This window comes from Aulostomus chinensis, chromosome 3 (assembly GCF_037954235.1).
Source record: "Aulostomus chinensis isolate RoL2024-O1b breed Wild chromosome 3, RoL_Achi_v1.0, whole genome shotgun sequence".
NCBI lineage: Eukaryota > Metazoa > Chordata > Actinopteri > Syngnathiformes > Aulostomidae > Aulostomus > Aulostomus chinensis.
In genome coordinates this window covers 31,672,471-31,744,559 of record NC_141322.1, presented here as the reverse complement: position 1 = coordinate 31,744,559, position 72,089 = coordinate 31,672,471, and the positions used below count along the sequence as shown (strand labels likewise).

At 49.3% G+C, this 72,089-nt stretch overlaps 1 protein-coding gene and 1 long non-coding RNA gene across 2 annotated transcripts; one reads left to right on the top strand and one right to left on the bottom strand.

Moving 5' to 3' along the window:
• Positions 1-19,072: 19,072 nt before the first annotated feature.
• Positions 19,073-62,367, bottom strand: dag1 (dystroglycan 1). Its single transcript, XM_086200443.1, has 4 exons — positions 61,989-62,367; positions 39,184-39,880; positions 23,105-23,566; positions 19,073-22,679 (listed from the first exon to the last, which is right to left on the bottom strand). Exons 2-4 carry the CDS (start codon positions 39,577-39,579, stop codon positions 20,853-20,855), a joined length of 2,685 nt encoding a protein of 894 aa, XP_086056569.1. The 5' UTR covers positions 39,580-39,880; positions 61,989-62,367; the 3' UTR covers positions 19,073-20,852.
• Positions 61,880-71,051, top strand: LOC147268671 (uncharacterized). Its single transcript, XR_015112211.1, has 3 exons — positions 61,880-62,409; positions 70,805-70,866; positions 70,947-71,051. It is a non-coding gene; the product is annotated as an uncharacterized LOC147268671 (long non-coding RNA).
• The last annotated feature ends 1,038 nt before the right edge of the window (positions 71,052-72,089 follow it).

The window sequence follows — 72,089 nt, the reverse complement described above, 5'->3', positions numbered from 1 at the left end:
TACTGATCTGGAACCAGCAAATGTTTGACATTTGTCCTTGAAAGAAGACTGAAGTGATGATGATGATCCAGATATCTGGACATTCATTAACCAATCATTTATTATTACCAAGTGAAACCTGCTCGTTCTCTGACCTGCTGTCACTCTCTTGACCTTTGACCCCATGCCCCGTGGAAGAAGCTAGAACATTCTCAAACAAAGTGTAACTCGGCTCCGGTTCTTCTGACTGCAGCCTGACATTTGAAACAGAGCTCAAATGTCAGGTAAGTCATTCATTTGTGTCCATTTGTACTGAGATATTTTAAATGTTTGTCACATTCATGATATATTGGGATTATTTTTGATGAAGTGATTCCAGACATCTAATTCCTAATAATCCCTAGTATTATTTTGCCACATCCTGTGGTCGTCGTTAGCTGGATTACACCCACCATTATAACTCAGAATGATTTATTTTTAATTGCTTTATGACCTATCGTCAAAAAGTGAGGGCTCAATCCGCAGCGGCGCTATCTGGGATTAGCGCTTTGTGCTATCAACCTCATAGCAGGTGTCACATGATCCTGATAATCCAGTTGAGGAAGAGTTTCATCCTGTCAGTCACTTCCAGGCAGCAGCCCAGATTCAACTGGGCCAGAGGGAGGAGTGTCGCTTCTCCTCGCTGAGATTTTAATCTCTTTTGCTCTCCTCGTGCTCCCCCACCAGCCTCACACCATCCCAGACCCAGCAGCCAGAGCGAAGCCGTACGTCTCACTAACCGCTCTGGGGCCCGCAGTGGCAGCTGCGGCGCGTTGTTGATCTGAGGCTCCTGCTTCGCTGAGGCGGCGTCTCACTGAAGTCCTCTGTGTGTCGAGTTACGTGATGTCCTGCTCCGTGCAGCTTTAACTTCAGCGTGGAGGTAAATTACCGAGGTCAGGATCACGCCTCCCGTCACAGGTTCCATCTGAAGGGTGGAGACCTTCCCGATACGTTCTGGTGTTCTCCGTTTGTCTCTGACGAAGCATTGAGGGGTAGAGGGATCGAACCCAACCAGCATTTCCTCGTCCTCAGTTTTTCGTGAGGACATATCTGGAATGTCTGTGGAGAAATTCCCTCAACGCCATCCAGAGAGACGAGATTCCTGGGAGAGACTGGGACCTTTGACCACCAAAATCATTTCAGTTCATCCTTGTGTCAGGGTGGAGGTTCAGGCCAGCTGAGAAGAGACTCCCTCCAGGTGCTCTGCAGATTTCACATCAGTGGTAAACGTGCCGGACAGATGGGCGACCGGACCGCGTGATGCCGATAGTTTCTGCGTGATCCTGTTAACAGGCTCGTTCCAGTCACAAGTTACAAAATGCATGAAAAGGCTGAAATGTGCATCAACCAACTAAATCACGTCTCGTTGTCCACAGCTGACATTTAAACACCAAAACAGAGAGATGTTGAAACCTTGATGGCGACACGGAAGGAGCTCACCAGCGTCGGTCGGTTTGTGCTGAAGCTGAAATCCAGTCCCGACCTGAGCAGCGCTGACGGATGGCTGCTGTCACAGGGATTCGATTACTAAACAGGCCTATTCATCGACCGGCAGCACAAACAAAATGTGGAAGCAATTTTGGGAAAATGGTTTATTTTGCTATTTGGAGCATTTCTGCAGCTGCACTTCATTAACCCGTCAAGAACAAGCTGATTCTCCTGAAGCTTTATTTAGAAAGATTTACTGACCTGGCGGGTGTGATAACCTCCTGCATGTGTGTCAGTCTCACTCTGACTCACTCCCGTCAAGGTCAGCAGCGAGGACACGCATGAATCCCTGCCCCCCTGAAGTTTCCTCCAACTCCCCTCGACTTCTTCCAGGGCCGGGGGCCATCCGCAGAGTTGTACGACGACATGCCAGCATCTCTTGATGCAGTGCCAGCATCACTTAGCCCCAGCCCGGCTCTGACATTCCTCCTGGCAGAGCAGCGCTGTGACTCCGGCAAGCTTTTCAAACATTTCTTAAAGCCCCGATGAGCAGAATTATGGCTAATTAGTCACCAGGCTGCCATGGTCTATTAGGAGTGACGACGGAACGTCAGCGCATGTCTCCCTCGCATCTCTTGCTCTTTCCATCGCTCACTGCCGTCAGCAATGGCACTGCAGAAGTGGAAGACATTATTGAAATAAATAATTCACCATCACATCTGACAAACATTTCTCTCATCAGCAGTGTGAGTCTCTGACTGTCGGCGGCGGTGACTCAGTGACGGTTCAGCCGGTGAGCGCCGCGCTCTTTCAGCCTCTTCACTGGTCCGTCGTCATCACACCGGTTGCGTGATAGTAGAAGGCTTTTCAGAACCTCCTGTCTCTCCGGCACGTTCAGCGTCCTGTTGTGTGCCCCCTCCACCGCTAGCACCGCCTGTGGCTAGGCTAGTACTGCTAACATTAACGCTAGCGCTGTCAACCTCGGTAGTGGAAGCCCCAGAGCAGACGGGGGTCGGCCTACAGCGGCTGGTCAGCTGCCCTCCTGGGCGCAGGGTGAAATCTTTGCTACTCCTGGTCCATGTTGGATCAAGTTAGACACCATATTGGACACTGAAGGGCCTTGTTTGTCTGACTCCTCAGAAGACCCGGCCACAGCCCTGCCTCTGATTGGCTACTGCTCGTGTCTTCACGCGTGGAGCGAGATTTTGTCCCGGAGGGTTCACGTAACCCAGTTTGGGAGTGACAGGCGTAAGGTGTCCCTCGGAACCAGCAGGCTGCAGCTAATATTAGCAGTTATATGAGAAATACAACTTTGCTAGAAAAAAAAATCAAGCTTAAACAGTTTCTTCAACCTGCTAAGACCTGACTGGTTCCGGCTACGCCAGCGCTCTCACCAGCAGTCAGCAGTTTATGAGACCGTGATGAGTTTTGAACAAAGTGGGCTTCCATGCAGAAACATCTCTGAGCTTCATTGAAGGATGGTTGTGGTTCTTTGTTGCTTAAAAAAATGCAACTCTTATGGACGAAACTTGCCTTTTGACTTCTGAAGCTCACATTATACTGACGCTCTGATTTGATTTGACTGCCGTCCACTGTCGCTACCTGCTGAAGGAACGACACTAAACGTTTGGGAAAGTCGTACGACAGGACGGTCTGTGTCTTCTCGCCTGTCTCTGGGGACGATGGACAATAAGAGACTTTCCGGTCAGCTGATCGGTGAAGCCGGTCGGAAGTTTCAAGGTCTGTCAGGCGTTGAGCCCACCAGCGTTGTGATGTTGCTTTGAATTTGATGTGTCGATGTGTTGAAATCCCAGTCCAACCAAAGGCCTGTGTGCACCAACAGGAGTCTATTAATAATCACATTTCTTTGGAATTATATTTTATGAATATTCACATTCCAGCCTCTAGACATTCCAAATGTGCTCTCTCTCTGTCTCTCTTCCTCTCTCTCTCTCGGGCCCCTCACCCTCCTCCTCCAGGCCCTTATAAAAACCTTATTAGCTGGATGTGAGTAGCAGCTCCAGCCTGTGGCGACGTGTGGGTCTAAGGGACCTTAATTAAGAGACCCATTTATAGTCCCTCTGTTTTGACACAGGCCTGTCTGTCTGTCTCCGTCTGTCTCTCTATCTCCACATTGTTCTGGAGGGCCCGACTGACCTTATGAGTGGCTGTAATGAGGAGGAGCGACGGGCCAGGCCTCCATGATACACCATATTTGGGTCAGGTGGACTCAGAATTCCAGGCCAAAGTCCAGCAGGAGTTGCCTGTTTTGTCGGCCTCACAGGGGCAGGAGGCGTCTGATACTGAGGCTTCTGAACTGTTAAGAATCCCTGCACATCGATGTTTGCGGCTCCTGTCTGTCAAACCAGAGCCGATATAATCAGGACTGTTTCAGTACTAAAACTCAACACACGCTTTGTCTGGAAATACACATTGAATTCAATCGTTTTGTGTTTTCCGCTCACTCGTTTATCTTCTTTCTGTTTGGGTAAAGGAACTCACTTCCTCTTCCTAGAAACACAAGACAGAAAAGCAGCAACTTAAGAGAGAAAACATAAAGTGAGTAATGACAAGGGACCAGGATTCAAAAGGCATGTTTGGCTTTCATCATCCATGTACATGATTTCAAATATGGAGTCATTCTATTTGATCTCTGAATGATTTATTCTGTTAGTGTTGGTCCCCAGAGATGAGCGGGTTTCTCTGATCAGACTGCAGCCTCAACATGAGAGGCGAGACAATCTTCACTTCATTAGCAGAAACTGAAGGAATTATTTTCCTCGCCATCAGTCATATTCACCAGGGTTCCACTTCTTAAAAACTGTTGCGAACATGTCAGACGCAGGGAGACTGGAGGATTTTCTGGCTTGTGCCTCAAAAACGTTTAAAGAGTCGTCCTGCGGATGTTTGGTGTCCCACGTAACTTCCCAAAACCAGCGAAAAGTCTCTCAGCGCCACCGTGGTTCGGGCTCTCTGCTCGTACATGTGACACAATCACAGATTTTCTCAGCCGGAGCTCGCAGCCCCTCGGCCGGTCGAGCTCCAGCACAGCAAATGGAGAGCACTGCTTTATGTTGGACGGAGGGTTTTGGTTGGATCCCACAGAGGGTTCTAGTATGTCTCCTGATGTGTGCGTACCCCTGGGGGACCACGCACCCCAGTTTGGGAGTCGTGGTTCTCCTGCAGCCGGGACCGGCTCCTTGTAGATTTAGTTTAGAGTCTCGCCTTTCATTTCCTGTCCATTTTAATAACTGGGCACAAAGTTTGCTGAAGGAGTGAAGAAGAGGCAGAAGCGTGTTTCAGTGTGTTGGGATTCATGGGAGGTTGCGTGTCCTCAGGCACTTACAGTACCATCACACACACGTGACCGAGGATGTGGCGCATTGCTTATAAATGACACAAATAGCACACAGTGTGTGACAATTACTTGGATGGATGTCCTGTACGTCCAGAGAGACTCCCGTACGTCCCAGAAACAAACCGGAGGGTTCAATAACGACGTGGATAATAAAATGTCACAGCCGCTGCTCTTTAGTCACACGTGAAATTTGACTGTGACGCCGAGATGATTCGTATGCTGCACGGCGCACCTGGCGAGTAGCCTCTCCCACCCGCCTCCGTATGATAACAGCATGTAAATCTAATTAAATCACCTGTTCCAGCGAGACCCATCCAAGAGTCCGCATCGTTCCCCTCTCACAGCCGTGAACCGTTCTCCCCGCTGCCTTTGAAAGTCACACGTGTGCACGTTATTAAATCTCAGGTCCTTTGGAGCCATGTAACACTCAGCACAGCCCAGGGCAGCGGCGTTCATATCAATGAACACACAGCAGTTCTTCACAGTCAGGACCGCGGCGGCTCGGCGGGCGCTTTACGATAACAAATTAGCATGGAATTACAAATGTACTTAAAGCAGAATTGTGTAGAATTTCTGCATGTGCATGTTTTATTCAGCAGGCCTCGGGCTGTGCAGTTTGTTTACGTGAGCACGCATTACTGTTTCCCACAGGAGCGATAGAGGAACAGAGGCTGCATGGCGAAGAGTCGAGGAATTAAAAAAATACAATAATGACACAGTTTGATGATTCATCAGCAAATTCAATGAGTTCATATGGAACTTTGATCAATTACTCAGAAAAATGTTGAACTTCACGCAACCTTACAGTTCCAATCGTGATTATACGAAGAGAAAGGAGCAGGTTGTGTTGCTGGGGGCTGACGTCAGCGGCAGCTGAAGAACCCTCATCAGCTTCTGGATCGTTCCCGTTCTAGATGAAGCAGATTGGATTCACTTTCTGTCATTTAACAAATAAACACAAATACAGCTTTTTTGGTCGGTTTGTCCTGCGGAAAATTCCATCTTTGTAGTGGAGGCAAGCTGATGAGGTCTGAGCTGATGAGGTCTGAGCTGGAGCCGGTCTGGATTGTGAAGTGGATGGTCGTCAGCACGTCTCAGGTTACTTTGTACCTCCAACTGAAACTGGATGTTTCAAACAAACTTGTTACTCCGACTGAAACTGGGCTAAATGAAATTTCTCAACGTCGGGCCGACACGCCCAGACAGTGCGGTGGAGTCACCAGCATGTTTACACTCTGATCTGCTGCTCATCAGCCTGGCGCTCTACACGTGCTCCGTAGGATCCGCTGTGGTGTTTGACCTGAAACAGGAACAGGGGAAAGTAAGGGAAGGAGCATCATGGCAGGCCAAAGTAGGATGAAACAAGACGCGCCGGGACCAGGAGGCCGGACGCTGCCTCTGCTGAAGGAGTTGTCCACTTTTCTTTCAGAGTCGTTGAACTTATGTCACGCCACCGGTTCACATGTTTCGGGATGTGATGAAAAAGTGAACCGCAAGAAAAAGCCTGACTGCTGCCAGCTGTTAGGGGGCATGTTGCCACCTACTGGTCTGGAGGTGGACATACTCCTATTCAGGGAATATGCCAGTAGTTAGTTAGCTGTAACCGTAGTAACGGTAGCTCCACTTCACTTCCTGAGTGCTCCTCCTCCTGGTGATATTGGCTGATAAAACACACAACGGACAGTTTCCAGCCTGGCGTCCGCGTCTGCACTGATCATTCTGTGCATCCATATTTGAGCGGAGACTGAGCACCTGCTGCCTCTCGCCTCGCTCTCTCAGACACTCATCAATAAGCTATTTTTCTCACCTCTCCAATGTCGTTTTTCTGGCCGGCAGAAACCAATAGGAATCCATTATATTGAGCGGCATCTTGATTTCAGTTGGACAGCAGGGCTGCCGGCGTGCTGACAGTGACCAACTACATGCCGAGATACAGTCTCTGCTGTCCAATACAGTTCAAGGAGACTGGAGGGAGATCGGGATTCTTAATTGCTAATAGACTCAGGAGCAGGTTCTCGATCGGGCCTTCATCTCAGCTGCCGCGGGTGTCCTGGTCCGTTCAGGACTCGTCCTGGATTCAATGACTTCTTGATGATGAGGGAGAGTTTCACTGTGAAGCAGAAGATCCTGAACATGAAAGCTTCTCCACGAAGGCCTTCATCCTGAAAACAAATACAAAGGAACTCGTAAAATCTGGCAGATTGATTCGTCCTGTCTGAGAACACTCGAGGGAACATCAATAGAACGTTCCCTCCAGGTCTCCATGTTGTGCTCCCAGAGCATTTGCAGACATTTTCCCTCCCAGTAGGTTACCATCAGGTTCTGCAAAGGTTCTTGTTCTGATATGGTAGTTCATCATGGTATCATGGTGTTCACCAGCTGTCCCCCCAAACCAACAGTAATAATAACAATAACAATAATAATGATAATAACAATAATAATAACAATAATAATAATAATAATAATAATAATAATAATAATAATAATAACAATAACAATAGTAATCATAACAACAATAACAATCACAATAATAATAATAACAATAACAATGATAATAATAATAATAATAATAACAATAATAATAATAACGTCGTCGTCGTCCTCCGCTTTATCCGGTTGGTCTGGGTTGCGGGGTCAGCAGTCTCAGCAAGGAAGCCCAGACTGTCCTCTCCCAGCCACTTCAACCAGCTCTTCCGGGGGAATCTTGAGGCGTTCCCAGGCCAGCCCAGAGATATAATCCCTCCAGTGTGTCCTGGGTCGGCCTTGGGGCCTTCTCCCGAGGGAGGTTTTCCAGGAGGCATCCTCACCAGATGCCTGAACCACCTCAAATGGCTCCTCTTGACATGGAGGAGCAGCAGCTCTACTCTGAGTCCCTCCTGAAGGACTGAGCTTCTCACCCTGTCTCTAAGGGAGAGCCCAGCCTCCCTGAGGAGGAAACTCATTTCGGCCGCTTGTATTCAGGATCTTGTTCTTTCAGTCATTACCCAGAGCTCATGACCACAGGTGAGGGTTGGAACGTAGACTGACAGGTAAATATAGAGCCTTGCCTTCTGGTTAAGCTCCCTCTTCACCACAACAGACTGGTTTAGCACCCGCATCACTGCAGACGCCGCCCCAATCCGCCTGTCAATCTCCCGCTCCATCCTACCCTCACTCATGAACAAGACCCCGACATACTTAAACTCCTCCACCCGAGGTAAGACCTACCCCCCGACCCGGAGTGGGCAAACCACCCTTTTCCAGCTGAGGACCATGGCTTCAGACTCGGAGGTGCTGATTCTCATCCAGTCACTTCACATTCGGCTGCAAACTGTCCCAGCAAGAGCTGGAGGTCGTGGCCTGATGGAGCTAAGAGGACTACGTCATCCGCAAACAACAGAGACGACACCCTCTCGCCACCAAACTCGACCCCCTCCACCACCTTGATATTCTGTCCATAAAAGTTATGAACAGAACCGGTGACAGTGGTCCAACCCTCACTTGGAACAAGTCCGACTTACTACCGGCCACACGGACCAGACTCTCGCTCCTCTGGTAGAACGACCGAACGGCCCTTTGTAAAGGGCCTTCCACCCCATATTCCTGGAGTACCCCACACAGGGTGCTCCTGGGAACACGGTCGAAAGCCTTCTCCAAGTCCAGAAAACACATGTGGACTGGTTGGGCAAACTCCCATATCCAATATATATGTATCTCTATAAACATCCCCTCCAGCACCCTAGTGAGGGTGAAGAGCTGATCCACGATTCCATGGCCGGGATGAAAACCACACTGCTCCTCCTCAATCTGAGGTTCGACTATCACCCTGAACCTCCTCTCCAGTACCCTAGCGGAGACCTTACCAGGGAGGCTGAGGAGTTCTGATCCCCTGATAGTTGGAACACACCCTCTGGTCCCCTTTCTTAAAGACGGGGATAACCACCCCGGTCTGCCACTCCAATGGCAGGTTCAGGTCGGGCCTGCCGTTCCTCCCAATCAAGCTCCTCCAGGTCACGCTGTCATTGCCCACGTTAGCGTTGAAGTCTCCTAGTAGGACCCAGCCGGGGCACCATCCAGCACCCTTCCCAGGGACTCCAAAAAGGGTGGGTACTCTGAACTAGTGTTCGGCGCATTCGCGCAGACCACCGTCAGGACCCGTCCCCGACCCGAAGGCGCAGGGAAGCAACCATTTCGTCCACCGGGGTAAACCCCAATGTGCAGGCAGAGAGTCTAGGGGCAACCAAAAAGCCCACCCCCGCCCTCTGCCTCTCACCTGGAGCGACTCCAGCAAAAGAGGAAGTCCAACCCCTCTCAAGGACTCGGGTTCCGGACCCAGAGCTATGTGTCGGGGTGAGGCCGACTATATCTAGCCGGTAACGCTCAACCTCTTCCACCAGCTCCAGCTCCTTCCCCACCAGAGAGGTAACATTCCATGTCCCAAAAGCCAGCTTCCATGTCTGGGGTTCAGACAGTCGAGGCCCCCGCCTTGAACTGCCACCCAAACCACATTGCACCAGAGCCCTCCGGTTCCTCCTAAGGGCGGTGAGTCCAAGGGAGGACGTGCTCGTTCCTCCTTTTCAGGCTAGGCCCGGCCGGGCCCCACGAGCCAAGGCCTGGCCACCAGGCGCTTGCTTTCGAGTCCCCACCCCAGGCCTGGCTCCAGGGCGGGGCACCGGTGCCCCTCCAGGCAGGGTACACAAAGCACTTGTTGGGTTTTCCATGAGTGGTCTGTTGAACCGTTCTTTGTCTGGCCCTTTGCCTAGGACCAGTCTGCCTTGGGTGACCCTACCAGGGGCAAAATGCCCCCGACAGCATAGCTCCTAGGGTCACTAGGGCACTCAAACTCCTCCACCACGATAAGGTGACGGTTCCAGGAGGAGAATAATAATAATGATGATAATAATAATGATGATAACAATAATAATAACAATAATAATGATGATGATAATAATACTAACAATAATAATAACAATAATAATAATAATAATAATAGTTGTAGTTATGCTGCTGTGCTCAGTGAAAATACCCTCAGAGCTCCATGAGCAGCTGAAGGAGCTGCTCGAGCGCATCCTCTTGACGCTCCACCTTGTGCTTCTAATGAAAACCAAACCCTAGAACCGTGTCACTTTATCTGTGAGGTGCTGTTGTCAGATCCGGGCCTGACTGGCTGGCTGAGGCGCCACAGCTCCAGCTAATGAGTGGAGTCGGGCTGCTGCAGCCCGTAAGCTCTCCCCAGGCTTCTGTGCTTGTATGTAATTTGCGCTGTAAACATCTTCCCATCTCTCTTGACCTTTAACACTCCAGCTGGGCTGAAGCATTCACTGCCAAGCAAAAACCAACCGCCTGCCAACGAGATTCAGGCATCCAATCAGTTCTGAGCAACTCTATTTTCATTTGGTGGTTGAATTGCTAAGCGAGGTCTTGACAGGGTTGGATGATGAATATGTTTCATCTCATTTCTTCTCACTGACGCTCATGTAAGGAAGAGCTACGTTTTCTCAGACACAGACAGATGCTTTTCTAACCAACAGACACAATGAATCAGCTCAAAACTCTGCTGACTGTGCCCAAACGCTGAGCGCATATTTCACTGCTTTCCTGCTAGTTTGTAAATTCTTGTATGAGTTTATAAGGCACAGCCTTGCAGCCTCTCAGAAATTCTTTGAGTTTATGAAGCAGAAAGGCCCCTCACTTCCTCCGGTTCTTCTCTTTTAGCTGCTCCACAAAGCGGAACAAAACATTTGGTGATGCTGCTTTCAGCCGCTTCGCTCCAAGATGCCGGAACATCCTTCCAGAGATCCGAGAGGAGCCGAGAATATTAATGTTGGAAAATGATTTTATGATCACCTCCACTCAGGAGGTCATGTGATCAGCTGCATGTGTCTGACTGTTAGCGGGACATCTAAAAAAAATGGAGGGATTTAGATGGACTGGAAAGATGAAGGGCTGTTACAATCTCTTACGTCTTAAAGGGGCAGGGCGCATTCAAAGGAAATTGCACCACAGTTAGCAAAAAGCTAACCTGTGTCAGTTGCAATGAACAAGTAATGAACTTTTGGTGACAATTTTGATGAAATTGTAGATCCTGGATCCTGAAACCTGCTCCAGGTGATCGACGCAGTCACATGACGCAGCCGTGTCTGGGGGAATTCAAACATCAGCCTTCGAGCTAATTACTAGATCCAGCATCACGTTGTTGTTCCAAGCAGCACCGAGATGAAAGATTCGGGGCTACTCTGTGACATCCTTCAGGTTGATTGAGCTGGTTACCATGACGACCATCTGGACCCGGAGCAGTAGTGTGCATATCGCAATGATAATAGCTAGCATTTCACTGAGTGCGTGAGTAGCTGTGGGTTAGACCCTCCTTCCCTCCAGCCAGCTTCTCTGCTTACCTTCTCTGCTTTGCTGGCTGCGATCCATTTGGCTTGTTGGTTCTGAGCTGCTTTACAGTTCATTTGTTTCTCGCTGTCATCTGCTGTGCTGAATATGCCAAATCTTTCTGCCTAAAATCATTTCTCCTCCCCCTCTCGTCTCATTTAGCTCTCTCCTGGCTGGAGCTCTCGTCCCAGACCCGTGGGGGGCAAATACTACCTTTCGATATCAGCTCCTCACTGTTTGACACGATTCCCGGAGGAACGAGGGGTTTCCAGAGGGAAAGAGGAACCCAGAGATTCCTCTGATACCTTAAACATCGCTGACTTTCAAGTTGGCGACTTGTTCTGTATCTGAGCGCCAGAGAGAGAAATGGCGCCTGGTTGTGCTACTTCCCCTGGCAAAGAAGAGTGTCTGATTTGTTGCTCAGCTACTAGCAGGGGAAGCTAGCCTTAGCGTGCCTGAAGAGATCTGCCATTTAAACCAGAGCTGCTGAATTCATGTTCTGTCAGACTTAAAACTCTACGAGTACGGCGAGCAAATAAGGAGGCCGCTTTTTTCTCACCTTCCTCCCGCCTTTGTCCTGTTTCTCATGGCCACGGCGGCTTTGTCCGTGCCGCAGTTACACCGCGGGTGCGTCACTGTGTGTGATTTGATCGCTTCAACTGCAGACTCATGAACAGTGGAGCCGTGCAGGTGCTGTTTCAGCAGGAGAATCCACTCAAATTAGAATCTTCAACAAACTTAACACAAAGCCGACGCACCTTTAAATGTGTCTCGTTGTCACTATCTTATACTGACTTTCCTTGACCCACAAAATTAACCCTGAAAGTGATACTTCACCCAGAAGGTACTTTGTCTCTCCTGTACTTGAGCTCACAAAGCTCACACTTTTCTTTCCTTCATCACTTCTTTGTGACTTCAGAATGCAGGAAGAGCCAGCCACATACAATTAGCTTGCAGCTAACGGAGTCTGACAGTTAACAACTGCTGAACTGTCTAAAAAGGTCTGTTCACCAACTCTCCAGGTCTCCTTAATCCAGATGTGTGATCAATAATCCACAGGTCAGCGAGGCAGCAATCATCAGGAGCAGGTCGGGGTTCAGAATCGTGCTCAGTATACACACTTCCTCAGGCTGCAGGGGCAACAAGGATCAAACTAGCGACCCTTCAAGTACTAGAACAGTGTTTCCCAACCAGGGGTACGCGTACCCCTAGGGGTACGTGAGCACATTGCAGGGGGTACGTGGAAAAATTAAGTATTTATTTCCACGATAATAAAAAATATTCTTAGTCATTTCATAAGTCCGTCAATAAAATGGTACGTGTGCGCTATGACTTGTTTCCCTGGGGAGACAATAACCTGTGGCACAGCCATACCAAAGTCACACAGCGGGAACCTGTTTACTTGCAGGTAAACATGGATAAATGGCTGAAACATCCAGTTGCTGTGGATCCTGGAGGGGGAAAAGAGCCGCCGACAAACGCAAGAAAGACTCCAAACCTAAACCAAGGCAGTATCGTGAAAACTATATTTTATATGGATTCACTTCGACGTCTGCGGACCCACCGCAGCCTCAGTGCTACTTTTGCGGTGAAGTCCTGGCAAATATCTCCATGAATCATAACAATGTAATAATAATATATTAGTATTAATAATACAGTATTAATAATACAAACGTTTACTATAATATTGTTTCTTATATTTATAATTTTTATTGCCTTGAAGGCAACATAATTTTATGTTTAATTTGAGTTAAATAAGAAGATAATGCCTGAATATTAAATGTTCAATTTAAGAAGATGAAATAAAATGACTTGCGTTGAATATTCAGTTGTGTTATGTTCTACTTTTGGAGAATCATGGACACGTAGGAGTGAAGGGGTACTCATGGTCTGACAAAAAGGCTCAAGGGGTTCACAAGACAAAAAAGGTTGGGAACCACTGTACTAGAAGACCACTCTGCCACAGGTGTGTTGTTGCCGGGGCAACCGTCAATCAGTTCTTTATGGGTGCAGGAATTTTGAGAGAAAGTCACTGCGCTTTTCTGTGGTTCAGATTCATTATAAACAAGCTGCATTTGCAAAGGTCAGTGTTGCCTGATAACGCCATTATTTTCATGATGTAAGCAAGCAAGCTGACCTCGAGTCAATGTCAAACCTGGAGCAACACCTCCGTCCCCGGTGCACAGAACGCGTCTTATCTCACATATGGCATTAGCCTCCAAAATATTTCCTTTGACTCAAGGTCCTGATAAGGTCAGTGTTTACCTGAACGGACGCAGGTGCGCCCAGAGGACACGCAGCTATTGGAAGGGTTAATAACAGACGTTAGCAGAGCTTCCACTTGGAAGGTCGTATGATGTTGCTTACACTCTCAGAAGTATCACAGCTTCCAAGTTGGTCCAGTACTAAAGACTACACACCAGGACAGTTTGTCCCTTGCGACTCCCCAAGAGTCACACAAGGGCTGGGAGCAATGACCTCCCAACAACATCAGTTACTCGAAGTTTCACCTCAGTGATGAATGATAATTAGTTTTATACGTCATAGGTTTGTGCTGTAGTTTATTGAAGCAGGAAAAACGCACACATGAACAATGGCTGAAACACAAGAGCAATAAATTACATGTAAACAAAATAAATTGAATTAAATTATTGTGTATTAAAGGGGACAGCCAGACCAATTCATGTCTAAAAGCTTAACCTAAACCTAAACTACAACTAAACATACTCTAGACTAAACCTAACCCTAACTAACCCTAAACCTAAACCTACCCTAACCTAAACATACTCTAGACTAAACCTAACCCTAACTAACCCTAAACCTAAACCTACCCTAACCTAAACATACTCTAGACTAAACCTAACCCTAACTAACCCTAAACCTAAACCTACCCTAACCTAAACATACTCTAGATTAAACCTAACCCTAACTAACCCTAAACCTAAACCTACCCTAACCTAAACATACTCTAGACTAAACCTAACCCTAACTAACCTTAAACCTAAACCTACCCTAACCTAAACATACTCTAGACTAAACCTAACCCTAACTAACCCTAAACCTAAACCTACCCTAACCTAAACATACTCTAGACTAAACCTAAACCTAAACTAACCCTAAACCTAAACCTACCCTCACCTAAATTCACACCCTAACCTCAGAAATGACACAGTGCCACATCAGGAGGTCTTTGGTCCCCAGGGTTGACTAAAGGTCATGATGAGGTTAGTGTTTAAACCAGGAAAGACCTCCAGTAGGTAGCACAAACCAGATACACACACACACACACACACACACACACACACACGCACACACAGCCGGCCTGACGGAGAAGTGTGTCTCTTGGCATTCAGCAAATGTCAGGCCGGTGTTCACAAACGACAGCAGACACCTGGAGATTACATTTTATCAACACACAAATGAGACTGCCTCATTCTGCACTGCGACGGCCAGCCAGGATTTCGCAACCTTGCTGTTGTGTTGGCTCCTGGTGTGTGTGTGTGTGTGTGTGTGTGTGTGTGTGTGTGTGTGTGTGTGTGTTTGCTGGAGCTCCATGCTGGGCCTGTTTCTGAACCAGAGTATTCAAACAGATTTGAATATTTGTCGCCTGCAGCATCAATCCAGACTTCCGTGAAGGAGGAATAATCAGAATACTGGTCCTGCCTTCATCTGCAGTCCTCAGACGTCTCGTTGAGCCCAAATGGCTGCAGGACGACACATTTCATTGACTTTGTCTGAACGCTCCAACAGAAGCAGAGAGCAGGGGTCTCAAAGTGGACCCCAGGGGCCCTCAGGAGACTTTTAGAGGAGCCTCAGTAAAATGAGAGAGAGTTTAATCTCACTTTGATTTAAATGTTTTAGAAGCTTCTGACAGGAAGACAGGAAACCTGTCAGCCTCGCTGGTCTCCCTCAAACGCATCAGTTTAGTCATTAGAAGTCACCCTTATGGTGTCTGATCCAAGCAGGTGAGGAACGAGACCTGGTTCTCTAGGCCTGTTCAGGCCTTTAAGCTGGCTCAGTCCAGCTGGTCCATCCACCTATGCCAGACTTCCCTTTCCCCGGCTACGGGGTCCAGCTCTGAATGGGGGGTCCTGAGGTGTTCCCTGGCCAATGTGGAGATGTAGTTCCTCCTCTTGATCCTGGGTCTACCTCCTCCCAGCTGGACCTTCCTGGTACCCTCAGGTTCTGGCGTCATCACTAAGGGAGACGCAAGCCTCCTCTGAGGGAACGCGGGTTCTGATGGTTGTTCCTGGTCGTCGGTCCGATGGAACTGAAGTCAATTCAATGTGTCGAAAACAAGCTGAGGTCATGTTGACCATCTGGTTTGTACGATGGAGAAAGTCGGCATGAGAGGGCGGCTGCACACGTGAAAACTCTGAGAGGCTCCACCTGCCTCCCCAGGGAAGAACGGAGCCAGGAGAACCTGACGTGAAGAGAGGAACCACAGAGGAGAAGACAGGCGGGAGGTGGAGCAGCCTGGGGAATCCAAAGGATGTGCTCACTGAACGCTCGCGCGGGTCAGCGATGTGAGTTCATTGATTGACATAGCAACAATGATGCTGCTACGAGCTCGTCAGTCCCGCGACGCCAAACTTGTGTTTGACTCCCCGAGCGTCTCCAGAAGCAAATGAGATATCGACGCAGCGGCGAGCTCTTTCACTCGTATCAATATAGGATTTATTCTTCTCGATCTGCTGCCTTGAACAGCGCTCGGTGTGTTTGGGAGGGTTTGCATATTGATGGCAGATAAAAAGCCCAGGCCGGGGATTAAGGTTGCATGCAATGAGCTCTCAAGTTGTTTGATGCGACAGTGTGATGACACGCGGCGAGGAGACGGGAGACGAGATCCAAGCATGGCTGCACATTTCATTCTAAATCTTCTTTCCTGATCTGAGAGCTGCTGTAGAGGCGATAGATCCATAATAACCTTCCTGAGCTGGTATGGCGGAGGTGGTTTTGATTATGAGTGAGGATCAAGACCGACGCTGACATCGACAACAGGAAGTAAAGTAGTTGAGCTCCACAACCACACTGAACAAGCAGGAACATGAAACTATATTTGAACATGCAGTGAGACGTGTCTTGAGTCTGGATTCAAATCGCCTCTAATCTGATCCTCACTCATCTGGGCACTTCAGCAGTTGTTAGCTGTCAGTCTTCGTTAGCTTCAAGCTACATAAACGAAGCAACGGGGGGGGGGTGTTTGTGAAGTCAAGACTCCTGTTAGTGAGAACCTGACAGACAGAACACACTTGTATCAAGACAAGAATGTAGTCTCTGCCCCTCATTCAGAGCCTGAGACGTTTGCATTTAATTAAATGGCGATGGCGAGCAGCAGCAGCGTCCTGCTTCTTCTTCTTCTCCTGGTTGTTAACAAAGGACTAATGGCATTAAACATTAATGGAGGTAATAAATGAGACGAACAGATCCACTCGTCCTGCCCAGCAAAACGACACGCTGTCCTTTCACAACAAAAATCTATCACAGCCTGTAATTTCCCTTCGTCTGCAGTGTGGCATTTTAAACACACACTCACACACACACACACACACACACACACACAGATGATGGGGTTGACGATGACAGGCGAAAACGTGTCAATAGATGCAGCATTTTAGAGGAAAAAGGAACAGAAAGAGAACCCGTTTTGTAAAATCAGACAAGAACTCATTATGCGGTTTACAAAAGCAGTGGGAAAGAAATGGGTGAGGAGGGGTGAGGAGGGGGGAGGGATCTATTCACACCCCTCTGTTGGAAGACAGAAGGTCAAGAACACTCAGCATGACAAGATGAGTGATTGGAGAGGAGTTGAAAGCAGAAACATTTCCATTAGAGTTACTGGGAATCGGAAAAATGTGGCGCCTTTGAGTGCATCTGTCCATACACCTCAGGAGGAGGGATGGAGAGACAGAGGGACGGGGAGACAGAGGGACGGACGGCAGCGGCCCTCACCCAGCACATGACATCATTAGAGGGTCAGAGGGAAACCCTGAGTCCTGGCGGAGCTCCAGATGTGTCTGCACATTCACATCCCGGTGCCGGTGCCAGTTGTATTTTTCCATGAAATCAGGTTTGCAGTGGCGAATACCAGAAGGACTGGAGGTCCCCATCACCGGGAACGTGGGAAGAAACACGCCGCCAACAACACAGACACAGCATTTCTCCCACGATGCACTTGGAAGTCTCTGCAGACTAAACAAACACCAGCAGCCACTAGGATGCCCTTCAGATGCTTCTTAGCCCAGCAGGGGCAGCGTGAGCGTCCCGTGGGAATCAGCTGCATGCTCCTGCTAGCTTGTGCTCGTATATATATATATATATATATATATATATATATATATATATATATATATATATATATATATATATATATATATGTATGTATGTATATATATGTGTATATATATGTATATATGTATATATATGTATATATATGTATATATGTATATATATATATATGTATATATATATGTATATATATATATACATACACACATATATAGACAGTATATATATGTGTGTCTATATATGTGTGGATGTGTATTTATATATATATATATATACACATATATACAGAATATATATATACACACACATATATGTATATATATGTATATATATGTACATATATATATATACATATATATATTCATGAAATCAAGAAAATTTCAAAACTTTGAAAATTGCAATTTTTTTTTACATTATTTTGCTTCCTAATTTTAATTTTTTCAGTAAACACAAGTGAAGGCGATGAAGGCGTAACTTTGCTGGATGACAAAGAGGAACAGCGCAGGTCAGCTGACGCCGCTGCTGTCGGTGTTGTGAGAGAAGAATCCACCCGCTGGACCTGTGAGGGCGCTTGTGAGTCCAGATGTTCAGTCCTGAGTTTCTGGTCAGGATGGCTATGAGATCTCGCCCAGGTGGGCGTGAGCAGGGTTTCACCTCGCCAGTGGGCGGACACTCACTTTCAGAGAGGCTTTGATTTATTAACACAAACCAGTTTACTTAGAAAATTAGCAAATAATGGAAAGACAGAAGACTTTGATGTTCTTATAGTGCGGTCTTCAAAGTGGGGTCCATCACACCCTCAAGGGTCTGTGCGGCCTTCCAGGGGGCCTTTGAAAAAAACCTGAGGAGAAGTCTGGAACTGATCCCTGATCAGTGTCCACAAGAGGCGCAGTTTCAGCTCAGCTTTTCAAATTTGGATAAAACTCAACGGTCATCACCTTCACGTTTGACCCAGCTGTCCAATCAGAGTGGAGAGGAGGCGGGGCAAAGGCAGACTGTCACATCCCACATGTACAACAACGTGAGGGTTCCTGTTGAGCAGCATCGCCTCAGATGAGGGTCCAGAACCGGCAGACTTCGGAGAACCGGGCCAGTCCAGATAGGTGCGATCATTCACTTCAGCTTCATCACCGTCATGGTAGGAGCTCCACCGTTGCTTCCCCAAATGAACCCTTGAGCGTCATTCACATCCGATCGCTAATCTAAGTAATCAATGCCATTGAGAGACGGCCGCAGCTTCGTGTCCTTATAAGACGGATGGATTGTCCAGCTGGTCAATAGCAGGATCCGTCTTGTGACCCAGGACGTCTTTTCTCTCTCTCTTAAATCTGATAAACAAATCAGTGTGGTTGTCCAGGCGCCTTTGTACGTCCCAGAGTCCTGAACAAGGTCAGCCGTGTTCTCTCTTTGGGATCTTGAGACATTGATCCAGGTGGTTTCTTCTGGCCTGAGTTGTTGCAATGAATCGTCACTTCACCTCGTCTCAGACGCCAATTATCAGCCTGGTGTTTGTCAGGTCTCATGTTGCCGCCATCGCCTGGTCGATTCTATCTGAAGATTATTATTGTAAAATCTGCTGATTTGATGTTCAGCTGGAAACATAAATCAAGAGGAGTGGATTTCTTTTATCGTACCAGTTGGTTTTATTATGACAATGCACACTTCAGAAGCAAAAAAGCCTTGGCATCCTGCAAAAACCAACATAATGACGTTACAAGTCACCCGCTGGAGCCGGCGAGGGCCGGTCGCTGAGCGGACGCAGCCTTACATCATTATTGCAAAGGGTCACTTTCAGTTGAAACTCATCGGCAAACAAACTGACATAAAAATAAAATTTGTGATTACATAAAATATGGTAATTCCATCTTTGTATAATGGGAGATACATTTCTGATATGCAAACACACACGATAAAATAAAACACTTGAAAATGTGACCCATGACAAAAGAACCCCAAGTGTAACATAACTGGATCATGTTTGAATTTCTAGGCTAAAATCACAGAAAACAAATCATTCATCAGAATTCATTCAAACAGTCAAACAATTTGAGGCTGTATCAAAAACTGTTAAAAAATTAGGAGATTTTAATGACTGCTTTTTCAGTGAAATAATTACGGGAAATTTGTTCTTGCTTTCCATTTCAGTCAGAAATCCGTCTCCTCCGTGACTTCTGAAATGTGAATATCTGTACAATCCCGCGCGGGACGGTCTCCATGGCACACATCGGAGGGAACGGCCTCGTTACATAGAAAAATAATTATCCCTGGTCCAAAATAAACTGTAGGGCTCTTCTTCCCGTTTCTGTACATGTCAGAGCTGCTGCGTGTCAGGAAGGTGATGCTAACTGACATCCAATTCCATAAAACGAAAACATTTTGCATCAAAATCCACAGTCAGTTATTCCATACTAAAAACAGTAGTTGCTCGTGTCCGCCTCGCCGCGGGCCGCCACGTCTCCTGAGGGAAGGAGGGATTTTCACCTCATGGACATTTATGGACGTTGTTGCTGTTGTTGCGTCACAACAGGAAATAAAGAGCTCCTGCAGGTTATTTTAGTGAGCCAAACCTTTTCTTTCACTGCCACTCCAACCAAAAGAAAAAGAAAAAACACAAACTATCAGCACATCTTCCAGATATACAATGAGTTTTAAAATCAATGAAACAAAGAAAATCATTTATTATTCATCTCTAAATCTTTTTAGGCTACCTGGTTATTCTCATCTTGACTAGTGAATATGAAACAGACAGCTAGTGTTAAAAGGCAAATCGTATTCATTCACACGCACGCACACACCGCCTCCCTTCTCTTGTGTCGTCAGCAGTTGAGATCCTAGCGATAGCTTCTTTACACACCCAGAGAATTTTACTCTCCGTATAAAAACACAAGTTGTTGCTTCAGTGGTTCCGATGGCAGTTCTTTGTCTTCTCGAATCATTGAAAAAGACAAAGTTGCTCGGCTAATGATTGTGTCCAGTGGGAAAAAAAGAATAGTAATTTCGGGATAAAGATGAAGAAAAACAAAAATTTAAATCCAAATCATGAGAGAAAAATGAAATGCCGTGATGGGAGAACTCGTCCCCCACGTCTGATCCACTGGTCGATCCAAAAGCCAACGCGACAAGTGTTAGTTTGTCTTAGGCCACTGTAGTAGCTGGGCTACCACTAAAACAGTAGTCCGGCCCAGCTGTTTCGACCAGTCATCCCATCCTTGTACTGTAAAACCCCACCTGACTCATGACGCCCCTCCCAGACCAAAGTCCCCTGTAGCTGTTTTGTAATTTAGCACCTCTTGTTATCCCTCCCTGTAAATGTCCAGACAGACAAACGCCAGAATGGAAACCATCACAGTTCCTCAGGCATCCTCTCCCTCCACCCTACGAGGGGAGGGCTTGGCAAGTCTTAGGGTGGCACATAGGGAGGGGGAGATCTGTAGGGAGTCATGTTCTTAGGACGGGACCCCTTACCCTCCATAGGAGTAGTGAAGGGAGGTGGTGGCTGGTAGGGAGGTGCGTTGGGGTCCTCGTCCCGCAGAGCTGTGTACTCCCCTAGAAGCTCCTGGTTCAGAGGGGTGGTCTCTGGTGTGGCGACGTTGGGGTACTCAGGAGGTGGGAGAGGGGGCTTCTCCTCCTGGAGAATCAGGGGCATACTGGATGATGGGGGTGGCTTGGAATCATCCAGCTCATCTGCGAAGATTATAGGCACACCTTTTTTGATGAACGTGGCCTGATCCTCGATGGTCAGCTTGCCCTTCCGCTTCTTCCTGTAGCAGATCATTGCAATGATGCCTGCTATTAACAAGATCGCCGCCACCACCACGGCGGGAATAACGGTGTGGAGGTACACATCATCTGTACTCTGTCGGCCTGTTCCGAGAGCCGGTGTGACTGCAGCAGGCTCTGGTATGTCAATTTCTCCCGGTGGGACGAAGGAGTACATTCTGCAGCTTGCCCTTCCTTTGACCTTGACGTCCAAAGGCCTGAATTCAGGAGCCATGGTGTAACTGAAGAACTGTGAAGGCATGCCTTTAGAATCAGCGAGCATCTTGCTCATATCTGTGAGCTGCTCCTTCGGACATGGATGCTGCGGGAGGCTGGTGTTTGTCCACTCCACCACAATGGACCCTTTGCTAATGTTTCGCAGACTGACTGTGCTGCTGTTGCGGTCCCCCAGGGATAATCCCAGCCGCTTCACCAGAAGGATCTTTTTGTGGATGTCATGGGTTACTGAACGTAGATCCCCCTCCAATCTGGCAGTGAAGAGCACGGGGGTTTTGTCGTTGATGGGCCAGCGGTTCACACGGACCTCAAAAGCATCAATTGAATTCAGGCCACCTTTGTCAGTTGCTTGCATGAAATATTCATGTTTACCAACATGTTGAACATCCGGCAGGCCATAAAGAAGTTGGCTGGTGGTGTTGAACTGGATCCAGGAGCCCTCCCCCACCACTTCATTATGGTTCTCCCTCAAGGTTAGACGCAGCTTGTCTGTTGTTCCATCCTCTTTATCGAAGAATGTGTCAGACGGGATCTTCACCTCAAAATAGGTGCCAACCAAAGCATTGACCTGGTCGATGGGATTACGCAAGACAGGTTTCTCATTGTATGGATCTGGGATGATGCCGGGTGATGGTGTGGTGCGCCTGGACGGCTTGGCTGTGGAGGTCTTTGGCTCTCTGGGTGCTGCGGTGGTTTTGGGCCTCTTGGGTTTCTTGGTAGGTTTTCTGGTAGGTGTGGGTGGTGTGGCAGTGGCTTCCACATAGGTAGGCCTTGTCATGGTTGGCTGGATGGGAAGGGTGCTGGTAGTCTCCATTACCCTGGTTGGCTGAGGTAGACCCAGGGTTGGGGTGTGGGCAATAGGGTCGCGGACTCTAATTGTAGGTTTGCCTGGTAGGGGGACGGGGCCTCGTACAGGGGGAGCGGAGCTTTCAGTTGGTGCAGCAATAGAGGGAGAGGACAGTGTTGGGATGATCCTAACTGGAGGCTCCACAACAGTTGTTGGAGGAAGAACCGTCAGAACAGGCGTTGGAGTGTTGTTCAGTTGGCGCCTCACCCGCTTCGGAATGTGGGGTTTCTTGTTAGCGATGTGCCAGCCCACCACAGGGTAGCCCAGCTTGGCTGACATTGCGCCCTCCTTTGCAGGACCCTGGACGCTGTTGATATTTGGAACGGTGCTCTGGTCCAGCGAGCAGCCGAGCTTCCAGGACAGCAGAGCACCGTTCTCCACCACCTGGAGAGGCATAAACACATAAATGAAAAGATAAAAGACAACTAGCAATCCACTGGCATATTTACTCAACTTAATGCAACCCAATAGTTGTGCTGTAAATACAAGTAATGTTGCTGTTTCATTCCCTCTGTGGGTTGCTAACAAGAGTCAAATGGAGGCTACAGAGGTTGTGGAGGTCATTAAAGGTCATCAGGGGAAACAGTGTGACGCTTAGTTGGTGTAGTTCCTTCGTAGCTGAATGCAGGTTGCAGTGGTTTATTGTGTTGTACTGGAGTGAATTATATTAAAGGTGTTTCTAATATTTTTTCCATTGTGCACGAAAATCGAAGCGAAGTAAAATCTGGTCAACTGGACGTAAGTTGATTGTGCACGAACATGGTGCCTGTAATAAAGTGACCCATGCATGCATGTGCTTCGAGTCTCACCTTTTTGGCGTTCCCTGGCCCAGCCATGAATGCCGACATGTCAAAGAGCCTGTTGTTGACCACAGGGAGCATCTTCATGTGCTGGAGCTCCACTCCTGAGAAGCTCCTCATGTCATTCAGGAGCCCCACCCTCTGTTGCGGGGTCATCTTGGTCAAATCAGCATCTAGAATCACTGTCAGCACTGTGACAGGTTCCTCGTTGCTGCACATGAACGACTGGATGTCGTCCTCGAGGACCGCTTGGTTGGACATCAACGGAGACGAATCTGCATCTGAACGGTCCTCAGGATGAACCTCGATGGAAAACACCTCTGACGAGAAGGAGGACTTTGAGTGATTGGAGATGGACACGGAGATGTAATGGACACCCTTGTCCTCCTCCAGAGGCAGACCCTGCAGGATCCTGCTGGGGGCGTCCCAGTGCAGCCATGACGGGAGGGAGTCGTTCCCCATCTCCGTAATCTGGAAGACAGAACGCCAGAATGTTTCATTAATGTTTTTGCTAACAGGAATGACAAGATTATTGTTCCGTTATGGACTGACGTTTGGAGGATGAAAAACTTGTGAACGTCAACATTAATCTCCAAAGAAACAGCTCGAATAAGAAGCGAATGGTTAGAGTAAAGAAAGTGTTAACAAAAAATGCGAGGTGACGGAAGTCAAATGTCATGTTTGGTCTGGTGCATAACCATTATTGGACCATTAGGGTTCAGCACAACACAAATTTTTAAAATGTCCAAATGCTGAGTGAGCGTGAAGGCAGGGTGACAGCAAACAATGCTACAGCAGGCCAGTCCTCTTTACCCGTACCTCGGCTTGTACCCATAAAAGTCCATTTAAACATAAATATATTGACTTTTGGGCTGCACAGTGGTGCAGTGGTTAACACTGTGGCCCCCCATCAAGAAGGTTCCGGGTTCGAGTCCCAGCTTGGGCACGGGATCTTTCTGTGTGAGTCTCCATGTTCTCCCTGTTCCTGCTGGGTTCTCTCTGGTACTCCAGCTTCCTCCACAGTCCAAAGACATCAAGAGGGACCAGGTTAATCCAGACTCTAAATTGACCGTAGGTGTGAATGTGAGTGTGAGTGGTTGTTCGTCTCTGTGTTGGCCCTGCAATGGACTGGCGACCTGTCCAGGGTGAACCCCGCCTCTCGCCCGTTGACGCTGGGATAGGCTCCACCCCCCGCGACCCTTAATGTGTAGGAATAAGCGGAAGATGACGATGGACGGATATTGACTTTTACAATACAAATCTTTTCATTTTCAGCTCGCTCTTCTGCACTTTCACACACTCAAAACATTCCATTACATGAAAATATGCTCGTCTTTCTTTCTTCTCCCGCCACTTTGAGGCTTAATTTGACCCCTAAACATGCATGAAATTTGCTGAAATTTGGCACGCATGTCCGGCGAAAAATTCGATATTCTACCAAAAAAAAATCCGAAAACATCAATAGTGCCACCTAGGGAACGACAAACACAAACAAAATTTCAAAGCCCCATAACTGCTTTTACGAATGTCCGACCGACATGGGACGAACACCGTTCTACTCGTCTCATCAAGACAAAAAAGTCCCACGCTGACACCCCTGGCCTAACTCCTACAGGACATCCACAATTTGGACAAAACGGTCAAAATGAGGACTTTTTTTACTCCCCAACAAAATCTATCTCCTCCTAGGGCATCAATGCTATCACTTCCAAACTTTCACACATTTCTCTCCCAACTGTGCTGATTAAAAGTTATTAAAAGTTTTAATCTGAATTACTGGGTTTGGATTTTACAAGCCGTCAAAGTGGGGGAGACACGTTTCAGCTTCCAATGGAAGCCTATGGGGAGACGGTGTCCTCTCAGGTTCATACTGTCAAACAAACGCTTCTCACGTCTACACCATCCATCCCACAGCTCTACCAACCACACCACTGCATTCCTGACAAAAACCCCTCCAAGAACATGGTGTTCTGTGTCCCTCTGGACCAGCGTATGCAGACTTCTTCCTCTTGTCCCACTCCAGTCCTGGTGCTCCTCCTCTCTCTCCACTCTAGCACAGATCAGAGACAGAGCAGTGGGGGAGGGGTTCTTAAAGGGCCAGCTCTCAGCTCTGCTCTCACTCTAGCACAGATCAAAGACAGAGCAGTGGGGAGGGGTTCTTAAAGGGCCAGCTCTCAGCTCTGCTCTCACTCTAGCACAGATCAAAGACAGAGCAGTGGGGAGGGGTTCTTAAAGGGCCAGCTCTCAGCTCTGCTCTCACTCTAGCACAGATCAAAGACAGAGCAGTGGGGGAGGGGTTCTTAAAGGGCCAGCTCTCAGCTCTGCTCTCACTCTAGCACAGATCAAAGACAGAGCAGTGGGGGAGGGGTTCTTAAAGGGCCAGCTCTCAGCTCTGCTCTCACTCTAGCACAGATCAAAGACAGAGCAGTGGGGAGGGGTTCTTAAAGGGCCAGCTCTCAGCTCTGCTCTCACTCTAGCACAGATCAGAGACAGAGCAGTGGGGGAGGGGTTCTTAAAGGGCCAGCTCTCAGCTCTGCTCTCACTCTAGCACAGATCAGAGACAGAGCAGTGGGGGAGGGGTTCTTAAAGGGCCAGCTCTCAGCTCTGCTCTCACTCTAGCACAGATCAAAGACAGAGCAGTGGGGGAGGGGTTCTTAAAGGGCCAGCTCTCAGCTCTGCTCTCACTCTAGCACAGATCAAAGACAGAGCAGTGGGGGAGGGGTTCTTAAAGGGCCAGCTCTCAGCTCTGCTCTCCACTCTAGCACAGATCAAAGACAGAGCAGTGGGGAGGGGTTCTTAAAGGGCCAGCTCTCAGCTCTGCTCTCACTCTAGCACAGATCAGAGACAGAGCAGTGGGGGAGGGGTTCTTAAAGGGCCAGCTCTCAGCTCTGCTCTCACTCTAGCACAGATCAGAGACAGAGCAGTGGGGGAGGGGTTCTTAAAGGGCCAGCTCTCAGCTCTGCTCTCACTCTAGCACAGATCAGAGACAGAGCAGTGGGGGAGGGGTTCTTAAAGGGCCAGCTCTCAGCTCTGCTCTCACTCTAGCACAGATCAGAGACAGAGCAGTGGGGAGGGGTTCTTAAAGGGCCAGCTCTCAGCTCTGCTCTCACTCTCTGATCAGACTCAGGCTTCTAACTCCTCAACTACAAGGCCTCCACCCTGGACCAGGACACCCTGGGATTCAGGCCAGGGCTCAGGCCCTCACAACGCTGCTTGCAGCTTTAGTTTCATTTCTGCTTCGTGTCTTGAAGTCTTAGATGTTTGCGCATATCAGCATTTTTCCATTCAAACAGTTTAGGATGTAAAAAACAGCCTGAATGTTTGGCTCACAGCTCACCATTTTCAGCGCAAAGGCTGCTAGTAGCTCGCTGTTAGCTCGGGGTTTATTGTTGATTCATGTAGCAAAAGGACATTGAAAATGGCTGCAAAAAACGGAAGTGGAACGCACACAAAATATTTGCCAGGGGGCGAGCCCATGTGCACATTGTGGTTCTGGTGAATTAGATGATCTCTAAATGTTTGAGTAGATCGTGAAAACGAAGACAGATTCTGAAAACATGTTAGCATGACCTCTAGAAATGATGAGTGGGGTTCATTCACTTCCCTTACATCCACACAGACCTCTCAATAAACCTGAATACCAATGAAAATAACTTGTCCTATTATGCAACGCTGCCATGGCGGGAGGCTGACGGAGAGACAGGGATCGCCGGGGAGTGACGAAGCATCCACACGCCAGAGCGAACTCCTCCTCAGAGTTAATTCTGCTGCTAATAAATCCTGCTTGATAAATTATGTAAAGGTGGTGCTCCCTAGACGCATCATTAATGCTCTAACCACACACACACACACACACACACACACACACACACACAGAGCTCCATTTTCCCCAAATAAACACCAGGATCTCCTTCTTCCGGAAGCAAAGCACCCTGGTGGATGTGATTTTCATCTGAACCTCCTCTGCTCTTTGTCTTTGACCCCCCCGCTGTCACTATTCCACGATGGTATTATCACAAGCTGACAGTCTTTTGTCACTGTGTGATAAAAGCTCATTTCTGGGGCGGTGATGTGGGAAGATGCCATGTCATTCATGGCAACGATTATGAATTTCATCTTGAGAATTATTAGTTCAGGGAACACAAATATCCAAAGCCACGCCGTCTGGATGGCGATGTCTGACAGGCAGACGTGTGTGGAAAGTCACGTTTGTCAGTTGTGTGTCTGTTGCTTGTGAAGGAGAGAAGATCTGAGTGTTGACGACCTGAGTGAAGGAAATCAAGAGCAATGTTTGATTTAATTTTCTGCGCAGCCTCGAAACTTCAAACCAAGGAGCTCTTGACACGGCGCCGCAAATTAAATCACAAAGAGTTGATGAAGGACGAGTCCGTTTCCAGGCAGTCATCATATCACAGTCCTCATAATTACTGCCAAAGACTCAACTGCATCCTGGAAGCACAAAGACCTGCGCGTCCTTCTCTGCTGCCAATCATTTATGGGCACCAGGAAGACAAAAGATGGAGGAAACATGATGTGGCCCTTTGGTCTGAGGGGGAACGTCACAACTCCAAGCATTCAGGAAGAACCACTGAGGAGGCAGCTTGTGACTGACAGCTGTAAATCTCATTACTGGTTCTCTACCATCAGGGGAACTTGTTCATCAATGTGCATCGGTACTTTTCTCTGGTTTTGAAGCTCAATCTGAATCTAAGAATCGAGTGTAAGCTGAGACCGGGACCTGTGGAGTCTGAACCAGACCGGCTCCACAGTCTGGACTCATTTTGATGGGAGCCAGATTCATGCAGTCAGCAGCAAACACCAACACTTCAGAAAATTACATTCATTTACTTTAATGAAGCTTTTAAACCCAGACAAAGACAGTAATCATGCAATACCATGATTGGGTCTGACGATATCCCCTGTGGTACCAGGAAGTCGATATATTCGCCAGCTCCTGCTTGGATGTGTGCTTCCTGCAGCACAATCCACCGCCAGCCAGGAAACAAGATTCAAGACTTTAGCGGGTGAACTTCAAGAACTTTGTCAGGCTTCTTCCAGGGACATGAAAGAATCCAGACCTGCGGACGCCCTTCTCTCTTCCCTCCAACATTTAAGCAGCAACACCATTACTTAAAGCACCATGTACAATGAATGTTAATGTTGAAGGCGTTGAAAACTCCACCGCTACCAGAAAAGAGGCTCTGAGATGATTTAAAGAATGAATTACAGCGGCTGTCACCCCCAGTGTGAGCGCAGCAGCAAACCACGAATTACCCTCCAACTCCCACACTTAAAAGACTGTTAATTAAAACACTATATATGATAATCTCATCAAAGCTCAGGCCTGTGGATCATCTTTCTGCTCGCACGTCAGCCATGAAGCCGGCGTGACTATCAGTGATGGCCGCCGCTGCAGCAAACGCAGGCAGAACATATTTGAAGTCTGGATGAGCGACAGGCGGGAAACTTGAGGAGGCACGAGTGCGTGTCGCAGGCGCCACAACAGTCCAGGATCAAGGGACCACCAAGAGCCGCGAAACTCCAGAAGAGGACGGTCCTTATGACGACACACTAATCCGCCGCCATGTTTGTGGTGTGCACGCAGACATGGGGACGTGCAAGCTGGCGGGTTAGGGTTAGGGTTAGGGTTAGGGCTGCACGCCCCCGCTCACAGCTGGAGGCTTCCAGCTGTGAGGGGGGGCGTGCAGCTGCACCAGCAGGCTGCTGCTCTCAGAGCACTCGTACTGCAGAACCTTGTCCTAAATGTTTGAGGGACTTGTTTTTGGCCTTCGCCATCACTCACAGTCCCGGTGAGTGTGAAACTTCGGCACATCTGTCAAAGTGTGGTTTCACAGCAGCCTTGACCTTTGACAGCAAAATCTTTCTGTTTCAAATTTGAGTCACCGTGGACGTTTGTGCCAAATCTGCAGGAATTCTACCTGGTGTTCCTGTCAAGGACAACCAGGAAACACGCGGCATCAAGGCCCAGCTGTCCACGCCGTGGAGGCCGAAACCCTCCACCACCAGTTCAACTGCGGAGGTGAATGATGGTTTCACTGGCGGACGAGTCAAAGACCTTTACCCACCAGCTGTCGACTACGTGACACTTGACTTCCTGTCAGTTTTTCTGACGCAGCCACACGACGCTGCAGGCAGGGTTACTGGAAGTAGTTGAGAGTAAAACTGATCCAGGATCTGGCCTCACATGGCAACGGCTGATCTTCAGCAACACAATTCAACGTGCTGGTTGGACCAACCTGGTCTTCATCAGAGCTCCGTCCATTCTGGGTGGAGGAGAAATTCTCCGCTCCTGTTCGTATCACATCATGTGACAGCTCCCAGTTTGTCCCGCCTCCACCTTTGTATCTTTGTGCATGCGGCATTATTTCAACACACACACAGGTTTTATCCAGGGAGGAACGGCAGTGCCGTGAGACGGACAGATGGAGGGCTGACGGAGACCAGGATGCTGATGGAGAGACAGAACGAGGGAGGTTGAGCAGGAAGAATGAGACATGAGGGGAGGCGGAGAAAAGAGAGCAGCCCTTTGTTGCAGAATGAAGGGAAGATGGAGAAAGGAGGCCATTGTTGTTGCTTGACAGCTCGACAGATAAGCCTCATATTTGGGGGGGTCACTTGGGGGCACGGCGCTGTGATATGATGACTTGAAACTGCAGGATGAGGGAGGAGGAGTGAAATAAACAAGGGAGGAAGGAGGCTGGAACAGAGGGAAGGAGGTTCTGGATGAGAGGAAATAAAGAGATGTTGGGTTGCAGTGAGGCTGGGGGGGTTGAGGGGGTGGTGGTGGCCAACACACAGGCGGATGTTCCATCCTAAAACCCATTTTCCACCGTTAAAAATTCATTGGTGGCGCCGTCCACAGCCGCCACATTCACGCTGCGAGCTGCAGGTCTGAGCCGTCGACCTGGTCGAGAGAAACCTGAGCCGCTTTGAAATTGAGACTCGATCTGATTCATGTGGCTGCACTTCCTGTCACAGACCCAGAGACACAACTGTCAACTAGCATTCAGAGATGAAGACACACACACACACACACACACACACACACACACACACACACATCTGAGATGCTGGAAGTGGAGACGCGTCCAGTCAGAGCAGTTCTGATGATGTGAGTCACCGTTCAACTCATGAAGTTTATTGATGAACAGAACCTGGACCGCAGGGCCCGGCGGCGCTCGTCTGGGTTCAGTTCCTCCTGTGAAATAACAAAAAAATCAAATTTTGCTTGTGTAGCGCCCCCTTGCTGCTTGGGCAATAGGTGGGGGGAGACTGCCTGAGTTACTTCAACGTGAAGTCTCCCTCGAAACAAAGTGTCACTCTAACAAGCAAAAGGTCAGTCGTAGACTGTACCAGTAAATAGTACTGGTTAATAGTACTAGTTAATAGCACTAGTTAATAGTACTATTAAATAGTACTAGTTAATAGCACAAGTTAATAGTACTATTAAATAGTACTGGTTAATAGTACTAGTTAATAGCACTATTAAATAGTACTTGTTAATAGTACTAGTTAATAGTACTATTAAATAGCACTGGTTAATAGTACTAGTTAATAGTACTATTAAATAGCACTATTAAATAGCACTGGTTAATAGTACTATTAAATAGCACTGGTTAATAGTACTAGTTAATAGTACTATTAAATAGTACTGGTTAATAGTACTAGTTAATAGTACTATTAAATAGCACTGGTTAATAGTACTAGTTAATAGTACTAGTTAAATATCCCCTAAGATCAAAATCAAAAAATTTGCATGTCAACAATTTACACAAAAAACCAGCTTAAATTCAATTAAGATTTATACTTTTGTCACTTTACTTGTTGTATTCACGTTTTGATGGATGAACTAAACTTGATAATAACTGAGCAATAAAATATTAGTTATTGAAATAAACTGCTAACTGTGACAGCAAGGAACCTAAGAAGTCCACAAAATGATGAAAGAAGGCAGTAATTCTAAAATACCTTATTATGATCATAATATGATATACATATATGATATATTTGCTGAATAAACAAATAATTATGCAACAACACAAAACTTTTACTGACTGCAGATTAAAAGAGGAAATTCTAAAATCCATTCAGGACTCAATTTCAGTGTGTGTGTGTGTGTGTGTGTGTGTGTGTGTGTGTGTGTGTGTGTACTGAGCTGATACTGTCAACATGTGGCGAGCAGCTTCACCGTCAACGCACACCACTTGACTTAGGAGGTTTTTCACTTGACAGTAATAAAAGTGAATGAAATGAACTTCGCCACGGACGAAAAATGCTGCAGGAAGAATTTAGATTTCTATTAATAGTTGGTGTTGTAGGACGGCGCTCCGTCGGCCCTCCGCAGGAATCTGGTGCATACGGAAGACATTAGGAGCTGGGAGAGAGACAGACAGAGAGAGAGAGAGGCAGAGAGACAGAGAGAGAGAGAGACAGACAGACAGAGGGAGAGACAGACAGAGAGAGAGAGAGGGCTGCTTGCAACACAGACGAGCGCCATGACGACCATCGTGAACATGAGAGTTGTTTCACACACACTCATAACCACAAATGCAGTTCTATTATACAGTCGTTACAGTATAATGATACAGGGACTTACGAGCCATAAAACTGCACATATCACACTCACACTCACACACACACACACTCACACGCACACACACACTCACACTCACACTCACACACACACACACTCACACTCACGCACCATGGGGTCGCTCATAAAGCTCTCCCTCCTCCAGTATTTCAGCAGCCAACAGAAGCCGTTGTTTGACGCCAGCAGAGAGCGACTGGAGCCCCCCAACACTGACAACCACATCTGGCTCCTGTCTTCAGTGGTCGACGATCCATGAGACGCGTCACCAGGTGGTCCACCCGCACAGAGCAGGTCATCAGAGACAGGCAGCGCAGCAAGGATGCTAGCTGTGGATGCTAACTCACTGCTAGCCAGGTGTGCTAATCATGGACGCTGAGTCACTGTTGTTGGAGTGACTTTGAGACCCATGGCGAGAGAAAGTCCTCCCCCTCAAAGGGAACGGATTCATCACCAGGATTTAGAACCGGGCTCATCCTCGTGTGGCTCTGCCAGGACAGACGGCTCCTCTGCCGGCCTCGTCTCACTCTTGCCAAATCGCCATGGCCATGATCTCCCATCTACCACAAGAAACTCTTGGTGTGTCCGGAATGTGGGACCAAGTAACCATTTTCATCCAAGGATCGCCAGCCAGAGGAGTGTTGTTCACTCCTCCCTCCAAGCCATCACCGCACCAACGGAACCACCGATGACATCAGAGTTACAGGACGGCGAGCTGCTGGAGCGCAGCTCAAGTCTCTCCTGACGTGGGTTCACATCGTTTTAATGCAACTCTGCACAAAATGAGAGGCTGGAACTCGTGTGGCGTCTGACGACTAACGGCAGCAGGGCTGGGCACATGTGAGAGGACAACAAGGCTGGGGCCAGCGCGCACGTGTGTGTGTGTATTAGTGTGTGTGTGTGTTTTATCTCCATCTCAGCGTATGGTTGGTTTTCGGCAGACTTTCAGCTTCCGCTCTGACTAATGCTGCAGCAACACTCACATCGCTCACTAACACACACACACACACACACACACACAAAAAAGTCTTATTTGGAGGGAGGATGTGGTCGTGAGCAGGAAAATGTGTGTATATACGTGTATACATACACATAAATATATGTGTATGTATACACGTATATACACATACGTGTATCATATAAATGTACATGTGTACATATAAAAATATGTATATATTTGTGTATACATAATATATACACAAATATATAAACATAAATCACTCACACACACACACACACCCCGTTGTGTGTAAATGTCATGTAGCAACCAGCTTGCGACTTCTCAAATATGGACTTCAACTTTTTGGAGTGTCTTTTCTTGTCCATCGTCCCAGAGTGAAAACAGAGCCCCTTCTTTCGGGAGCTAAGCCCCAGGCTAGTTAGCTTAGCACAGTGACTGGTAGGGGGTGGGAAGTGTTAGCATCACCTAGCTCAGGTCCAGGATGTTAGCTCAAGTCTCCCATTAGTGAGTACACACTGGCTGCTTGTGTGATGAGGAGGCGGAGATGCACAAGAAGTGTGTGACAGCATCGTCGTGGTTACACTCAAGCAGCTGCAGGCCGAGTCAAACACGGCTCAAGACATGTGACACAGCAGCGAGACCCTCGCTCACGTCTCTTCAGGAGTTTTCTAGATGGCGACACTGCAGCTCCAGCTTCTACCTGCTGGACTGAGTCCATCACTGCTCAGCCCCACTTGTCCTCAGGTCAGCAGCTGCCCTCCTTCTTCTTTGATGCCGCATGAATTAAACATATCCTGCTAATGAGCTGCCATCAAATCTTAAACACATTGCTCCAGGATAATGAGAAACACGATGTCGAGGTCTTTGAAGCGGAGGAGATGCAGGACGCTGCTGCGTGAGGCCGTCAGAGCCAGAGAGGAACCGCACCGCTGCACATCAGAACAACACAAAGATGGGCGGGGCTTCAACCATTGCACCTTTGAAGTTCATCACTTCCTGTTCGTATCAACACTTGAAGGAAGCTTGGTTTCATCTTTGGACTGAGAAAATGCTTTTTTTTGCAAAAGAAGTGATTTTTTAGGACAGTACTTGATATCTGCATTCATGTTCTCACTCCTACACGTTACTGTGATTGTAAACTGCAAAACTACTCAACAGTCCTGGTCCTGGTCCTGGTCCTGGTGCAGCACCACGGCTCCCCCGGAGAACCACAACATGCCTCCGTCTGCTGCGTCCTCTGGAGCTTCTTCTTCTCTTGTTTCTGTCTGTCCGGCGGTGCGCAATAGCGCCCTCTATCCCACGACAGTAGTAACAGACATCTGAAGAACCCTGTCAGTGGCGGGATGGTTCTATGAGATCCGGATCATCCTCGTGGGTTCCTGCTGGACCCAGACTGATACCTGTTAAACTCTGGTTCTACGGGTTCCAAACGTGGACCTGCTCCACGTGAACGTCTCAGTAGGCTCCTGCATCTAAATATAATCTGCTTCTATAAACTTCACACTCCAAACATGGAGGCGGAGGCCGGACAGCCAGGAGCAGCAGCCCGCCGCTCTGCACCTCCACTCCCCCTCTGGGTGACAACCAGGCACGCTAGAGGTCCAAACCGGTGGTTGCTAGGCTACAGGAGGACACACCATGACATCAACATTCTCTCCAGTTGTGAACAGACACACAAAAAAAGCATTTTATCCTCTTTTTCTTTGCTTCTCTCTTTGGACGTGCATGCGTCAAACGTTGGCTAAAGCTCAGATGGAAGTCCCACCCTGACACCGAGTCCTCAGCGACTCGCCATCAACACAAGGGAAGAATGTCAAAGACAAAAGCCGGAGCTCAAACTCGGGAACTCCGGCGTATGAATGAATACGCGTGAGTGTATAATTTGGAACATATGAATCAAAAGCTTCGCCTGCTGGATGTTTAATTACATAGCAACATGGCCACCACCGCTCCTGGTGCCAGCAGAGCGATTGCGGCGTGCTAGCTTACAGCAGGGCTGACTCATATGTTCTGTGTGTGTGTGTGTGTGTGTGTGTGTGTGTGTGTGTGTGTGTGTGTTTTATCTTTGGCAGGAAGGCAGTGGAAAACTGGTATTAGAGGGAGGAGGCAGAGCAGCTATCAGCTCCTGAGCTGCAGGAGCTCTGACCAGACGCCCAGTGGCAGCCATACTTTTATCATGAAAGGAGCTTTGACTTGTTAAAGGTGCAGTTTGGGGGGATTAAAGCTGGATTAGTGGCCAATAAACGGCATTGATTACATTGTTTCATCGGTGTTTAATCAACTGAAACTCAGACTTTCATCTTCGTTCGCTCAGATCAAAGCCTCCAAGGCTGCTTCCTGTTCCCTTCTGTCCAAATAAAACCAGTGTCATCACTGTATATATTTTGTAATAATGATTAGAAAAATTAGATTCTATTTTTATTTTTCTATCTTCCCTCCAATTTTCTGAGGCCTCTCTAGCGCCCCCTGGCGGCCCCCACTTTCAAAACCACTGTGTTAGATTGCAAGGCCTCCAGGAACATGGCGATCATCAGGGAGTACTCGACCACATACTTCTACACCTGCTACTCGCATGGACCAACCAAACGCCGCGTCTTCTTCTTCTGATGAATGTCTGCAGCAGCACTTCCTGCAGCAGGCGCCACCGTCACCTCGTTTGCTCCACAGTGAACCAACGACAACAGAAGAAGAGAAGGAGGCTCCTCCCTCCGGAGGCAGAGAAGAGTTCCTCTTCAACAGCTGGAACACCGCTGGAGGCAGATGAGAACGCCGCATTACGCTGCTGCTTTTGTTTCAGCTCTGCTCAGGACCGCCGCGGTCCACGGGACAATCTGGATGCAGGACCGCCGTCAGGACGGGTGGGAGACGGTCGTCACGGTGACCTTCAGGGATGGAGACTGGGTGTCGATCCTACGTACGAACCCTTTACCTTGACTTCACATTCACGCTTTTGTTCAGTGAGGTCAGGACGCGTCCCTGAACGCCTCCTGGGGGGGTGATCACATCACAATCTGGCCTCAATGTGTCTCAGGTGTGTTTACACCTGCCATCTGATCAATGAAACATGTTCATGTGAGCATGTGTGAATGAGGAGAGACGGCAGCCGTCCGTCAAACAGAGGAGGAAGACATCGTGCTCGTGTTGCACGATAACCTGCAGGAGCCGGCGGCGCAGTGGAAGAGAAAACAGGGATGATGGTGGTGGGGGGGCCCCTCCCTCCATCACCATCATGAGCCGAGCACAGAGAGGACCAGATCATGAACGGGGGGTAGTTAGTATAGCCCCCACAAATACCCCGGGGTGTGTGTGTGACACACTAACGACTGCGAGCTACTGTCCCCATTCATCACAATGAGAACGATCCAAACAACGAGCAAATGTGTTCTGACATCTACGTAGTTGCTCTCAAACACTCCCCCACAAATATGTACGACTGTACCAGTGTGAACACGCGCACACACACGCACACACACGCGCACACACGCGCACACACACGCACACACACGCGCACACACACGCACACACACTTCAGAACTGAGGAGGAGTTTTACCAAATGAGCTGCTCCAGCCAATCACCTAATTAAACCGGTAACTGTGTTTATTTTACTGGTCACAACGTCTTTCCATCAGTAGCAGTCGCCGACACCTGCGTACAGATGCTGTGGTGGCGGCGGCGCTCCGGCCGATACGTGGGCGGCTCTGGAGCTGCTTGTTCTCTAACTGAAGCACCTTTTCATCCACTCGGAGGCTCATTCGGCAAAAACAAGCACTCTGAAAAGGTCAGATGAGGTTAAAAGACCACAAATCTTCTCAAGGAGGAAAATGGCGCTCAGAAGTCTCGCCGCCATGAAAGAGAATCAGAAATCAGAAGAATTTAGCTGAGTGGCTCCAGCGGACGCGAGCAGAATCAAGCCTTTAATGATATTCTAACACAATGTGACAGCTGTCAGCAGCGGCGAGGTGGAGGCTGAGCCTTCAGCTACGAGTCCAACCCTTCATGCTCATCTTTGACCTTCTGATCGGACCTCAGAAACCCACGGTTCCTCCGCCACTTCAACACGCTCCATCCCGCTAGGACCTGTTCTTCCATAGGAAATCCTTGTCACACCGTTTCTGGAGCTTGAAACATCCTCCATGTTGACCAGAGGCCAAGAGCGTTTCCACCGAGGAACTCCAGTTTGCTGCACATCAGCGCCATGTTTTAGGAAGCGGGAGGTTCCATCATTGCTCTCGATCATCCTAAACATGGGACACACACTCAGGCCCAGACTGGCGTTTCTGATGTCGGCGACTGAGGCGGCAAACCGAGCTGCGAGGAAATACCACGTTACTTTGACTGATACTGCGATGAGGTTAGTGACATTTGAGGAACGGATGGTGATTTTTTTAACCCAATGAACAAACATTGCTCCTTTCTGTATTTTGTTGCAGGCCATGATGGAATTTCGATGAACGTGAGAAGCTACAGTGCAGCGCTACATTGCTAGTTAGCAGCCGTTCCTCCACTCCTCCCGCCATCTTCCAACACCGTCCAAAATAAAGTCAGGATTATACGTCGTTCTAATTAGCTTCCATTTCCTCTCCACCACCCCTGCGCCAGCACCCCTCGGGTATTTTGTTGAAGGTCAGCGCTCAAGGTTGCGGAGCGAAAGGCCAAATCAATTTCTTTCCTCGCCGCTGGATACGTACGGCGAAGCCGGCAGAGCGAGAGAGGAGAGGCGTGCAGCTCTGACAGCCAGCCAGCTTCTTCACCTTTGGCTGAGCGCCGTGAGCACACCGCCACGTAGCCTTTTAGCCATTTAGCCATTCACATGGCGTCAAGCTGCCAGTTGGACAGGGGGGAAGTACTACTGCTGATGGTATTGCTGTTACCGGCAGTACTACTGCTGATGGTATTGCTGTTACCGGCAGTACTACTGCTGATGGTATTGCTGTTACCGGCAGTACTACTGCTGATGGTATTACTGTTACCAGCAGTACTACCACTGATAGTAGTACTGTTACCAGCAGTACTACTACTGATAGTAGTACTGTTACCAGCAGTACTGATATTTAGGTGCATTTAAGGTCAATTAGAAAGTTTTCGCCCTCTGAACCCCAAAGAGAATCACGTTTGACTCTGTAGTCCGAATCTCCTCCCACCTGCCAAAAACCCGCCAGCATCTGGTAGGAGCTCTAAGTAGCTTTCAGTCTCAGGTCACATGACCCTGCAGTCGACACAAGTATTCATCAGCTCCAGTCAGCATTGATGGGATCACAAAACTTGGACAGAGGCAGTGATTCACCTCTTTTTTTTCCAGACACGTCTGTGACGGGTGGGCGGAGCTTCACTACCAACCATCTACCTGGAGGCAGGAAAACCGTCATGTCTGCCACTAACTTCTGTCTGGATTTGAATACTGGAGACGTTGACATGCTGAGTCATGATCTCTGGGTCTTCACTAACAAACATGTTCTCTGAGTCTGAAGGTCAAAGGTCAAAGCCTCCATAATCTTTAAGGAAAGAGAATCCATCCATGAAAGGAGGACAACTGAGAGACGAGAGGAAACAGCCAGTCTCTAAATCATGGCCATCGTATCCAAACCAGCCCCCACGACCATGTGTTATTGACTTAAGCTCAACAGGCGGCTGACCCGCCACTCGCTATCAGCCGCCACATCAAATCTGGATCCCAACCTTTAATTCCTCCGTCAGAACACACACATCCAGACGGCCACAAGCAGAGCAGCTGTGACTCCATCACTCGTCTCTGAACATGAAACATTTAGATTCATCAATTTTTCACCAGCAGCTTCAACCAAAAACCACACCTACGTTTGGAGAGACACAGAGCGCTGCCCGCCATTCACACACCGCCGCTGCTCTCTTCAGACGGCTCCTGTTCTACAACTCACATTTGGCATGTTGGCAAGTCTGAACTAACCTGTTTTGATTAGCGCAGGTTAAAGTGTGTTTTCACGCCACTTGATGAGCACGACCTGATGTGATTTGATGGCTGGAAGAAAGGAGCAGCGGGGGGGTGTGACGGAGAGAATGAGGCAGAGGAAGACGAGAGGCACCAAAGGAAGGATGCGAAAGGCTGGAATGTGATGAGGAAGAAAAAAAGCTGCCAGAAGCACTGGGCGGGGCCTTGCACCTTTGCTTATGTCACACGATCTTTACATCATCACAATAGATAAATATGGCGTGGACGTTGTGGAGGAGTACGGCGAGCATCTGATGGTAGAGTCGTAAATGTGGTCATGCAATTACGGGTGAGGGAGGAGGACAGAAGGAAGCAGGAAGTAAATGATGTAGACTGAGCGCCGGGCCACTGAAGGGAGGACGACGGTCACAGCAGCACCGGCAGCCTCCCGGCTTTTAAAGCCAAAATTTCACCGTATTTGAGCCTCCAGAGGAAGCCATGGTCACCATGGCAACAGAGGAGGAGTCGACACAACAACAACAACAACAACAACAAAGGGGAGAGCTAAAACGGCAGGCTGTGTCCAAGAGAGGAAAGGGAATGGGCTCACCTTGATGATATCCCCCAGATAAACATCCTCCATCTTGTTCGGCACCTTCATCTGGAAGATCCGGCCCACCACCGCCAAGGAGTCTGGGAAGGCGGTGGGAGCGTTCTGCTGACTCGCCACGTCGCCCCCGGCCTCCGTCGCCCGAACGCCCTCCGGAACTTCCTGGAAGTTGTGGAGGAGCGAGGAGTGCATGGAGGCCTCCAGCTCGCTACGCCCACTGTCGCTTTCGCCACCTGCTTCCATCATCATGTTGATCTCCAGCTGGGCGGAGGCGGGTGGAGGGAGGCAGGCGGCCAGGGCCAGCAGCAGGCCCAGCACCAGGGCTTGAGTCCTGGGGAGTCTCACGTCCAGGCCCCTGCTGGCCCGCAGGCACCCTGAACTCAGTTTACTGCACATTCCCGTCCTTTTGTCCACCCGTCACTGATGCAGGGAAAAAAAATGAAAAGGAGGATGTCCAAGTGGGAGGGGGGAAGGGGGGGTATGGGGGGAGCATGCACCCCCGACAAATTGAGCAAATCCCTCCTTTCAAATCTCCCTCCTTCTCTCTCTTTCTCCTCCCACTCCTTTACTTTCCTGGCCCCGGGCAGGACTCCTCCCTCCTCCTCTTTTGTCCTCTTCTTCCCCCTCCCTGAGTTTTATGCGTCCCAGGTCTTTGTGGTCCCCCTTCAGAGGTTTAGTCCCATTGTGGCGCCGAGATCTGTGAGGAGACAAACGAGGAGGTTAGAGAGCAGCAAAGCCTCCTGGGGAATCAGGAGTCAATCCCTCCATACCCTCAGACCCTGAACGCCTCACAGCCCAAAAAGCTCGTTGTCGATAGAAATCTATCGTGTGTGTGTGCGAGTGAGAGTTTGTGTGTGTGCGAGTGAGTGTGTGTGTGTGTGTGAGGAAATGTGTGTGTGAGTGTGTGCGAGGGAATGTGTGCGAGTGTGTGGGGGGATGGGGGATCATATCATCAATGCTAGTAAGTAATCTGATTAGCTCTCACTTCCGAACTCTCACTTTTTTGTAATTGGCAGGTATTCAATGACTTCAGATAGCATGAAAGAGCCTGAAGGAGAAAGAGGTGCGACAGTGAGGAGGAGGGGGAGGAGGGGGAGGATGGGGGAGGAGGGGGAGGAGGGGGAGGGGGGAGGAGGGGGAGGTGAAGGTGATATATGGTGGGATCTCGGATTAGCAAACAAAGCTGAACCAGTCAAAGCTTTCTTGGATGCACTAATGAATGCATGCCTTCTCTATTGTGAGAGGGGTCAAACTGAGTGAGTGAGGGTGTGTGTGTGTGTGTGTGTGTGTGTGCATGCGCGCACTAGTTTGTGTCCATTGTGGGCGCGGAGGCTCAGCTCGGGGGTTTGTTTTTCATCAGGCTCTTTCATGGATCCCCTCCTGCGCCAGTGTTTGTGCGCTTGTGTGTCAAACCATTTCCCCTGAGAGCTTTCGACAGAGAGAAGAAAGGTAGAAAGCGGTGAGAAGAATAGAAGAGAGAGAGGACGAGGGACCGGGAGAGACCCCCACTGCTGCGCCATTTTGCCCCGTAGCAGCCGGAGAAAGTGAAATCACCGCAGGAATCCGCTGGCAGCAACAACACAAGGCCTCCCAGGCAGCTTTTGACCAAACACTCTTTGTTGTCACCACCTCGCCCTCGCCATGCGTCACCTTTGAACAAAACTTTTTAATCACGAGCGCCACTCTGTCGTTCCCCTGCTGAGTCAGCGGAGTAAAGCTTTGACTCGGTTTAACAACATCTCTTAGCTTTGGGAATTTGTTCTTCATTGATTGAATCACTTCTACACATTTCCACTGTTAAAAGTTTTAGCCGCTCAAAAGTAGTTCAAGATGGCTGCTGGGGCTGTGCGCCATTCCCTTCATGTAGGCTACCTTCAACCGCGCTGCCGGGGGCAACGGCCCTCCTCCTTCCCCTTTCCCATTATTGCCTTGCACCATCTGTCATTCGCTTTGTTTCGGGATCACCTCAGGATGTCCCTTCCTGAAACACTTCCTGCCTCCCTCCTCCCTCGCCAACATCTCCTCCTCCTTCCCTCCGTAGATGATGGAGCTTCACCAGTTTGAAGGAATATCTGCTGTCATGACTTGTCATGTGATGGCGATATTCAAGGGTCTGAACCAGGGACGTCGACGGACGTCTGAACACGATGAGTGCAGTCTGTGACCCACTGGTGTCTGTGACACGTGAAGCAAATATTGCACTCTGTCACAGTTCTAGGATGAAAACTGTAGGAACTCATATTGCGTGTTGTCGTTGCTATAGTAACAGCTCAGTTGTCCCCGTATAAAGGAACCGGGAACAAGGCGGAGACGAAGCCTGACATCCATCCCGTTGTTTTTGTTATCCTTCATTTGTGATTGGGATTAATGAGGTTGAACTGGCGCTCCCTCCTTCTCCTACAGTGGCAGACGGGAGAATCAGCGCCACCTGCTGCTGATCTCCGTGGACAAACACCTCCTAGTGGCAACACGCAAACATTTCACATCCTCTTCGACTGAATTTCTGAAAATTTGAAAAAGACTGTGTTTGGATGGAAAGCTGACGGAAGCATCAAGGTCGTCACGTCAGTCCAGGAACGTGTTGTTGACGACAGACTGATGGACCCACACACGGCCACACCGCCGCCCAGATCAATGGCGCCAAGAGACAGTCGTCTGACCCAGGGCGATCAGAGCCTGGGCCGCAGGAGGAGGGAGGAGCTTAGCTGGTGTGCAGGCACATGAAGTTTCCAGTGCAGAAGTTAAACTCAGAATGAAACTTAAAAGATTTATCAAATACTAGACAAGAGTTTCCAGCCTTGACCTGGCAGAAGTCACGTCCTGATCATGTGACTGACGCTCTCAGCTGGGTCCATCATGGCCGCACACAGCACCGCCCCGCTACTCCACTCCTCTACTACAGCAATACTGACGAGCCGGGATGGTTCTCTCAGGTGTAAGTCATCATAGGACTTGATTCAACTGAAAACTAAAGTACAAATACATTTACTGCTAGTACTACTACTCCTCATTACTCTGTAGCTGTTCCTGTTAGCCGCCCATCAACACGGGTCAACTCCTCTGAAGCTGCAGGATGAGTTCACCTCCTGACACAAACGCCAGCATTTTGGAGATTTTTCAGGAGGTAAAAGCTTCGGGGTTCTGAGGGTTCACACATTTGTCGTCAATTATTTTATGTTTTATTTTAAACTCTTGTCACATTTGAAAAGAAAACTGTTTTCAGAGGCACTGGAAGCTTGACAGCAGTTTGTTTTCTAGACAGGAATTCCAGGAGGTGCTGAGGAGCAACTGAGAGGAGGCGTAATGACACCACACGCCGCGACCAATCCACCCTTGAACACTGCCAGTGGAGCTGAGCTCAGCAGCTTCTCCAAAGGCAGCAGCGAGAGGAGCGTCCACTCCTCCAGCCTTCCTCTGGGGAAGTAAAACTACCCTCAGCTAAACCCGCCGACTCTTTTAGAGCCGTGGAACATAAATATCCCGCCATGACACCAACAACCCTGAAGCCCAGGATCAGGTTGCAAGGACATCTTTATAAATAAACGGCGAAGCGGACACTGGCGGCGCGTGAAGAGACTTGGGTGGGAAGGCAGCAGCTGCTCGGGCAGTAAAAGTAGATTTAGAGATGTGGGGGTGGGGGGTCTGGAAGGAGAGACGTCACAATGTGAGCACTGCTTCGTCTTCAGCTCATCCAGTTTCATCTTTGTGGACGGTCGTCGCCCTGCCAAAGATGGCCGACGCCTCTGAGGACCTCCACAGCTAAGTGTCCCGTCCTCCCTCCTACTTCCTGCTTTGTCTCGCCTCCTCAGACTGGATGTTGCAGTGAGAACAGTGACGGGAGCCAGAGAGGAAGAGACACCAAGGCGGTTTCTGTTTGTCTACCAGTGTCTCCCAGACACATTTAGACGCCATCTTGGACGTCTACTAGCTGTGATCTGATGATGCGTGACGAAGCCCTGCTGGTTTCTTCACCGCTGTGACGTCTCTCACCTCCAACGTTTTCCTGTGTTTTTTTGCAGATGAAGGAGACGCAAGTCAGGCGTCCTGAGACCAGAGAGCGACTCGAACACGTCACTGTACTGCAGTGAAGACACGGAGGTGAGATGGAATCGGGGACAAGAGCGAGGAGGCTTGCAAAGATCACATTTCTTGAAAAGCTTTGATTCCATCCCACGGGAAAAGCTCCACCCACCCGAGGTGGGCAGGAACCCAGGTATCAAACACTGAAACACACAGACTCCAACATAACAGGGCAAGGACGCTGCTGGGGGGGGGGGGGGGGTGCATTTACATAGGAGAGAACAAGAAGAGGCAGGAAACCCAACACCTGCTGGAAAATCCCTGCCTCAGTCTGATCCGAGGGTTCTCAGGCTGGGGCCCGTGGACCTCTGAGGGTCCCTGACATTTAAATCAATCATTTTGTTCGTTCTGAATGTATTTTAGAACTCGTTTAGTTCCTGGTTGTTTTAGCTTTTACCAGCCATTTTAGAAGAATTCTTATCAGTTTGCTGGGAAAAGAAGTGATGATCAAAATAACAACAGGAAAAAATGGAGAATAAAACAATGAGGATTCGAGGAAGAGCTTTGTTCCTTCAGCCGGCATGAACGAACCTTCGGCAACACAAAGAAACCTCCACTTTGATGCTCAACTTAGTCGTGAGAACTGTGGAAAGTTCAACATTGAAGCTCATCAGCATTTTAGCGCTAACGAGCAAACGTCGCTCCACGAGTTCATCAGTAAGCGTTCATGAATCTGTTGAATTTTGAAATATTGTAATTAGAAGAAAACATTCAGAAACAAAATACTGCAATTTGGCAAAACGTTTCTCTTCAGGTGACTCCGGACCGTGAACTCACATTTTCCTGAAACGCCTCCACAGCTTGCGTCAGATGCTCCTGACGAACAAACGCGGCCGCCAGCGGAGGAGCGTTGCTGGGGTTTCGGACGCAGCTGCTGATTCTGTTCATGTGCTCCATCGTGTAAACCTGAAAATCTGAATTCTAAAAATACTTGAGCAGGAAGTTTAGACTTCATCAGCTCTGTCATTTCATACACAAATAGCCCACCGGAATTCCCCTCAGCAGCCAATCAGGGCACAGGAACACCTCTTCCGGTCTGGCTGAAGCGGAATGGAATTCCCACGTCGACCAATCAGAGAGATAGACATCTCCCCGTCACCGCCTCTGTAATTCCCCTCTCTAATCTTGTTTGCACTCAACCCTCATTAGCTCTCTCCCCTCCTGTCACCTTCCAATCCCCCAACGACGCCGCTGACGCCTCTATTATTGGCGCCGGCAGGACGAGAGCGGCCTGAGAAACAGGAGAGGGCTGAGGGAGGGGCGGTTTCTAAAACGGTGGCGTTCCTGAGGAAGCTCACAGACCGACAGGTGACAAACACGGCTCAAAGGCCTGGAGGAGACAGAAGTCTGGATTAGAGCTCCTTCAAAATAAGATTTTGACTTTGATCTGAAAGACCAGGAACGTTGGTCTGCTGGCGCGGTGAGTCGGACCGTGCTGCTGTTCCAGCAGACGCCGCCAATGTTCCACCCACAGAACAGAACCTGCAATCGGTTACGGACCAGTTTCCAAACAGTCAACACCAACCAGCATCGAACAATCGGGATTAAACTCGTCTGCATTCCCGATCTTAATCAAACGTGTGATTAACACGTCTGCACACAGAACAATGAGACCAGAACGCAGGTGAGTAAACGGATGAGTGACCATGCAGGAGGAAGAGGAGGAGGAGAGGAAGGTTTCCTCCGTCCCAGGCTCGCCTCTAACGCTCCTGGATGAATCAAAGGACGGCGGCAAGGATCAGAACAGCAAACATGGACGTTACAGACCAAAATAAATCAGATACTTTTTCAGAAACAGGAGAACAACAAGGCGGACTCCAGCTGACAGGAACAACAGCTCCCAGCGGAACTTTCCGGCTGCTCCTCCACGCCTCCGCCTTTGATAGCAGGAGTCACACAAAACCCCACAGCTGGAGGCAGATGTGAACCCGCCTCCTCAAACACTCGAGACGGACAAGAAAACACCAAACATCAGCGGGCACCTGACCGCTGGTGGGCTGGGGGGTGGGACTTATGAACCTAAACGCCGCACCGGGATGGGCAGAGGTCTCCTTGGAAACAACATCCTAGAACAGGATGTGACTGATGAGGTCACTGATGCGTTCAGGGGCAGTCAGAAGGTTCCGTCAGTCTCACTTCACTTGTTGTTTTAGAAACTTCCACATCAGCAGCAAAACACTGCCCCCCCACGCCATCTCATCAGCTGATCAATGACATCAGCCGCTGGTTTCGGCTCTTCATCTTCACGTGTGTTGACTGGGATCATGACGGTTGTGACGTTCCGTCCCTCAGGAGCTGGAACCGTTCATCCCACTGTTGATCTTGTCAGCGTTTTTGCTCGTTTTCTTCTCGTCTCCTGTTGTTGCGTCTCTTTATGTGTAAATTTAAAAAAAGGAACCTTTGATTCATGTGAACTTGCTGTCAGCCCTCAGCCGGGAGGGAACGCCGCGCTGCTCCAGCAGAGATCCCACATTTGTTGAAAACCTGAATCTGCTGATCCAGATCATCGTGTCAACACGCAGGAAGTGATCAAATAAAACCCTGACCCTAACCCAGAGACAGAAGGCGTGTTGGAGTGCAGATGTGCAGCGCCGCCTCAGCAGGGATGCTGGGACCTGAGGGGCTTCGAGGGACCTGGTGAACTCTGGGTGGGGCAGCTCTTCCAGACCTCCCATCGCCCCCCAAACACACGGGGGAGGTTGGTCCTCTGGAGGCAGATTGAGTTACACAAGCGACCTGCTGCGCCGGGACGCCATTTATTATCTCAACAACATGATCCTGGTTCATCAAACCCTCTTCAGACCAGGAACGTCTGTCAGACCAGGAACGCATCGGAGTTTTGACAGCAGGTTTGGAAAAAAGTCCAACCTCATCAGGATGAAAGAAGTAACAACATCCTGCAAAATGTTCCTTCTGTCGGCGTTTACCGAGCCCCTCTGTTGCCCGCAGGACTTGCCGCGCCTCCAGTTCCTCAAAATGAAGATTTAATATGAGGCGAAGCAGAAAAATAAATAAATAAGATAAATAAATAACTGAAGCAGCAGGGAGAATCATGGGGATTGCGGCTCGTCTTCGCAGCCAAACACACGTCCACTCTGATTAGAGTTGTGTTTTCGAGCCTTGAAGCATCAGCACTTTCACTTGCGTGCGCCTGTGTGTGTGTGTGTGTGTGTGTGTGTGTGTGTGTGTGTGTGTGTGTGTGTGTGTGTGTTAGACGGCCAACAGCTCATGAGGGGAAAGAGCAGCGAGGCTTGGTGCATCTCTGTAGTCTAATTAGGAGACTGCAGCGGCTGCAGAAGATGAAAGACGCAACAATCAGAGAGGGAGAAGCATCAGAGGAACGTCGTCATCGTTAAAGAAGGTGGAGGTGGCGGCGATAATTACATCTCACTCTGATTAGACGGCTCTCGTTTCTCCACCCCTCCTACTGCGCGCGTGTGCATGTGTGTATGAGTGTGAATACCTCCAGTCCTGCATGGTGTATTTAACAGTACACAAAATCCTCCGTTTGGATGTCAGACTGGGGCAGGATTTTCTGTTTTACAACAAACTGGCTCTTTTTCTTGAATTAAAACTCAGCTTGTAAAAAAGTTAAAGTGACTGAAGATCATTAAAGTAAATATCTCTGCCATAAAGAGAACGTTTAGGTAATGAAGTGACAGAGAACCTGAAGACTCGTTTGATGACGTCTGCTATTCAAACACCAGCGACGTGGTGGTCCAGAGACTCGCAGGGACTCAGCTCCATCGTTCAGAAACTTGTCATCTAAACCAGCAAGTGTGGAATGTAGAACTGAACAGACTCATGCTGGTTCAGTCCAGTCTGGTCCAGTTTTCCTTCTCAGATAACTTGAGCCTTCATGTTACTCGGTGATAATCAGAAACCTGGTCCCCTGGTCAGGCCTGATCCTGGATCAGTTACCGTCAAAATAAAAGCAGCTGTGTTTTTCTGTACGTTGGTTTTGTTAGAGAGGGCGGCCCGGTGGAGCAGTGGTCCTCACCGTGGCCCCCATCAAGAAGGTTGTGGGTGGAGCAGTGGTCCTCACCGTGGCCCCCATCAAGAAGGTTGTGGGTGGAGCAGTGGTCCTCACCGTGGCCCCCATCAAGAAGGTTGTGGGTGGAGCAGTGGTCCTCACTGTGGCCCCCCATCAAGAAGGTTGAGGGTGGAGCAGTGGTCCTCCCTGTGGCCCCCCAGCAAGAAGGTTGTGGGTGGAGCCCCGGCTGCAGCACGGGGTCTTTCTGGGTGAGTCTCCATGTTCTCCCTGTTCCTGCTGGGTTCTCTCTGGTACTCCAGCTTCCTCCACAGTCCAAAGACATCAAGAGGGACCAGGTTAATCCAGACTCTAAATTGACCGTAGGCGTGGCTGGGAGAGCCAATGGTTGTCTGTCTCTATGTGTTGGCCCTGCCATGGACTGGTGACCTGTCCAGGGGGAAGGCTGCTGGGATAGGCTCCACCCCCACCACCCTGAACAGGAGGAGAGGGGGAACATGGAGGGATGGATGGATGGTGGATGATGGAGGGATGATGGATGGAGGGTGAGTGGATGGAGGGTGAGTGGATGGATGGATGATGGATGGACGGATGGTTTTGTTCGAGGCTCCACTCAGGAACACAGCAGTAACCCTTCAGAGACGAACTGAAAAGTCTTTGGTGGTCAAAGGTCACAGTCCCCATGTTTCCATCCAGTATCAAATGGATGAAGTGAATTTTACAAATGCCACAAAAGAGAAAATGTGGATTTCGGCTGTTTCCATCATGTGGTTACGTGGTGCATATTTTGGTCGGAGGATGGCGGGATGGCAACGCACAATAGCAGTGGAGAAGAAGAAGAAGAGGAATGCAACAATCAGCAAACAAACTCAAATGAGCCTAAATTCAACATTCGAGGTCTTTTAACATCGTGTGGTAACACAATGGGCGTCACAATCTCTTGATGGAAACGAGACACAAACACGGAGGCGTACGACCACAAAGCCCGATGCCTGTGTACTGAGGTAAACGAGGAAACGGTTAGCTGAGACGCTGCTGGCGAAGCAGCTCAGGTGACAAGATCCTGGCTTCCACCTGTGAGAACGTTCCTAGGTAGAACCCAGAGAACCACACACGTAGCATTACACTTACACTGCTAGTGTGTGTGTGTGTGTGTGTGTGCGTAGGGTTAGGGTTGTGTGTACTACTGGGACCACCAGGAAAGACTTGAGATACACTGACAGCTGAGGGCAGCTGGTTGTGTGTGTGTGTGTGAGAGAGAGAGAGTGAGTGAGTGAGTGAGTGAGTGAGTGAGTGAGTGAGTGAGTGAGTGAGTCAGACAGCTGAGAGCAGCTGGTCTTGTGTGTGTGTGTGTGTGTGTGTGTGTGTGTGTGTGTGTGTGTGTGTGTTAGACAGCTGGGGACAGTTGCTAGTGACAGAAAATGACAGCTAGCCAACTCTGTATCTGCCCCCCCCCAACACACACACACACACACACACACACACACACACACACAGCAGGCGCGCCCCTCTCCTCGACTTCTAACCCGCCGGGCAGCGCTGCAGACTTGCTAATCTGCGCCCTTTAATCCGAGGCTGCGCTTCAATCTGTGAACTCTCCCTCCCAGGTGCCATCCAATTCCCCCCCAGCGTGACCGGCTTTCCTTCCTTTGACAGCTCAGAGGCGGCTAAATAAATAAATACAGACTATTTTTAGACATTGACGTGCACAAAGTCAGAGGTCAAAGTAAGTGGTGGCGCAATGAGATTCATGAGGCTGTTCGTGCTGCTCCCGCCGGCAGAGGCTTCCTCTCCATCGAATGTCATTTTATCGACACAGACGGCGTCAAGTGGAGGTTTACGGTCCTGTTTTGGATGAAAGGGTTTGACACATCCGTCTTGTCTTGAGTCTGTTTTTATTATATTATATTTTATGATCTTAAAACAGTGACATGCTTCTTGCTGGATGTCACCCTGCAGCGCGAACATTCAGAACTCTTGGAGAGAAACCCTCCTGTCAGACGGAGGAGCAAGGCAGTGCCTCATGAGCCCTCAACACCAACGCTGGGCTTGGAAGGCAACTGATTCCTCGACGAGACAAACGCCAAAATGACCTAAGACATAACCGCTGTCACCAGATTATCAATTAATAAGAACAACAGTGAAATGACATGGAACCTGAGCAATTTTGTAGTACAAACAGAAGTCTAAAACACGACTTGTGAAAACAACAGTAGTCACCTTAGCTACCTTCCGAGCTAACGTCTAGCCGCTAATTTCCATCACCTGCGAGAGCTGGACACACCTGAATGTGGCCCCCAACTTGAGGAGTTTTATCGTTTATTCACTGGCCCACCAGCTCTGGATGGTGGCGCCACCACTTCTTAACCCCTGCAGTTTTATTCAGGTCACAGCTCAAATTTCTGCTGGGCTCCAGGTTCACAACAACTTGCTAACACTGCAGTTCTTGAATCCGCTAGCGGAGGGCTGCTGCACCTGCCACCTCATTCCACCTGGTGCTGCTCGTCAGAGAAACGGAACCACCAGAACAGTTCTGGTTGCATCATTTTCATTCCTGTTACAAAGAAGAATGTATTCAGGGGGTCCAAACCCCACAGCAGCATCTGGAATCGATTCCGAGAGCTCTCGGATTGTGATTTAGCTCCCGCTGGCCTTCGCCGCGCTGATAAACAGCTCTGGTCACATCTCCGTACTGCAGTGACCTGGATACTGCAGCCTGCGCGCGCGCGCGCGCGCGCGTGCGTGCGTGCGTGCGTGCACACGTTCCACCACCATGTCCCTCCTTGGTGTGTCACCTCCCATTAAACATATTCTCTCTCTCTCTCTACGTGTGTGTGTGTGTGTGTGTGTGTGTGTGTAATGAGTTGGCAGTGATAGCATCTCCTCCCGTCCCCATGGTGATGCAGGTCATCAATTCTCATCTTTCTGTCTGGTCTATCTGGCTCACGCCGCCGAGTTATAAATACACCAGCAGACAGCAAACAAACCAGTCAGCAAGTCAGTGAAGCAGCCGGGCCGGCGCTGGGAGAAGACTACCCGAAGGCGCTTTTCAAAACGTTACATAAGTGAAGCGGCCACCCGCCATCCCTCAGCGGTCATCAGTGAATAACGCTCAGCGTAACTGAGGAGTTCACACAGTTGCAACATCAGTATTTCCCTCTGTCCCTCCGTCCCCGCTCGCGGGCCACGTCCCCGCCCACATCCCTGTGGGGATGGCGTCGTACAGGTGGAGCCGTGTGACTGCCGGCTCTCCAGAGCCTTCTACAGGTACAGGGGCTCATTTTCCTCCCCCAGGCTCTTCTACGGTCAATAGAGACACCAGACCAGTGCTGAGTAGGAGGCCACAGCAGAGGTTCTCAACCTGGGGCGCAGGGCCCTAGGGAAGCCTGAGGGTCTTCCATCTTTTTCTTCTTTTAAACTTCTTAATCATTTTCATGTTCTTATTCCATAAATATATCATTTTTAGTATTTCTTGCTCTACCAATCATGGCCTTTCTGAATTTCAAAAAATTTTTATGAATTTTCTGCTCAAAGAAGTCACAACAAACAGACACAGATGAGGTTTGTGGTCCAGCAGGAGTGTGTGTGTGTCTGTGGGTTCCTGTGTGACGGGTTTGACTCCATCAGCCAGGATGCGGGACGCATTCACGCTGAAGGGTCCACAAACTGAGTCCTACGATACAAAACTACTGGCATTTTGATCCGTTTTCTCTTTCCCCAGCTTCTCCACTTGCTAGCTAACAGCTGCGTTCACTGACCATCGGTTAGCGTGAAACTTCCTTCGAAATCACAGCTTCCCCGTCAACAAAAAAACTTACAAACAGAAAAAGACATGAAAGCGAAGGGAGAGATCATCGGTGATTGAAGGCTTGGAAGCTCGAGCCAGAATATCTGACATCCTGGATGCTCATCAGACGAGGGAGACAGAGAGAGTTAGAGGGAGGAGACAGAGCAGAGTCCCATCCATCATCCAGTCAATGCTGGACAGCAGGATGAAGTCAAAGACGCTGGAAGGTGGGTGAGGAAGACGAAGCCCAGACAAACCAAACTGGGGGGGTCAGATGTCCATGAGGGGGTTGGTGAAACCAGCTGGTTCCCTCTGTGTCTCTGTGGTATTTGATACTCGTGCAACCGAAGACGTGTGGATGTTATCATACGTCCCATGATTCTGCTCGCTGGCAGGCGCGTTCCTCTCTCGAACATATTACCAACACGCTCTCTTGACTTGAGCATAAACAAGGAAACACAAACGTGTGTGCTTCCACGCCTCTGCCTCAGGCTGCAGGAGTCAAACTGAGGATGACATCAACAGACACATTTACTCAAAACAAGAGCAGTGGCGTGCTTCTGCAGCGTCAATCATTCCAGTGGCGCCGACTGATGACAGGATGAGATGAGAACACCTGGACGGAGGCGAACTACGGAATCCACCTGAAGTCTTCACCACAACGCCTTCAGCTTTAACCCTCGCACCTCCTCTCTGGGCTCCACCAGCAGACGAGCGCCGTCTCTGCTCCCTCCTCAGCCTGCTTCCTCCAGGAGCTCCGTGCCACTGAATCACACGCCTTCAAAGAGTCTTAACCAACAAGATGGAGAATCTGAGAGCCAATCGGTGATCTTCTGGTGAAGCAGGAGAACCTGGCAACATCATTGGAGCCGTTCACACACCAGCTGGTAGCACAGAGGCAGCAACACGTCAACGGCAGAGTAACGACTCTCATCATCTTCATCAAAGGCTTCGCACTACCGCTGCCCTCCATGGCGGTTCTGAGTTCAGCTATGAAGGAAAACACGGATCCATCAATGTCCCAATGCAGCGAACACAGCCGCTTCAGCAGAACCGCGGTTCTAGAAAGGTGTTCATCCACTCCGTCTCTACAGCCCCTCGTTGAAACCCATATATAGAGTGTGGGTGCAGCTACATCCATCCATCCATCCATCCATCCATCCATCCATCCATCATCTATCTATCCATCCATCTATCATCTATCCATCTATCATCTATCTATCTATCTATCATCTATCATCTATCTATCCATCATCTATCTATCTATCATCTATCTATCTATCTATAATCTATCTATCATCTATCTATCTATCATCTATCTATCTATCATCCATCTATCATCCATCTATCATCTATCTATCTATCTATCATCTATCCATCTATCATCTATCTATCTATCTATCTATCCATCCATCCATCTATCATCTATCATCCATCTATCATCCATCTATCATCTATCTATCATCTATCCATCTATCATCTATCTATCATCTATCTATCATCTATCCATCTATCATCTATCTATCATCTATCTATCTATCTATCTATCATCTATCATCTATCATCTATCCATCTATCTGTCCATAAAGATATAGATATCATCTATCATCTATCTATCTATCTATCTATCTATCTATCATCTATCATCCATCTATCTATCTATCATCTATCTATCTATCTATCTATCCATCTATCATCTATCTATCTATCATCTATCTATCTATCTATCTATCTATCTATCTAAATCCAGAGAGAGACATGGATGAGGAGTAGTTCCTTTTCATGCCGACTGAAAACAGACCCTCTATGTTCGTTATGCAGCAGTTTTGTACCTACGTGACATGCAGGAAGTAGGAGGTTGATTTATTTTAAACTAAATTCCACACTCAGTGGTTCTCCGTTCCTCAATCACCTCAAGCTCAGCTTTATGAATAAGAGTTGTTGGTATTGGTGAATACTGGAAACAGACACACCGAAATGATCCTCCGATGATAGGCTGATAACGGCCAGGGCGTTGGTGAATAACCCTGCAGCGCCAGACACATCGTCTTCCTTACAGAAACGTGTGTGTGTGTGTGTGTGTGTGTGTATGTGTGTGTGTGTATGTGTGTGTGTGTGTGTGTGTGTGCGTCTTGCCACCGCAGGAATGTGCCACTATTTGCTGAATCTGTTGACTCGTCCAAACTTGTCGAATGTGTGAAACCTGAAGCTGTCCTGCTTGTTTGTGAGTGTGTGTTGACACACACCACCTGATGCAACCGATTTGCCCCAACCTGTGCAAGCATGTAAATCCAAGCTAGGCTAGGCGGCCCCCACCCCATACCCACACGCACACAAACACACACGCGCAAACACAGTGGCGTTTGACTGTTAGATTTCACATGGCAGTCTCATTTCCTTGTGTTTGTCTCTTCAAACCTGCCAAGTGAAGGACGGCGAGCTGCTCGCTGAGTCAAGTGACATGTTACCACGTAAGCTTGCGACGGCTGCGTGTTAGTTTGGCTCCCCGTGTGCCTGTGAGGCTTCCCAGCTCACCTCCAGAGCCACTTTGATAAGGAGCCTCAGAAGCGCCGTGTTTCAGATCAGACGCTGCACGCCAGTTAAAACCTCCAATCAGCATTTCACTATCTCAGTATCCAAGGCATCATCAGGCCGTCAAATACTTGTCTCGCACTTTCAACCGGGAAGAACAAACCCGTACTTGTGAGAGACGCCCCCCCCCCCCCCCACCGAAGCAGACGGGTCTCCATGGTTATGGCAGCAGTTTGCTCTGACATTCTGGGCTGTCTTGGCTGCTGCGGTGAGCAGAATTCCTCCGTGGATGACCGAGCAACATGCCTCAACATGTGGTTTCCAAAAATCTGCATCAATAAATGCCAGCGTGAGGATGGAAAGTTTGAAGTCAGCAGCCGGGATCCAGAGCCGAGTGTTCTCTTTCACTGCCGCCGCCGCCAGCATGTCAAACGCTGCCGTCGAGCTTCTACAGCACGATCAGGATCTCGAATTTAACCCGGTTTATGAGGATGTGGAGGCGTGTCACGTGATTTCAGACATCATATCGCTTGATTCTATTAATTCCTGCCTTTCATGCCTCAGGACTGATTTGAGAAACCAGTCATTCGTTACTCGTAGGAAAATGAAACAGAAAAGATCTGAAGCTGAGTCTTTGGAGTCGTGCCCAACCAATGAGGAATATTCTGGGTGTGAAGTGCAGCGGCGGCAGGTGTGCAGAGGTTGGCATGAAGATCCCGCTCACAATAGTCAACTTCCACGTGTTCTAGTTGTGATCGTGTTTGTGTTGCTGAGACACAAGCCGAGTGTGTTCACGCAGCCACCTGTGTGACCGCGAACAGCAGATAGGAGAGGATCACCTTTGACCACGCCTCTTTTTACATGAGCGCACCCTCAGGCCAACAGACGGGCGCAGGGCGACGCTGACACGAGCAAACACATCCGCACTGCGCCTCAGAGCTGTTAGCGACCCACAGACAAACACAGAAATGCTGCCTTCAGGTTTGTTGGCTTCATCTCTGACACCGCCATCTTGCTCAGGGCCTTCAGACTGGTAGAACGTGCCGGACTCGTGCTGCTTTTGGCGTTTGTATCAAAGAAATGACTACACCAGGGACTAAGCGATGTAGTTTTACCTTACTTGACTGTTATGAATGTGTTTATCATGTAATTTTTTTAGAAAAATGTTCATGTTACCTAAGAAACACCACTTAGAATCCTCCAAAATCCTTGACGCTCTTAAATATTATCTTAAAAACTGTATTAACTTTCAAAATACAATAAAATGACACATTTACGAGGAAATTTTCTAAAGATGGTTTTGTGAATCCAGACCCAGGATTTCACTCATCAGATTATTGTTACCATGGTGGGAGGAGCCTCAGAGGGCCTCCAGACGACCACCGCTCAAAGACCAACCTAACCCTAACCTCCAGACAGACATAATAGAACATTATCCTAAAATAAAAGATGGATGAACAACCAGGAATTTACACACTCTAAAATGTCATTGGACCACAGCTGCTCTGGGGGAGTTCCTCCAGGTTCCAGTCCGGGAACCAAAATGTTTTCTCCCCTCACATTCTCATGGACCTGAAGTGGTATTTAGTGTCTTCACAGCTGAATTATATTGGCTGTTCAACACGTCGCAGCATGTGGCTGCTTCTCACGGGTTCTGGCGTGGCTCTGGAGTTCCTCCACGGTTGACCAGGCAACTCGGAGCGCCATTTGGCTCCATGACCAGAAGACTAACCAGCCAAAACAAGGGGGCTAATAAACCCGTCCAGTGATGAGCAGTTAATGCCCCAGAACTAATTACTGCACTGCCGCCCTGCTCCCCCCTACCGACCCGGTGGAGTGACATGAACACACACACACACACACACACACACACACACACACAGAAGAAAACCCTAGATGGTTAAACCTCTAAAAACGTGGCACTGAGACAATGATGACAACCTCAACGGCGAGGCGGTTCTGTGCCGTCCTACAGCAACCTGGAGCCGCTGGCTGGTCACCCAGACAAGCCCCTGCAATGACACAGGAAACCAGCGGTCGACTGGGAGTCACGCCCTGGTGGCTGCAGCGCCACACACATGGCAGCAATGTCACACTCCCCTGAGCTCCCAGCCGGAGTCCACGCCTGGATATTCTGTGTCGTCTGCTGCACACAGCTGCTGGGTGTGACTTCTCTAATCCAGACAGAGTCGTGGCTGGGGAGAGTTATTCATGGTCAGGGTTCGATCCGTTCACTCATGTCAAGGCATTCAAACCCCAGGAGGGAGGAGCAGCCAAATGAGTCACGTGACCCGCCAGGATTCAGCCAGCTGAGCTCACAGCAGAAACCTGCATCCATCAAGACAAAGAAGAACTTCAGAGGAAGAAAGAAAAGTATCCAATCTGTTTTTCCTTCTTAAACAGACAGAAATGACCACCTTGTATTTATGCTTTCAACTGCTTCAGCCTCCAAACAGCCGAGCGTTTCTATTCAGCTGAGCTATGCTAACACTTCCTTCCCACTGCCATTCATTGTGCTAAGCTAACTAGCTTATTTCCATAATGCAGCACAGGGAGCGACGGGTCTCTATCTTCCTGTCAAGGCAACTTTCCCTAAAATGTCCTTTCAATCTCATCAAAACTGGGAGCAAATACAGCTTTCTGTCCCCAACACTCCTCCCATTCTCCGCCTCCCGATCTGCTCAATCTGACCCAGTCTCCCGTCAGCTCCGACTAAGAATAGCGGCGGCGGTGGGCCAGGCCCACACCTTTTCAAGCCTCTTAAAACATCCTATGACTGCTTTATTTCAAGTTCTGACAAATGTTCTGAATGTGCATCCACAAGTGGTGTTTCATGGCGAGAGGATGAGTCACAGCGACAGAATAGAAGCCAACGGTGGGCAGAGAAACGCTTCATCCCCTATTTTAGCCCAGAAGGGTTGAGAGGGAGGAGGAGGCCGGCGGAGACACTGGATCTAAATCTCAGCTCCCGATGTGATCAAGTGGGCTTACGCCACAACATGCACACTTTTTACTTCCTCCTAAAGCTTTGGAGGAGGGGGGGGGGGGGGCATCATCATCTCTGAGCCGCAAGAAGAATCCTCCTTCCACTTGAGGCTGGAAGAGCAGGGAGCCCAAGATTAGACAAAGCATTTGAGAGGCTTTTCGGAGCGTCTTCTTTTGGACGATATTGATTCTGAAACAGCTCTGAGAAACTAGACCCCGGGGGGGGGGGGGGTCGTCTGGGGAGTATGTTCGACTTCATCTGCCCGTCTTCCAGGTGGTTGAAACCAAAATTGCTGTTTGTTCTTCTGACACATGAAGAAGGAGAAAAGAATATGCCTTGATTTTTCATCTAAAGCCAAAGAAACAACGCAGGAATTAGTCCCTGCCAACGCCATACAGCCACGCAACGACATGGCGGCGGTCATCCGGGGGTTAGAGTTGTTGCTCAGCACATCCATGGTTATGTAAGTAGGGGCCTATGCACGCTTCGAGCAGGGAAAAGAAGCAAGAGGAGAAACCAAAGCGGAGTTCTAGGGTTTCCTCACAAAACCACTAAACAGCAACTCACAGCAGGCCAGAGACAGACTGTTCACCTCCTTCACTGCATCAGTCGTCACAACACGGCGGCAGAGGCTGAGCTCACTTCCTGCTCGTTACTTTGATGCTCAGTAACATCGGAGTTGATCTGCACTTCTAACCTTAAAACTTGAAGTGCAGTGATCAGGCCTTCAAAGTGAAGCAGGAATGCTTTCGTATCATTATGGTCTGGTCCGCCTCCTCTGAGAGGCTGACCAACTCTGACTGGAAGTCAAACCTTTCAGAGAGAACGTGCCGGGTCCCCTCCCCGGGTCCCCGCCTCCCCGGGTCCCCCCCTCCCCGGGACCCCCCCTCCCCGGGTCCCCTCAATCAAACACGGAATAATGAGCTGAACTATGTCCATGCACCCCTTTGTCAGTGTGGCTGTTAGAGGGTTAAACATCTTTGATGGCTCCCGAGCAGCACCGCTGTCAACGATTTCGCCAGATCACCGCACATTTCTCTCTGTTGTTGACGAGTTTGCAGCCCCGCCTCTTAGTCTTTGGTCAGATTTTAGTCACTGACGATGAAACGAGCCTTGATAGCAGCTGCATACGTCTCCGGTGTCACTGTAACATTCAACACCTACACAAGATGGCTGCAGCAGCAGAACCCGTCACCAGGCTCCACCTGAAGACTGAAGCGTCTTTCAGAGGCGAATCGTTGGACACACACACACACACACACACACACACACACACACACACACACACACGTTTACTTAAAGGCTGCAGGAGAAATACATTATAAACAGACTGGGAGAGGAAACAACTGGACCTCTGTGGATGGCAAACACCAATAGCACCACTCCAGCATCACGTGACCAAGCGCTGTATAAATCCGTGTGTGTGTGTCCTCAGCTCCTCATCAAAAAAAAAAAAGACAAGATGAGGTTATTTACTGCCTGGGACACTAATCTGTTTTTTAATCCGTTTTTTCTCATCTGAGGAAAGTCGCCTGCACTTTTCAGCTTCATGCTCGCCGCCCAGCCGAGGCCTTCGCCGTCGGCCGTACAGGAGGGCAGACTCCTCGGTTAAACCTGCTCAGTCACTCATTCAAAGTGCCAGCTCGAGCTGACACATGGCAGGCAAATAGCACTCTTTTACACTCGTGGAGAAAAACCAGCCAAAGCACACATTGAGGTGTTTATTTTCAGCCTGGTTGCTCTCTGCTGCGAGCGGCGTCAGCTGATTCAATCAATCTAAAATAAAAACCAAGCATCTGCTTGACGGCGCCTCCCCGTCAGCTCACTCTCAGAGGCTGATCGCTGCTCAACATTCCATCATCCGTCCTGTCGCACCGCAGGACTTCACCCCTCCTTCTCACCGATTCTCAGCATCACATCAACACACACATCCACTGAATTAATACATTTGAAAATAAACTTCTGCCAACACAAATCTGGTCATCAGAAAGATTTCCCCTTTGACTGCTCAATCTGCTGTCCACGAGGAGCCTCCTCAATCCAGACGTACGATCAAGAAGCCACCAACATTTTGACCGCACACCTAAACTAACCAGAGCATCACTAGCTCGGTCAAAGAAGACAACAAGATTATAACAACAAAAAGGCATAGAGTACCTGAAAGACGAAATACACTTTAGTGAAGTATCACTTAAAGTAACCCTTGGCTGAAGTTGCTACGAGCCTCAGGGCTAACGTTACTGCCTAGCCCCCTCTATTTGAAGCAGTTGAGAAGCAAACCTGCTGCCACAGTTCTGAATCGTTGAGTGTTCCTTTGCTACCAGCAACTGTAACTGATGTGGTTCAGTTCTTGACAGGGTACAGGGGCCAGACCATCAGGTCCACCAACAGTTTCACCTGGAACCACCTGGGATGTAGCCTCTTGCTGCTAAACCAATGTTTCCTTCCTGATACTAACATTTTGTTCTGGCTGATAGCTGATATTTACTCTTATCAGCCTGATCTATACTTTAATAATGGTTCTCCGTATGCCTGTAATGTGCAGTCCACCACTGGAGGGAGCTGGTTAGCGCAGGGTAAGAGGCCTCACCGTTTAGCTTAGCTTGCGTTTGCAAGCTCTCCATCTACGTTCTACCCAAAACGGCTGCCAAACCTCAAGTTCTTCAAAGTCTTCAAACTTACTGAAACTAAACGGAGGGAGAAGCTTAGCAAACACAGCATTTCTGTAGGGAATGAGGAGGTCTTGTCTTTGTTAGGCAGGTCTGGTCTCCACACGGTCCTGGTTTGACGCTTCATCAGCTGACACCGAGATGAGCACCAACACAGTGAACATCCATAGCAACGCCGTGGAGAGGCAGACGCACACCAGCCCTCACTGAAGACACACAGTTATGAACTCAACAATCCCACTCTGTCCCTCCCTCCCTCCCTCGCACACACACACACACACACACACACACACACGCACAGTTGTATCATCATCACTTCCTGCCACTGCAGGGAAACAAACACAGTTCTCCGTGTGGAGGATTAAAGACGGCTCGTCTACAAAACACACCAGCTCTATCAACACGACGGCTGTTTACACACACGCACACACACACACACACACACACACAGACGCGTGCACGCAAGCAGGCGAGCAGGCGAGTGTGCTCAGCTGCAGGTCGGCCTGATTTACGTCACAAAGAGCTCAATAGAACAGTAGAGAATGGAGTGGAGGCTGACGCGGGGAGCGAGTATTGATTTACATCTATCGGGGTTGCGGGGAAGGAGGTGAACCTGGACGCCTCTTCCTTCAGACGGAGAATAATAACCCCCGCGGGACCACTCAGAACCCTCCAAATTGCCCATTACTGAACAGCTGAGTCCTTTAATTTATTCCGGGCCGGTGGCGAAGAGCAGCCAGGTACTTTGGAACAATCAAATGGCATTAAAACAGGAGCTATATATCTCTGCTGTGGGGGAAGGACACTCTCTCTCCAGGGAAGCTCGCGGAGCTGCCAGACACGGATTGAATCGCTACCAGGACTCAAAGGTCATCGCGCAGCAGCCAAAAACCACCTCTGTAGTGGAGCCAGGCCGTAACGCGGAGCCCCTCTGTATCCCTGATGGAAAAATGCTTCCCAGCACGAACATTACTGGGACACCAGACGGGCTCTTTACAGCCCGCCATGGCGTGGACCTTCGATTCAAGGACATTAAATGGCCCACGTTGATAAGCGGGACACGTCGGAGATGCTGCACATGCTGATGTCATAAACTACAATCAGAGGACGCGGCCATCGCCACGGTGACCACAGAGGAGGCTGGCGATATGACCCCAAGTGCATCGTGGGACATTCGGGTTCCTGTTCAGACACCTTCCATCAATGTTTACATCGATGGAGTCTGAACCCGGCGCCTCTCGCCTGACTTCAAGAACCCTGGAACTATTTTTGTGTTTCTGCTCGTTCAAACCAATCGATCGGTTTTTATCTATAAAACCTGACCGACCAGTTCCACGTGGAGCTGAAGTGCCTGCGGTGTGCGTCACATGACACCGTGTGACTCACCACTCGGTGGAGACCTGAAGTCAGAAATATTTTATTTAAAATTTCTATTCCAAATTATTACAAATGATAACATCGAACCTTACGCCAGCAATGAGAGTCTGAAATGATTTCATCACATAAATCACCAAACGCCATCGACAGCAGGAACATCGATGCAGCGTCGTGATGAGAATCGCGATAAAATGCCGCCTTGTTTCTGTTCTTTGGGTCGAATCGCTTCTGCATTCCCCGGCTCAGCAGCTGCTGAAGGAAGGAGAGCCAAACCCATCACCATGACATCGTTACTGCTGGAAAGGGAGGTCAGGGAGCAAAAGGTGACTGAAACATGGTGGACTCAAAACGTGGCTCCATGTTGAACCTCTTCTTATTTTATCAGTGAAATAGCAAACATCAGGAAACTTCTCATTGAATCACAAAAATCCAATATTCAGACTGCCAGCGGTGATTCACGTGCTGGAATCTGAGATGAGCCATTCTTTACGAACGATTCTTTACGAACGATTCTTTACGAACGATTCTTTACGAAAATCTAGCAGATTACAACGATGTTCGTTTGTGATAGTATTTTATTTCAATACCACAGACACGAAGACGTCTACAAATAATAGTTATTGTTTTCGAGTCCAGTGCTGTCCTGGAATGAGAATCACACTTCTGCTCTTCCTCCATGAGGCGAACATCGGTTTACTCGGTTTATCGCAAGTCGCAAAGCATTTCAAAAAAATAAAGGATCCCAGTGGATCCCGCTATTCTGCACCTGCACACCGGAGAAGTTAGAAGCAGCTCACCAGGGAGAGACCCAGCGGGCGGCTCGTCCCCGGCGGACCAGCAGGCTGTCAAACGTCTCCATGGCGAAGCGACGTGACGGGAATCAGGACGAAGGCGACAGCGCCGAGGAATGAGGTCACCGCCTCGCGAGGCACTTTACCGGGGCTTCGACCGAGCCCCCGTCCCCCCCACTGGAGGCAAGAAGTAAACCAGTCGGGCTAATCACGCAGAGCCCCCCTCCCCCGGCCTGCCCCCAGGCCCGGCTGGATGCACCTGTTCCCGGCCGGAGGAGCGGTGGCTTCAGCCGGCCACCGAGGGGCGGGCGAGGGGGGCACAAGGACGCGAGGAGAAGAGGTGAGGGAGGCGGGGAGCGGGGAGAAGGAGCCGGCTGGTAAAACGGCAATCACCGCGAGTCCAGCCGGCGGCGGCACCCGGAGGCATAAACAAGCGCACCGTATCTACGCGGATCTGACGGACCTCCGGTGCTGGTTCGACTCTCCGGCTGCCGACCGGGATCTCCTTGACCGAACACTTCCCACCCCAGCCAGGCGGGGAGACCGGAGACAACACGGACGTGACAAGAAAGAACCAAAGACAGGAACTGACCGTGAATCCTCCCCGGGAGCACCTCCCTTCCAGCGGACACACGGGCTGAAGCGCTCGGCGTCGGGTCTCCTCCTCCCGGCTGGCGACAGACTGGCGGCTCCGGCTCCGAACTTAGACTCCAGCCTCCTCCGCGGCACAAATATGGAGCCGCTGCAGACCGAAGCGCCAACAAGGGAAATCCTCAAAAGAACCGATTAGCTGGGGTGTAAATCGCACGCCGCCGCGGAACCGCTGAGGTAGTCGGCCGCCACGCAGAGCCTCCACAGCCGCCACTGACACAGGAACTCACCGCGGCCGCGTCCCGCTTCCCCAGGTTTCTCCACGCGAATGTCCGCGGCCGAGGCTGGAGGGAGAGTTTCCACCCGGAGGAGGAGGAGTGAAGGAGGGCGACTCGTCACACTCCTCCCCCCAGCTGCCACCGGTGACCCCTCCCCTCTCCTCCCTCCCTCCCACCATTCACTCTATTTACTCCCTCCGCCCCCCCCCCCCATCGCGACGCACCTCCGTCATCGAAGCGCCTCAACTCACGTCCTCATCCTCTCGCCTGTTCTTCCTGTCGTTCCTACACATTTGTAGGCTTGTGGTCGAGTTGACTACACTTCATACTCTCATAGTTCCGTTTTCTCCTTGTCTGTCTTTCATGTGTGGTCCAGTCACCAGACAGGTTGCATCTGTTTTCTCATTTTGTTATTTTTTAAATGTAATTTGTAATCTTGTTTGTCTTTTTAAGCATTCATTTTATGATATGAGTCCCCACCCCACATGTTGCATGGATGCGTTCATGGATTTCTTGTCCTACGTGTGTTCTTTAGTCTCTTCTGATTCTTCACCTGTTCTGCGTACCTCACCTGACAGGCTTCATTTGATTCATTCCCTTTATTACTGTATCATATTTTCAGGATTTTTATATTTTGCTTCCTCTCCTTTTCTCATTTTTACATCAAAATCACCAAAGACATTTATTTATCTGTATGTTTATTATAAATGAGAAAAGTCATATTTTAATTACAAGAAATCTTTTGTTGACTTTTTTGGTGAGGGGTCGACCTCACCTGGGACTTCTGCTCGCTGATGTTTTAACTCCTAATCACCAGAATCTTCTTTCACAAGCTGTTAATGAAAAGACACCCGCCTGCTCTCAGCTGAGGGCCCAGGGGAGGAGCCTGGGGGACCCCTGGGGGGCCGGACCCCACTGAGAGGACACCTGCCTGCAGCTTGCGACTGCTGCACGGACTGAAGGTCTCGGGACCAGAAATGACCACGAACACGGCGAGCGCCTCGCAGCTGCTGATGTGGTGATGATGATGATGATGAAGAAAGTGTCCATAGACTGGTCCACACATTTATATGGAGATTCTACGGTAGAATAGTTGATGGGAACCTTCCTGCACTTGTTGGAAGAGTTCTATGAACGGTTTGGAACAGATAACCTGCCTGTTAGCCTGTTAGCCTGTTAGCTGTTTAGCGTGAGTGGTCACGGTGAGTAAATGTACGTGAGTGGCATTTGTACTCATCACCTCATCACCAACAAGCAAACCTGTCTGCATTGATGGAGTTGACATCTGTGCCGTGTTCCTGTGCTGCCGTGACGCTCCGAGGCCAAGGAGGCCACTTCCTGTTGGCCCTCTGCAGCAGAGCATCGGGGGCCAGAGGGCTGTTCCTCTCCCCCACCAGCAGAGGCAGTAGTGGCGCTGATGGCGGCTGGTTCAGCGTCGCTGATGGGTTGCCCGGTCGCCTCTGTGTTCGAATGCTGGGATGCTGTCAGCGTTAAGAGCATCATAACAGGAGAACCGCTTTTCAGCTCAATTTTGGAACCTCTGTGTGTTTTAATGGCACTGCTGTTCGCCAGCCGCCTTCATCTGGTCCCAAACCGCCGACTGCTGATCAGATCCCGCCTCTCCAGGAAGACAGCGATCCGAAAATGGATCCTGATGCCGTTCCCCAGCAGGGAGCCGGATGTTTTCCCAGGCTGTCCCTCCATCCCATTCTTGAGGAAATGTTTCCAAATTTGGCACAGATGTCCACTGAGACTCAGGGATGAATTGCAAAGTTTGTGGCGGTCAAAGGTGAAAGGTCACAGTGACACTATTTCTGGAGGGTGTGAGGAGCAGTGGCTAGAAGTGTTACAGTTGAGCACATCAGCATTGCTCTCAGACACAATGGCGGGAGCCTGAACTCCTTTGAGAGGAAAAAGCCTCATTTCACAATGCATGAGTTTTTGAACGAGCAGCTAAAGACGAGAGCTCCCGCTGTGAGCGCCGGGCCCCTCCAGCCAGCAGAATCCCCCGCCTCCTCAGGCAGAAAGCTCATCTCCTAGAGACGTACCCCGCGTCACCGTGTCCCCACAGCATCAGGTCACCTCTCCTGGATCCTCCTCCTCAAGCAGCCACAATGGCCTTTATGAGGAGCGTCACTCCTCCTCTTCAGTCCTTTTCACCTCTCTTTCTCCCTCTGTCCAACTCTGGGTTCGTATCGTCAGGACGTCGTTTGTGCTGACCCTTGCGACACAAAACACCTCAAACCTGGTGCGTCTCAGTCCAACTGAAGGCAAAACTGTAAAATAGTCAAGGTGTGTTTTCCATAACGAGTGTTCAGAGTTCAATCCTGTGATTCCACACTGATTACTGCCACTACCAACAGAGCCCGACACTGTCCCCAGGAATCCTGGAGAAGATTCAGCTAGCACCTACATTAGCCGCTGCTGGTGGTCACATGACTTCTAGCATTTGCCTCGATCCTCCCTCTGGTAATTCATGCAATTAATCCAGCTGGGAAAAACTCACCTCCTCCCGCTACTCATGAGCGCAGGCTAACAGTCGCTTGTTGGAGCTTTCAGTTAATGTCATTTCTTAGATATTTGAAGTGTTGAATTTGTTTTTATGTTCTTTAAATCTGTTCCAGGTTGCAGGAACAGATTTAAAGATTTACTTGTCACTACCTCTACTTGCTTTTTGAGGTTTTTGTTGTAGTATTGTTTAGTATCGCCATGGAGACATTCCAGGCAGGTACCGTATCATCCCAGGCCCTCGACACGAACGGTGTGATATTTATCTACGAGGACGTGTTCACGAGGCTGCATGGAGACAGTGTACGGCTTCATTTATACATACAAACATAAATCAAACAACACAGTCACGAAAACTGAAGACGTGAACACACACACACACACACACACACACACACACACACACACACACACACACACACACACTCGTCTCTGCCTCGCTGCTGTGTCTCTGCCCCATTTCTTCATTTCTTTGTGCTTGAGCTGAGATGAAATATTAACCAGGAGGACGGCACCCTAACCCACATACTGCACGCTGCTCTCCCAGCACACACACACACACTCACACACACATTCATATTTAAGCATCATGATACACACAGACACACATCTAAATCTAGGCAAACACGCTGCTGGATCCCCAGACCCGCCTCACATTTCGCCTCATCGACTTGCCCCCCCCCCCCCCAGCCGAGGCAGCGTGGGCTTATCAGCGCTTCAGCTCGTCTCTGGTGTCGATTGATTGAGTACAGCGCAAAGTTTTCCTATCATGCACTCATCGCATAATCTGACACGCTCTGAATACCTGCTGTTCAATAATCAATTTACTGGCATTCAGCAACGAGATGCCATTTAAAACCCATCTTCCCCTCCCCCTCCCCACCCCCCGGGTGCAGTATTAAAAATATAAGACTACATAGGCGACGCTCATTAGAAATAGAGAGAGGAAGATGAGAGAAGGGAGAGTGGGAGTGAGGGGGTGAGGGGGTGAGGGGGTGAGGGGGTGGGGCAGGCAAATAGGATTTGAAGCCTTGCAAAAGAGGAAGGCTCTTCTGGAGGGGGGGGCTGTCACTTTTGGTTAGATACAGTCGGAGGGATGGGCCCCGGCTCGCCTGGCGTCATCCTGCCTTCACACTGTGAGATGGAGGGTTGCCTTGGTCTCCCGTCCATCTGAGCACGTGCAGAAGCTTTGGAGCAAACACCTGGTCCTGATTAGTTTGACTGACTGTTTCTCAAATGTGAGTTATGAGATTATTATGATGAATACACCTGGTCCCTATAGACCCATGGTCCCTATAGATGCCTGGTCCCTATAGACCCATGGTCCCTATAGACCCATGGTCCCTATAGATGCCTGGTCCCTATAGACCCATGGTCCCTATAGATGCCTGGACCCTATAGACCCATGGTCCCCATAGATGCCTGGTCCCTATAGACACAGGGTCCCTATAGATGCCTGGTCCCGATAGACACAGGGTCCCTATAGATGCCTGGTCCCTATAGACCCATGGTCCCTATAGATGTCTGGTCCCTATAGACCCATGGTCCCTATAGACCCCTAGTTCCTATAGACCCCTTGTCCCTATAGACACCCTACTTTCAAGCTGAAGAGTCAAAAAATACATCTTCTCCACATTTGGAGGAGTCACATGTTACCAATTAAACCAAAGTAGTGTAATCAGTAACTGATTACTCCACACAGACAGTAATGCTGTAAGTGTCTGTCCATGAAAGTAACTAGTAATATCTAACAGATTACATCATGGAGGTAACGAGCTCAAGCCTGGTTGGTCACCAAGGCCAAGGCCTCCACTCGCTCCATTGACCCCATGCCCACAGCTCTGGTCAAGGCTGCCTCCCATCTGTCAACTCTCACAATACAGGCATTGTCAATGCATCTCTCCTGTCTGGTTCGGTACCCATCAGCTGAAAACCGCCTCTGTCACTCCCATCCTGAAAAAGGTCAGCTTGGACCCCACTGACCTTGGCAACCATTGACCAATCTCCAACCTCCCTTTCATCAGTAAGACAGTCGAGAGACCACCCAGCTCCACCATCACGTGTCCACCAATGAACTGTATGAACCATTTCAAGACCCACCACAGCACTTAGACAGCCCTCCTGAGCATCACAAATGACCTCCTGAGGGCTGCGGATTCTGGCAACATCAGCATCCTGGTCCTGTTGGACCTTACCGCTCCCTTCAACACAGTCTCCCACTCCATTCTTCTGACACGACTTTCCCACCGCATTGGACTCACTGGTACTGCTCTGTCCTGGTTCCTCTCCTACTTGTCTGACTGAAAACAGTTCATCACAATTCATGGATCCAGCTCACCCTGCCCCAGTCGACTCAGTGTTCCACAAGGTTCTGTCCCTGGCCCCCTCCTCTTCACCATCTACATGCTCCCACTTGGTCAGATCATCCGCTGTCATGGTTTACATTTCTACTGCTATGCTGATGATTCCCAACTGTATCTCAGCACATCACCATCCGCCCAACCCACCCCTCCCCAATCTCTTATCAACTGCCTGCATGAAATAAAATCCTGGATGACCACCAACCTGCTCCAACTCAACAGCCAGAAAACAGAAGTCATTGCCATCGCTCTTAACTCTCTGCTTCACAAGGTTGTGGATCTTGTCCTCTCAGTGGATAGTGTCTCCACTTCGGTGTCCACGGAGGTCTGCAACTTGGGTGTCATCCTGGACTCAACCCTTTCATTTGACTCACACATTAAATCTGTCACCAAATCTGCCTTCTTCCACCTCAGAAACACCTCCAGACTCTGGCCATCACTCTCTGATTCTGTTGCTGAAACACCCATACACGCCTTCACCACCTCACGTCTGGACCACTGTAATGCCATCCTCCATGGGATCACCAATAAAACTCTGGACAGGCTTCAACATGCGCAAAACTCGGCTGCCAGGGTTCTCAACCACATCAAACCCTGGCAGCACATCACCCCCACCCTCAAACAGCTGCAGGCTCCTCATCCTCACCTACAAACCTCTGCATGCACTGGCCCCTCAGTATCTAACCAACCTGGGTCTCCTCACCCCCCCCCCCCCCCCGCACAAGCAAACGCACCTTTGGGAGCAGGGCCTTCAGTGTGGCAGCTCCCACTCTGTGGAACTCACTCCCAACACACCTCCGCCAGGCCCAAACCCTGGAATCCTTTAAATCTTTGTTGAGGAGGCACTCGTTCTCCCAGGTCTTCACCTGTTAATTTGTTGTCTTGTTGTTTTCTGTGTTATTGTTGAGGGTCCTTGGGTGTCGTGAAAGGCGCTATAGAAATTGAAATCGAAGCCTGCCTGTGACCCTGTGAACCTGCAGCTCTCTCACTAGTTTTTCTCACGTTTTCACTCCGTCAACTTGTTTCTTCTCAGCAGCATTGAGTTTTTTCTCTTTGTTACACTAAACACCCCCCCACCCCCACCTGTCTCTCTCCATGGCGTCAGTTTACTCCAGCTTCTCCTCCCATCAGGGCCTCTGTCATGTAGCGTCATGAATATTGAAACACCACCCTGCTCAGTGGAGCCTGGCCTGTCTGAAGCTGTTAGGAGCGACGCATCTCATTGCGAGAAGCGTGCGAGGAGCTCAGATGCTGCGTCTGCCGGCCACATTGCCCCACCCCTCAACTCCACAGTCCGGTGCTGCTGTCTTTGGGCCTGAAATTCCAACTAGAGTAGAGTACAGTCACTCTGTACGTGTGAAAATGGTTGTGTTGTTGAGGTTTGCCTTTCTTTGTGTGTTGGTGGTTGTGAGCTGCGTGTGAGCGATGCAGGTGACCCTCTGCTCCTCCCATTAGGTTTCAACCCTCTCTTTTATAAGGAGCCATGAAAGTGCACGTGTCTGCAAAACCAACTAATTAAAGGTGTAATTGTCAATGTGATGGTGATCAAAATGGGCTAAAATGTTTTCAGTCGTTCCAATCTAGAGTTGGAGCCTAGATGAGATGTTTGAACTTCTATTGAATGGAGTGTTTGTAAAAAGGAATCAAGAGCTTGGAGCCACGACGAGGTTGAGCTGTTAATGACTCAAACATTGTACATGATTTTGTCAGACATCAGAGGCCTAACCTCTAGAAGCCATGGTTTCACCTGCAACCTGCGTGCTGTCAGCGCAGGGAGACTTCACCTTTGCTGCCATTCCATCCAGATGTTCCTCAGAGAACAGAATCTCATTCAGGGTCAGAACATGGTGGAGAGGAAGTACGATGTCAATACCTCAAACTGATTCTTCTGAATGAATCTACTTGGTGAGTCTGCACCTCTGCTGATGCCCCCAGTCGTTCGTGTCTTTGCTCAGACCTGTAAGAACTGCCCGGGTGCTGAGGCGTGTACCACCCCGAGGTTGTAAAACAGATCAGTATCTAGTTGGTGGTCTTGTGAAACAGAGGCCCTGAAGTCTAATTAGCACATTAAAGACCCAGAGAGCAAGCAGGGTTTGACAGATGAGACAATAGTGATAAATGTCACTGCTGAATGCCAACACCCTGTTCCCTGCTGCAGCTCAAACACACAACACACACGGGCCAACACACACGTCGGCATTCAACTGATCCTTCAAAAAGTGTATTTCACCTTTCAAGTACTCACTAATAGAGGTATTCAGCTCACGAAGATGTTTTATTTCCCTCTTCATCACTTCGTAGTGACTCCAGAATGCAGGAAGAGCAACCCACAAATGTTTACCTTGAAGCTAACGGAGACTGATGGCTAACAACAGCTAAACTGTCCAGAAACGTCTGGTCACCAAATCTCCTGGCTGTCTAATGAAATCCAGGACTCCTTGGTCCAGACTGATTCAGATTCAGATTCAGAAAACTTTATTCATCCCCGTGGGGGGCAATTAAAGAAAGAAACATCAAAACAGGAGGGAGTGGGAGTGATGATGTTTACTTCCCCCCTGATCACCTTTGATCCACAGCCTGATGCTCTCCACGATCAGGGATCCACTAACCGATATCACCTGCTCGACTCTGATTCTTGTTTTACAGACGGAAGATTCTTTCATCCTCATGGTGCTCAGCTACAGTCAGGTTCAACTTCAAATACTTTAAATTGATGTGAGAAAAAAAAAGAAAAGACAAGAAGAAGGTGTTGCATGGTCAACAGCTACCAGTGGCTGTGGCTCTTGATCTCGTACCTCGTCACCGGAGCGCCAGCTTCATCTTGGCGTGCATCCAACATACACGGCTGTTTCCTTTCAAGGTCTCAACTGATCAGAAAATTCACGTTTGTTCATCCTGGTCTAATCTTAGCAAGCGCTGCCGGCTCCTTCTGTCAGCCGCCATCATCCCTCGTCCTCAGGCTGCGCGCACCAGGTCACTAAAGGTATTCAATGAATCCAAGAGGAACATGCAAAGTCGCGCCATTGATCCATTGTTCAGAGCGAGGAGGGGTCCTATCTTGAATCACCCCCCTGGGCAACACTGACTGAAGGAATGTGAAAACAGAAGATGTCTGCTTTGGTACTTCAGGGCGCACATTGATCATCTGGACAGGGAGGGACAGAAAATGGTGGCAACAAGAGCCATAATTGATCTCAGCTCCTCCTCCATCATTAAGTGCTCAATTTCATGAAGTGAAGTTCTTGACAGGGGTGGCTCCATGCAGGACACTCGCATACCTCCCAGTCTGCTTTTCTACCCCAGATTTTTTAAATTTTAGGGCTCCAGCACCAACTGTCGGAATTATTCTTGCTCTTGTTCCTTTTGAATCACATTTTTCAGGTGAAAATTTGATATGAGTTTTGCAGATGACAGCAAACCAGCGACGCTGTGATCGAGGTTCATTGCTAAAAATGACAGCTTCAGATTCAGAAAACTTTATTTGTTCCCATGGGGGGCGATTAGCAGTGCTGCTACATGTGCTCACCAACTCCTGCAACAACATGACACATGAGCAGCAACTCACCAAGCAGGCTTTAAATCTGACTAATATTCATGGAATATTATTTAAAAATATTAAAGATTTAACGACAATTGTGTGACTCTATGTCTGTTCTCGTTCCACGGTGCAGGTGAGGAGGTTGGGGCATGTTCAGAGACTGTCGGCTGTTTCCTGGACGAGGGCAGTAAAGAGGTATAAGACCTTTGAAATGGAATATAAATCTCATTTTCACAATGATGTGAAACTGTGGTCATAAATGTCAAATGTATCAGCTTCCAGGGCGCCATGTGGATGCTTTGATCTCCCAACCAACATCAAAATCCAACCTCTGACCTCGGTGGGCATGGCAAGATGGCCCTGAATCCCTGAAAGCTGATTAATGAGGGGAAATTATTTTATTTCAATTCCTACATTAGAGGCGGCCCGTTGGAGCAGTGGTCCTCCCTGTGGCCCCCCAGCAAGAAGGTTGTGGGTGGAGCCCCGGCTGCAGCACGGGGTCTTTCTGTGTGAGTCTCCATGTTCTCCCTGTTCCTGCTGGGTTCTCTCTGGTACTCCAGCTTCCTCCACAGTCCAAAGACATCAAGAGGGACCAGGTTAATCCAGACTCTAAATTGACCGTAGGCGTGGCTGGGAGAGCCAATGGTTGTCTGTCTCTATGTGTTGGCCCTGCCATGGACTGGTGACCTGTCCAGGGGGAAGGCTGCTGGGATAGGCTCCACCCCCACCACCCTGAACAGGAGAAGAGGGGGAACATGGAGGGATGGAGGGATGGATGGATGGAAGGATGGATGACAGAGGGATGGATGATGGACACTGATGCTGATGCTGGCCCAGAGGAGCCACCAGCTCAGGTCCAGACTCTGCTGTCCCCCCCTCTCCTGAAGGAGGGGGGATGTTCCTCTGAGGACAGCAGGTCCAGATCCTGGCCAGCGAAGCCAGAGAGAAGCCATCCAGGTCCCTGAACAAAGAGGGAGGCCCTCGCCACTACCTGCCCTCCACCTGCACAGGTCCTGAGGCCCTCCCCAGGAAACTCAACACCCATCCACACCTGGAACCCCCCACAGCCCTAACCACCCACATGATTACCAGAGGGGTCAGCGACTCCCATGTGACCTGATGAGCCAATAGAAGGTCACACCTACTCAGACTAATGAAAAAGGAATGAAAGTCCCACCAGAGATCAGTTCTGGTCTCATCAGGAGGGTTCTTCAGAACTCAAGAACCCTCCTGATGAGTCCAGACTATAACACTGAACTGAGGCGGAACCAGGACCCGGAGGACGGACAACCTTCACGGACAACCTCTATGATTAAAGTCTAAATCATCCAGCAGTGAAAAACACCAGATAAGTGGAGTCTATCAGTGCCACGGCCACCATCAGAGTCTGGCGAGAGTTTGTGAAATTTCACATAAAC

What these genes read in the sequence shown, in the direction of transcription:
- dag1 (XM_086200443.1), bottom strand. Translation starts at nt 39,579, where the DNA reads ATGTGCAGTAAACTGAGTTCAGGGTGCCTGCGGGCCAGCAGGGGCCTG. An exon ending in ATCTGGGGGATATCATCAAG is followed by an intron (nt 23,567 to 39,183) that starts GTGAGCCCATTC and finishes TCTGTCTTCCAG; the next exon opens with ATTACGGAGATGGGGAACGA. An exon ending in GGCCAGGGAACGCCAAAAAG is followed by an intron (nt 22,680 to 23,104) that starts GTGAGACTCGAA and finishes ATGCCTCTCCAG; the next exon opens with GTGGTGGAGAACGGTGCTCT.